We start from the raw sequence: 72089 nt of genomic DNA on the forward strand, positions 1-72089 counted from the left end.
AATTGCTCAAATAATTTCTTCACGCTGTTTTTGGCCACCATTACCCTTTTAGACTCAGTTGGGCTAGAAATAAAAGCCCCAAAACTATTGCAGGCCCCTGTGCTGCTGGAAGTGGAGCTTGGTGGGACCTCTGTAGCTAGCGGCTCCGATTTTGACAGAATCCAAAATCCTGAGGTTAGCATATTTTTGGCAGGCTCCCCAACCATTTCTGTACATCTGAGGCACCCGCCCTAACGGGGAAGGAATGTTGCTGCGGCAGCTTGCTATAATATTCTGGAACTGGCTGGGCTGCTCAAACCTCACAAAGACTGAAAGGCCCCAAATTTCAATTTGCCACTTCAAAAAATCACAATCAATTGATCTGTGTTTGCACCATTCAAAACCGTATCTTAAAAACTGCTAGGTCCCACTTCCACCAGATTTAATCCTGGTATACACTACCTACTGCAGCTACATTTTATACAGTTTAATCTATTAAATAAAGTTTCTGACCTAATGGTGTTGTTTGAGACAAGGTTTTATGCAAGATTGCACCATCATCCCTTTTGTCATTTAATCACTCCTGCCCTCCACCCTATCACAGACTCTTTTGTTCTTTCTCTGATCCCTTTTCTTTGGCCCTGTTTTTGCTTAAAAGCTGTTCATCTCTTAACATCATCCAGTTCTGATGAAAGGTTAACCTGAAACGTTAATTCTGTTTCTCTTTCCACAGATGCTGCCTGACCTGCTGAGTGTTTCCACCATTTACTATTTTGATAGTACATATCTTGAACTGGCTTGTGTCACAGTTGCCAATAACAAACACCACTCCCTAATGCTAACAACTTTTTACAAGTCAGAAGTCTACCCTTTGGCTCTCCTGCATACTATAAATGGAAAAAATAAAATTCTTGCAAGTTGGCACTTGTGTGTCTAGACCACACACAAAAAAAAAACGAGAATACATTTAGAGAAATGTGTGTGATTAGACTGGAACCAGACTGGGCCTTTCAACCAGCATTTAAAATGAAGCTTGCTCCCAGAGTTCCTTGTGTGAAGTGTTGTTTTTCTATTGTTGCATCTACTGGTGGCGGTAAAAAAAAAGCGCACCCGGAACTAGTCACCCATCCTGCAACGGGCGGCGCTGTGGTAAAGACCGTGACTGGGTGGGAAATGGTCCTCGGGAAAACTGCAACCCCCAGAATGCATTGAGTAGAAGCGTCACACGCAGGACGCTGGGGTGCGCCATGACGCGCAGGACGTGTGTTGCCGTGCTTGGTCGGTGCGCAGAAGTGGCCGGTGAGGGTGTTGATATTTATTGGTGATTGGATTCATCCTTTCCTACATCTGTCCGGCGCTGAGATGTCCGATCAGGTGGGCGTTCACTATTTTTTCAGAAAAAAACGAACATCGGGCTAATCGGTTGTGTTGTGCTCCGGTCGCTGAGTGTAACGATGGGACCATTCCATCCAAACACGGGGTTCAAATGGAGGCGGAAGGGAAGGAAGCTGAGTGAGGCTTGGGCGCGCGCCTAGTAGATCGGGGACGCGCCCTGCAGCTCTGTTTTGGTCTAAATTGGTTGCATAATGTACATTTTACGAAGAAAGTGCAACTTTAAGGGTTTTTCGAATGCTGTTTAAGGACTGAGCAATGAAGTAGAGGATTTAGAGCTGGATTGTAGCTCCATTTTGCTTGGTACCATCTGCCTATCGTGTGTATATTGTAGTTGATATTGAATCTTCTTTTGAGGAGTTTCTTCAGTACGAAGTGGGATATTTATGAATTTAACAGTAAATATACTGTACACAATTTAGGAGAGTGAGCAATTACCAAATCCACGGATATATAGCAATATAAAATATTCAATTTTAATTAAATATATATGTTCCATGTATTTCTCACAATGAGACCTGTCAACTCATGCTCAAGGACTTAGGGATTTATTAAAACTAGAGTGCAAGATTGAATAGGGCGACAGAGAACTGATGAAAGTATGAGGTGGCTTTGTTCAATAATATGTGTACTTACTGTTCAATGAACTACTGCTTGAATCTGATTTTATTTTACAACAAATGCCTTCAGTATACGTCTGCATCATCTGTGACTGCCCAGACAACGTCTTGTGGTTTTATACCTGTTTGGGATGCTAGATAAAGCAATGCTGACTCATCTGTCACCAACAGAGTTTATCCTGCTCTTATTTATACAATTCACCCAGTTTACAGTGGACTGTTAATGTACATGGGTTGAAACTGAGCCTTACAGCACTAGATATGAGTGAACTGTGAGTTTAAACTCATTGTGCGCAATGTTCTGCCTGACAAATCAAATACAAAATTACAAATCCATTCTTTTGTTTATTAATTGTGTACACTCCCACCAGATCCACATAGTACTGCTTGACTTGATAACAAGCTCATTACTTATCTTTTAATCAATCTGTTGAGACGAGGAACTCCCCTTAAGCTTTGTTCTGAGGTTCCAGATGTTTTGACATTCTTGATGTTTGCAAATGCGCACAAGTGTTTTTGTTGAGGAAACCAAGATATGTTGAACAGCTAAGATATTTAGGGTCTGAAAAACTGAAGAAAGCTTGTTTTTCTCTAACAAAATATTAAAATTGTGGGAATACACAGGTGTAAAATGTCTGATTTCTGAGAATATGATTTCATTTATTGGATTGGTAATTATGGAGAAAACAGGCATTCTTCTAATTTCCATTAAAAGTAAAATTGTGGATCTACAAAGCCTTAAAGAAGATAAATGTAGGAATGATGGGGTAGAGTACTTTAAATATGAAATACCTTTTTCCCTCATTGCGTGCGCACGCACCACACGCACATTTTTAAAAAATTGTTTGTAAATGCTCCTACCTATTAATTGTTTTGAATTTAAGGCCATTTCTCATCAACTGTGACACTTGCCATTTTGGTCTCCAGACTTAAAAGAGACACCTAGAACTGAAATCAGTTCTATCCGTGAGTGGTTTCATTGGGGGCAGTGCAGCTTGGCATTTTTCTGGTCTTGGGGACTAAATGGAAGGGATAAATTTGGAAAACTTCAGTCTCAGCAGAGTGTGGCCTTTCAGTCAGCATTCGGAACCAGAAAGGATGCTGATTTATATTGGTTTCTATAGAGCCATTCTGTAGCTCTATAGAGCCATTCTGTAGCTCCATAGTGAGCCTGGAAATCCAATAAGGCCTGTCTTGACATAGAATGTATATGTGTATCATAAATTCTGTTCTTATTTTTATTTGGTACTTTGATTTTATATTATTTCTAGTTAAATAGCAAAGTGATGGCAATTTGGGAAGCAGAGAGGTAAGAATCAGTGTCTACTGAGTAGTGATTAGGAGCAGGACCCTTGGTGGTGTTTTCTTTTTCAGAGTCTAGGAATGTTTTCTCTTTATGGCAGGGGGAGGGGGAAAGAGAGAGAACATATTGTACAACCGGTTCATTTTGATTTGCTGTTCATGTTGCCCTTGATTTTAGCTGTCGGATCAGAGGGCACTGGATCACAGGAACTTGGAGATCGGATTGGTGAATCAGCACAGTAATAACTCAGATGAGTTTCTTTTTGGATTGAGATATTAAGTGAATTTCTGTTAACCATGATGGGCGCATGAGTTGGAGCTTGGGCTACAGCACTACAGGTCCAGTTCTCTGACCTGTGCCGCTGTCCGGTACGGCTCTGCTCCAGGAGCATAGCCTTGCTGAATTTGCCCTATTATCTGGTAAGGATCAGGGCTACAATGTAAAGGAATTGTTATATAAAATTAATAGGCAAATTCTTAGAAGTGTAATATTTGTTGTGATGTTACTTTAGCTTGTACCTTTATTGGAAAACTTCAATTAAAAAGAACAGTTTAACCAAAAGACAAATGCTCATCTTTTAAAAATTTAGTCTTAGTACAGTTGTTTAGGTCTTTTGTTTTACAAGATAGGAACAGGGGTAGGCCATTCAGTCCCTCGAGCCTGCTCTGCCATTGAATTAGATCATGGCTGATCTGTACTTCAACTTCATTTATCTGCCTTAGTTCCATATCCCTTAACACCCTTACCTAACGATAATCTGTCAGTCTCAGTCTTGAAAGCTCCGATTGTTCCAGCATCCACAGCTTTTTGAGGGAGAGAATTCCAGATTTCTGTTACCCCTTGTGTGAAAATGTGCTTCCCGATTTCCCTCCTAAATGACCTGGCACTAATTTTAAGATTACGTCCTATTGTTCTTGATTCTTTCACCGGAGGAAATAGTTTCTCCATACCTACCCTATTGAATCCTTTCAACATTTTAAACACCTCGATCAGATCACCCCTCAATCTTCTATACTCAAGGGAATACAAGCTAAGTTTATGCAACCTGTCCTCATAATTTAACCTTCTAAGCCCTGATATAATTCCGCTGAATCTGCACTACACCCCCTACAAGGCCAATGTATCCTTCCTGAGGTGCAGTGCCCAAAACTGAACGCAGTACTCCAGATGGAGTCTGACTAAGGCTCTATACAACTGAAGCATTACTTTCTCCCCTTTGTAATCCAGCCTAGATAAAAGCCAACATTCCATTAGCCTTTTTGATTGATTTTTATACCCATCTACTAGCTTTAAATCATTTGTGTACTTGGACTCCCAAATCTCTTTGCTGCTCTACATTTCCTAGTTTCTCACCATTTAGAAAATACTCCGATTTATTTTTCTTGGGTCCACAGTGGATGACCTCACACTTGCCCACATTAAACTCCATCTGCCATAGTTTTGCCCATTCACTTAATGTAACAATTTCCCTTTGCAACTTCCTGCTCCCATCTGCACTATTTACTGTCCTCCTAATTTAGTATCATCTGCAAACTTGGATATACAATTCTCTTCCTTCAGCCATGTCATTAATAAATATGGTGAAAAGTTGAGGCCCCAAAACAGAACCCTGAGTAACACCATTTGTCACATCCTGCCAATCTGAGTACATACACATTATCCCCACTCTCTCTCTCCTACCTCCCAACCAATTTCCAATCCAAGTCAAAAGGCCACCTCTAATTCCATGCGCTCTCATTTTTGCTGATAGTCTTTTGTGTGGAAATTTATTGAATGCCTTCTGCATCCACAGGCTCGCCCTTTTCTATCTTATTATTGACCTCAAAAAATTCAACTACATTAATCAGCTAGAATTTACCTATAACAAAAGCCATGATCAGCTCAGATACTGTTACAGGGAAAGTAACATCAAAACCAAAAACCTGTTCTATAAATAATAAGCATGATGAATGAGTACTTTTGGTCCAGAGAAATCTGCCTTGTTTAATAACATAGAATAATTTCCTCCATTTAATATATTTTTCCTTCCTCTTCAAAGTTTACCCCAATGCTGCACACTGTATCACAGCTGACAGTACAGGTAGTAACCTGCTTTCAGGTAGTTAGGAAGCACAGGAGTGGTTGAATGTAAACCCAATTTTCCCTCCCTGTGGAGATGGTTGTGCTTGGCACCTCCTTTTTGATGGCATGGCTCAGATTGACAACTTACCATCCAAGGAAGCTACATCCTCCCATTCTGTGGCATAGCAGAGAACCAATGCTCTGCTCAGTTATCCATAATGCTTTTCTCTAATAAAGCCTTTTGAGTATTGAGCATCATTACACAATATTACAATAAGCAGTTGTTTTCTATTATATACAGCTGTGTCATGGCAAACACCTGTACCTTTTTTGGCTCAATTTGGATATAGATTTGCTCATCTCCATTTCATAGTTGTCATTTATTAATTGGAATAACTGGAAGTTCCTGCAGGATTACTGTAATAGCAAAACCCATACGATCACGAATTGCAATGATGTTTCAGTGACATAGAGGCCCTGCACTTTTCTGTAATACTGCTCCATACTACATCGTCCTGTGAAGGTTTATTTAGAAAAGTTTTTCATCCTGGATAGGACATACTCGGCCCTGAACTTTAGGTCTTAGTCACTCAAATGGAGATGCTGTAATGTATGGAGGGAAAAAAATCACCGAAGGGCAGGTCTGGGCTGTTGTTGCCTATTTCTGGTCACTAGCACAAAGGTGTCATTGGCAGAGGTTTGATAGCAAGTTGAATGACACTTGGGAAGGGAATAGTGGATGGAGGAGGCAATATTTTTTTTGCAGGGGCTTGTGTTGATTGTCAAGTATTGTGATTTCCTCAATGCAAATAAATGCCAATACATTAAAGTATAATTTTTAATTTTGTGTTTTGTTTCCTTTCCTCAAATTTTCAATTAAATAGAATTACCAAGCAAATGTATGGTAACAAAATACAGAATAAAACATGAAAACTAAGATCTGATTTGTCCCCTCAATCCCAAAGGCAGTTCCTTGTCTTAAAAATAACAAAGCCCTCCCACAATAATCTAATTCCATATCTATTATTTTTCCCAAAAGAGGCACTCTACAAAGCTACTTCACCCCTAATTCCTTGATCTTGAATGGTGGTATTTCAAACTCTGAAGATGCTTTCGTGCTTGCACTTAAACTTCAGTTTCAGGAGAGTAATGTCTGTTCACTGCTCTCCCGCTTATACATCCAAGCTGGTACGGTGCTGGTCTCCACTTTTATATTAAGACCTGCAGGGAACTGACACATTCAACCAGCACCCTCCACTACTGAAACAAAAGCAAAATACTGCAGATGCTGGAAATCTGAAATAAAAACAGAAAATGCTGGAAAAGCTCAGCAAGTGAGGCAGCACCTATGGAGAAAGAAACAGAGTTATCGTTTCAGGTCGAAGACCTTTCGTCAGAACTGAAACTAAAACTGCCTCCCTTTCTTAACAGCAGAATCATAGACCTACTTTTTAGTGGGACTGGGATGGCAATTGGTTTCTGAAATCTGAGCTGCTTTACACCATGAAGTGCAGTCAGCAGAGGAAGACCTGCACCTGCACTCAGCTGCATTTTTGTGTATAGCATAAAAGTGGCATAAAATTTGTCGTATTGCTGTTAACCATCTATCAATAAATATAATCCCATATCATCCAAGCTCTCCGTATACACTTAAAGAATATGAGGAAATAAATTCATTGTGGATGAATGCATAATAATTAGTATTGGCTAATATGTGTGTTAAATGGAACGGTGGTGTAGACTGCTGAACAGAAAAGAGATGCATCAGTTCTAACTATAAGGATGAAGTATTAGCTTGATGTGCGTAACATAGCATAACTATTTGAAACAAATTTCTATCTTGATCCAATCTTAGTTTTGAGTATTAATTATGAAACCCCAGCCTCTACTAGTCACAAGTTCCAACCCTGTCGTCTGGTATAAATTTATTTTAAAATGTCGCTCAGGGAATAATGAATGTGTTATGTTTGCATTCCAGGAATTAAAGCAACAATTCTACTTTGACAGAGGGTAAAATGCTAAGTGCAAAAATGAACCCTAGTACACCTAGATAAATTTGTATATTTGAGCCTTTATGGCTTTTGGATTGTAAATATGTATGTCTTCACTTTTCATTTGAGTTTACCTTTGTGGTGTGTTCTGTGACTGTCAAATTCACAGCAACCGCTCTAAAGCAGAACAGTGAAAGATGCTGAAACTGAATGAAAAATTGCATTTGTCATGACTTTTCACCATACTGGTGCCTAACTTGAATCAACAAACACCAGGGTGTAATAAAAACAGCAGAGCAAGTTCTGTTGAAGGGCCATACCCAAAACATTAACCTTTCCCTTTGAAATAAATAAGAAAATCGCATGCGCTGCAAGCACATTATCGGGTGAGGCTTTTTGAAGAGACTGTTATTCCTCCACTACTGGCTTTGAAAGCATGCAGTACAAACAGCCAATCAACTTGCTAGCCTTTTAGAAAAAACACAGTCCTTTATGTGTTTTCCACAAAGCTGTTGTTAGTGCCATGGGGAACTTGTCTGGGTTTTAATGTGTTTCTCATTCAGAACCATCCTTTAGCCCTTACTGGAATATACATTATATTTTTCTTTTTTGGTAATAATTTCATAGCTTGTTAGTTGTAAGAGTATGTTCTTCAAGCAGCCTCTTCTGGACAATGAGTTTTGGAAAATGTTGTAAAAAGCAGTGTAAAATGAAATTTCTACAAAAAGCAACAGGGATAGAACATTATTTGTTGAGCTCAGCAGTGGTATTTATCTATTTCTCACCATTTTCACTTTTTAAAATGTTTCTTTATTTCTTAATCTGCTTGATTCTCATTTGGGTTTGCCATCACTTCCACAATTGCTGTTTCTCTGCTGAACTCTATTTCTCCTTCATAATTTTTCAGTTATCTCATCTTCATTCAGCACTTGTACGTAAAGCCACAGGCGTGCACAAAACTTTTTTTTCTCTCTCTCTCTCTCTCTCACCAGCTTACTCCTGTGTGTGTGTGTGTGTGTGTGTATCTCTCTCTTTTCCCCTCCCCTGTAGCGAGCTCTACAATATAAAAGTGGCTTTCACAAAGACACAGTGAGAGTGTAATGCTTGAAAGAACTGTGACGGACATCACCACCATATTAAACTGTGACCCATGCCACATCTGCAAAGAAGGGATAATTAAAAAACAACTTTTAATTCTGAGCATCAGATTGTACATTATACTTAACTGAATCCATGTAGACAAGTGATATAAACAGAATATATGTTGGATGCAGTGTGTTATGGCAGGTAAACTATTTGTGACTTAGCTAGCACAACATCCTGTTGTGTGTAGCACTTGTGAGTTGTGGACTTTTGCACCACTCAGTGGTTCATTTGCTGTAAATACTGGATCTGAAGTGTTTACCATCTAATAGTTCATCATTTGTCAAACATCACACAGGAAACTTACTGCGTTCTTTTGTGATATTATTTGAAAATTGGAATTTCATTATTTATAGAGGCTTGGAAGACTGACATTTAATGACCATTTTGCATGACACGGTGAAGCATTTAGCTTTACAGATGATTGGTATGTAAATAATTCATGCGAGGTCAGCGAGGAACCATGCACTCATAGTGTATTTAACTTTCAGAGGTGTCACCAGCAAATCTAGAATTGTAAAAAAAATCCTTCCAAATGCTGCTTTGTGTGCACATTTCTAGAGTGGTCCAGGAATATGCTCCCTGGCAAGTTTTGAATTTTGCATCCTAATGCTGTACTTTAATTTTACAGCATTTTGTTAGTTTATCATTGATAGATTTTTAAAATTATAGAAAAAATAAATGACATTTGGGTTAATGTAACCACTCCATCACCACTCCAAAATTTACCTGAATGTTCACTTTAGTGGGGACTCTTCTCTTTCTCCCCTCCCCTTCACATAGATACTCTTCCCTCCCTCTTTACAGACAAGGTGCTCTCCCTCCTTGATGCGTTACTCACTGCTGGTCCCGGCTCCACCTCCTACCTGCGCTGTTACTTTGCTCTATCAGTGGTTTTCATGCTGTGCTTTGCAGATGGGAAAAACTATCACAAGGTCAGGAATCCCTGTCCTCCTCGCACGGGAGCCTAACACTTCCAGACGAAGCAGCAGTGTCAGGTTGGAGGTGAGCTTGGCAAGATCTTCTAGGGTGACAAATCAGCTGCTTCAGCGCAAGCATAGATTGCTGATCTGCCACTCTCGTTGAAAAAATGTACACTTTTGTGTACAATGCATTGACCTGCCTACGTTGGTGGCTCCTTGGGCTGAAGCTACAACAGGACTTATTTGTACATTAAGTTAGTGCGCATTATATTAAGTCACAATTTATGTATGCCACTAAACAGCATTTTGTGATTACAACAGGTACTTGCTGGAGTGAGTGCCTGCTGTTTTTAAACATTTGGCTGTATCTCTCGGCTGCATAGCATTTTGCTATGTTGAAGCATGTTGCAAAACACTATTGGCTGTAAAATAAAGTATTAAATCATTCTATGATTTGATTCCGTTAATGTTTCTGGTGTGTTAGGTAGAGGAAAAGCTTAGCATCACTCTTATCAAGAAAACAACAACGGAATGAAATATGATTTGCATTACATTACAATGCCAAGACTATGGGGAGTATCTACCAGATCATTGACCCAGACGACAGCATTCTGCCTAAAGTGATTTAACCAAATTTATTTTTCTGACCTAATTTCTCCCTTGTATTGTGAACAGGAGGCAAAGCCTTCCAGCCAATCAGGAGAGAAGAAGGATGGGGAATACATTAAGTTAAAAGTTATTGGTCAGGTAAGTGTCATATCACAGATCTAATACCTTTTGTCTTATTCAGTTTTGCTTAAAGCTGTTGAATTTACTGTACTGCAGATAAACAAAACTAAAGACTACAAAATAAATACATTTATTTTTAAAGGACAACAGTGAGATCCATTTCAAAGTGAAAATGACCACACAGCTAAGAAAGCTGAAGGAGTCCTACTGTCAGCGACAGGTAAGAGCACAGAGAGAAGTCCTGTTACTCTCCTCCTTACAGGGAGCAAAGCCATTTCGAACAGCATGGCAATTGTAGTAGATATTCAACAATGTTTTCACCAGCTTATTTTTTTGTTTGGTTCCAGTATAGGGAAACCATGGTTAGGCCAGTATGCTTTAATACCATGCCATTTACTTGCTGTGGTATTCTTAATTTATTGCCTCTCATTGCTGCTAGTATTGCCACCAGTGATAGACCTATAATTAACAGTGCACTTCACCATGTGCTATACAGCTCAAAATGCTGTCTGCAGGTATAACTCTAGTTTAGAAGGGCAGTGTCCATAATTGTAATGCTAGGTATTTTTCACAATTGAAGTGGATGTAGTACAGACATTTCACATGCTTACCGTAATACTTTACTGAAATTGCTGCACAGTACATTAAATATAGAGTAAATTAGATTTAAAACACCGGGGAATGTAACATTTTGATCCAAACAGTTTTTGAAGTTAGATTAGAAATACATCCCGAAAGAGACATCCTGCTATTTAAAGCCACGTACGCAGTTGGTGGATGCAGTCAATTAATTAACATCTGGCACTATATGGCTTGTACATCTTATAGCCAAGCCTGATTCTGCGCTCTCCTGATATCCATACATGGGTGCCTTCCAGCAGGGGTTACTTGATAGCAATCAGGAGTATGAACCCTGGCTGATCTGATCTTCCCTTCCCTAGCCCACAGGCACTGAGGCCAAATGTGATACCCTTAACTGAGATCAACAATCTCCGCACCAACCAGGGATCAAATCTGGGTTCTTCCAGGCCTGTACGGCTTAATTCCATATTGGTAAATGTTTATACCAGTTGAGTCATCAGGGAATCTCTTAAGTTGCTGTCTTATTTCTAATTCCACCAAGCATTGGTCTGAGGATCCAGGGGTTAGAGGGTTTCCATTGACTAAGATACTCAGTCTATGTTTGTATTTTTTTCAGTACTTCAGCTGAGCCTTATCTTTTGTATTTAAAAAAAAATGAACCTTTCCCCTGTGATCCTTGTGCTGGGTTGTTGTCCCTGACCTGACACTTTACTTTTAACAATCTTATGATTTTATTAGATAAGGGATTGTACAGTAATCCCCTACATAGAGTGATATTCTGGAATTCCTTAATGTATGGATGTAGAGGTGGTAAAGGAAAGGACTTGCATTTACTGAGTGCCTTTCACGATGTCAGGGCTTCCCAAAGCACTTTACGGCCAATGAAGAACTTTTGAAATGTAGTCACTATTGTAATGTAGGGAAATGCAGCAGCCAATTTGCGCACAGCAAGATCCCACAAACAGCAATGAGACACATGCTTTAGTCATGTTGGTTGAGGGATAAATATTGGCCAGGAAACTGGGAGAACTTCCCTGCTCTTCTACGAATAGTGCCATGGGATCTTTTACATCCGCCTGAGAGGGCAGACTCCACTGCGATGGAGTGTCAGCCTGGACTATGAGATCAAGTCTCTGGAGCTTGAACCCACAGCCTTCTGACGCAGAGGCAAGAGTGCTGCCACTGAGCCAAGGCTGACACGTACTGTCTTAATATCTTGCTTCAGACTGAGACATAGAATCATAGTATGAAAGTTTCTTTTTTTGCTAATTTAAGCATGATTATAAATATAAATTTCAAGAGGCAGGAATCACTGATTTTCTTCCCTCAGATTTTAAATGTAAGATCAAAAAAGGACAAACATATTGTATTTTGTCAGTTAAATACATAAATTGGGAGGAGAAAAGAGGGAGGAGTATCAATATGCATGTCTTTGAAAGATCAAACTGTTACATAGATTGTGATAAGCCTTAACATGCTTGTGTTTTTGTGTCTGTTTCTGTTGATTTTTGAATATTTGTATGTAAACATTAAGAGCTAATAATATAATCAGGAGAGCTGGTTGGGAGTTGTTCTCAAGCCCGACAGTAATAGAGAGATGAATTATTAGTCATTTAATACAAGATGATTTGGTTTCATTGTATGTTGATTTGACGCCATTACATTGTCTGGCTGGGTAGCTCTCTTCCCAGCCATTTCCCTTGATGATTATATCATCAGTACCTCGTGTATACAAAGTTGGTCAAAAAATCAAGACAAGACTGAAAGTTCATCACAATCCATTGCAATTGATTTTAAAAAAAGACTTCCCATGGCAAAATTGTTTAATGTGCAAAATCAGAGTTATCCAAACTACAGCCTGTGCCACACACAACCCATGGACCCTGCTAATCCAGTCATGAAGCTCAGGCAACTCAGTTCTGTTTGTATTTGCATTTCTTTTTCTTTTATTTGTTCATGGGATGTGGGCGTCGCTGGCGAGGCAAGCATTTATTGCCCATCCCTAATTGCCTTTGAGAAGGTAGTAGTGAGCTGCCTTCTAGAACTGCTGTAGTCCGTGTGGTGAAGGTTCTCCCACAGTGCTGTTGGGTAGGAAGTTCCAGGATTTTGACCCAGCGATTTGTCGGTTTCCAATTTGAATTTTGTGACTTAGAGTTTGGGAAGGGCTCTTCTTGACATTGCTTTGTTAATGGATAGATTCTGATTCAGATCACTTAAGGTCTGTTAGTATCAGCAACATGATATGTAGGCAACTTAACGGGAACATTGATTTATATTTTATACCTCGTATGTGACACTCCCTTGTACGCATCTAAGCAGGCCGCAAGCACAAATCCTCAGTGGTCACTCTTGTGCTCAATACCAGTCAGCTCAATATCTGTATTTCTCAGTACAAAGCAGTGTTTTTTTGCAAATTCATTGCAAAGCCCCATTTTTTTTTCATAAGCCCCCCCCCGCCGCAAAATAAAGCAGACAGATCTCTGCCAGTGCAACTTTTGAGCTGACCATTTACAAGGGAATGTGGAATGGAATGACTGGCCTCAAATTTTCTCACTCTCCTGGTGAGGAAGTACTTGGCTTTAGGTGAATCATGGCAGAAACCTGCATCCTACTACTCTGAGACACAGCATTTCATTTTTCATAACTCCAACAAATTGAACAAAAAGACTTCTTATCTGATCAAATTATAAGTTTCTAAATGAAGCACTGTGTAGTTGCAGGTTTAATTTTATATTTTTTGCCTCTCTTGATGCAGGGTGTTCCACCAAATTCACTTCGATTTTTGTTTGAGGGTCAACGGATCACAGATCACCAAACACCTAAAGAGGTACGGGAGCATTATTTTCTAACATTTTACTGAGAAACCCCAAGTATCTTGGGAAGCTTCGAAAGGAGTGTCAGAACTGCTTGAGGTGTATTTAACCCTTTGCGGCAGCACTTCTGCAGCAATATTGTTTTAAGAAGTGATGATTCTGTTTTGTTGAGGAATGTGGATGCTGGAGATTAGAACACTTTTCCATGTCCGGCACCAAGGCCTCCATATTAACCCCCCACGACAGGCGGGAGAGGGTCGGTGGGGGGGGGCGTTAAACAGTGAAATGCATGCAAGGCGACCCCCAACCGCTGCACACGCGCCTGCCGCCATTTTTGCTGTGGCGAATATCTGGGCGTCTGTATGTCCCGCCATGGAGAGGCCGGACACTTCATCAACATATTTAAATTGGGCTCCTACAGTGCAATTGGGAGCCCAATTTGAAATTTACTGCTGGTGCGTGGGTTTCCCAGGGGTTGGGAAACTTGGCAGCAAAAGGGAGGTGGGAGCTGCTGGCTCCACAAGGTAAGTGCCTTTTACAGAACTCCTTGTGGGCCAGGAGGAGCAGGGGTTCTCCCCCCAGGCTCCTTAAGGAAGCTTTCAGCCTCCCCTCAGCCCCAAATGCCGACCTCCCCCCACCCCCCCGGCCCCGATTGCCGACCACTTCCCAGCCCTCCCGATCACGGGACGCATCCCCCTCCCAATTGCCGGGCACCATCCCCAAAGTTCCCCAGCTGCAGCCTCCTGCCACTGTTGATCCCTTCTGCCCGCCGCTCAGGCTGTCCTTTTGGCCGGCTGCCGGCTAAGAGACAGACCTACAAAATCAGCAGGACCTCCACGTTTCAGCTGTTTTCGGCCTCACTCGCACCCTCCCTACCTCCCTGTAAATATCAGCATTAAGCATCCTGGTCAGGTATTGCACAGTCAGATGCAAAGTAAAACTTCCTTAACTCTGTGCCAAAAATGTTTCTTGGCCCCAAACTTAGAATGAAGGCTTCTTATCAAATCAGTGTGCAAATTTTGACTTCCCACACCAGCTATCCTTGCAGCTTCTGAGTCAGTTTATCAATTTAATGACATCAGGGCGGTTCTCCTCGCACTTCCTTCATACAGCAGCACCTGCCCTTTGCCAGCCATCAAGCATGGAGTTTTGACTGTTGCACCACCAGCTCACAGACTCTGTTTCCTGCCTCCTCTTCTATTGTGCCAGTTAGTGGGTATCGCCGGACACTTCTTTTTGTTCCACTTTTTAGAAGGGCTTTTGGCATGCAGGTGCTGTACATGGAAAGAGTTGGCAGGGGATTGTACCACTTAGGTTCCTACTGAACTAGGTGACACTGAGCAAGGGAGTGCTGGGAATTGTAAAATGTAGCTTAATGGGCAACGATGGGAAGCTAGAGTAAAAATGAAAAATTGTGTGGGTAGGAGGCAACAGTTAATGACAATAATAGTTTCTGCATTGCATAACTATGAGGTGACGATAAAGTCCATTACCTTGCCACCCCTGCGTAATGGACAGTTAGCAGGTACCATTCTTCCTTAAGATGAAACTGAATATACATAACTTTCAGTTCAGGGTCTATTGTCAGAACAAATTTCAGGCTCTGGACACCTTTCTGGCGAGAGTGATATTTGAAAAAAATCCTAAGAACCCTTACAAATACATCCATTTATGAAAATGCAGTGAGTTCTTACACTAAGTATCATCAATACCAGCTCCCAATAAACAAAGAAAGTCATTGAAAAAAACTAACGGAAAATAACAATGAAGAAAAGCTGTACCATTGGCAAGCCTCCAACCACTAACCTGTCACTCACCGGAAGATTTTCTTCCTCCCCAGCCCAATTTTTCTAGGTTACGCCCACCCTCTGGAAAGAATCCTGCAGCGAATAAGTCCCAGGGCCAGAATGCCCATTAACATAGCATACAGATAGGTGCAGTATCTGAGAATTGACTTATGGGCGTTCCATATGGGGACTAGAATTTCTCCAATTTTGGTTATTAAAGAACACCAAATATAATCAATATTTAACCTTTATGAAGGTTAGTCAGAGTTGCACCACTGTGCTGTTACCCCTTGGTCAATGTTATATTCCTCCCCCTCCCGTGGCACAGCGTTTCTTACAATATTAAAGGAGGAAAAGGATACTGGTATGCAGTTTTACTTTCTGAATGTGAAGTCTGTCAGAGTTTAGTGAAGCTGCATTCATCATTGGTTTGAATGAGCCATTTGTTCCTATTTTGTGATCTATTTTAAGAAAGTAATGCTGCAAAATATAAATTGAAAAACTTGGCCAAGCAACCATCCATTTTATGGGAGTTCTGCATTCATAATTGCAAAGCCTTCAAAGTATGCAGCCCATAATGCCATTCTCGCTATTGTAGATGCCACCATGGTAGCTGATGTACAAGTGTTCGGAAGGTTGTGGATTCCAGTCCTGCTCTAGAACTTGTGTACATAATGTAGGTGGACAGTTCAGCAATACACAGCAGTTATAGTTAAATCTGACTTTTTTTACAAATAAATTACATTTTAAAAATTTAATTTTAATGTGTCAGTTAAAGGTGTTGATCGTGTAGAAATATTTTTTTCAGTTTCTATACACTTAGTAAGAGTGAAATTACTTAGGTAACATTGAAACAACTCAATGACAGTGCCAGACAAACAAGACTTTTTGTGACAAGGGATCCCGCTGCATTATGGATTACAGTAACTAAATATAGCTTTAATAATCACTTGTGCTTAACCCATTAGCTATCAGTGAAAGTACACAACATATACAGGGTTATACATAGTTTTTAGTGCTGTTTCATATAGTTAAATCTGGATTTTCCGATTGGCATTAATTTAATTCCGGCAGTAGCCCACTTATTTTAAACTGGTTACTACCAGTATTAAATTAGCACCTAAATCTAGGCCTCAGTGCTACAAATCTGGTGCTGATGTTCTTTAACAGTGGCTAACCTGTTATAACTGTTAGCTTTTAGGGTGATAGTTCAGAGATTAAAAACTGGAGTGAGGCAGCACCTCTAGAGAGAGGGTTTCACCAGAGATCTCTTGTTGGAAATATTAACTCAATAGATGTTAGTCAGCATTGAGGAACTGACTACACAACTTGAGTGGTCATTTTACAGAAGGTCAGAGGATTTCAACTTTGCCAACTTTGAGTGTATGTGTCAGCTGACAGTTACTTTAACATATTTTGCTGTTATAAATCAAAACAAGAAATTGTGAGTCAGATCAACATGTTTCTTCTGTGGTATTTTTCTTTGGAGATTTCAGGCAAACTACGTTAGAAGCATAGAATGGTTACAGCACGAGGCGGCCATTCGGCCCATCGAGCCCATGCTGGCTAGCTCTTTGTAAGAGCAATCCAGTTAGTTTCATTTCCCCGCTCTTTCCCTGTAGCCCTGCAAATCTTTTCCCTTCAACTATTTATCCAATTCCTTTTTTGAAAGCCGCGATTGAATCTACTTCCATCACCCTTTCAGGCAGTGCATTCCAGATCATACCAATCGCTGCGTAAAAAAGTTTTTCCTCATGTCGCCTTTGGTTCTTTTGCCAATCACTTTAAATCTGTGCCCTCTAGTTCTCGACCCTTCCGCCAATGGGAGCAGTTTCTCTTTATTTACTTTATCTAAACCCTTCATGAATTTGAACACTTCTATCAAATCTCCTCTTAACCGTCTCTGCTCAAAGGAGAATAACCCCAGCTTCTCCAAACAGTCCACGTAACTGAAGTCCCTCATCCCTGGAACCATGCTAGTAAATCTTTTCTGTGCCCTCTCTAAGGCCTCCACATCCTTCCTAAAGTTTGGTGCCCAGAATTGGACACAATACTCCAGCTTTGGCCAAACCAGTATTTTATAAAGGTTCAACATAACTTCCTTGCTTTTGTACTCTATGGGGTCAATTTTAGCACCCGCGATCGGGTGCGTTCCTGGCGGGGGGGCCACAAAAATCGTCGATTCCAGGGGTGGGTTGGGAGCCCGGCTCCAACCCGCCCACTTCTGGGTTTCCCACAGACGCGCTGACATGTGCGCGCATGTGGGACTCCCGCTGGCAATTAAGGCCGGCGGGGTGCAACTTAAGGTATTTATTTTGGTATTTCAGGTCGTTTACAGACCTGATTAAGGTGATATTTTAGGAGGGTTGGGATTTTACAAACAACTGGGACTGTTTCCCGTACTGGGGAAACACTCCCAGTTCAAATGGACGTGTTGCAGCCATCAGCCTGTGGCAGCTGCAAAGGTCCATTTGACAGGTTCGGGGGGGGAGACCCTCACTCATTGCAGGAGGCCACTCTGTCACTTTGGACAAAGTTTGGCCTCCACCACCCTCCTCCTAACAATAAAATTCACCAACTTGCACACTTACCCCGGTGTCCAGACACATGTACCTACCTTGCGGACCCCCTCAGATGTACATCTTCCGATGGGGGCCGCCGTAGCTGCAGTCATGACCTCCTCGGAGGACGAACAGCATCACCAGGCTCGCCGGCCACGCCGTCCACCTCTGACACATGGAGCTCCACAACACAGTGCTGTGACACATCCACCTGCACAGCAGGAGGGAGGGCAACCGCAGAGAGAGATGCGTCGCAGAGGGCACTACCCTCGCCACAGGGTCCACAGACCGAGGCTCAGCGTCCTGGACCTCTCTGAGCAGCAGTGCACACGGAGGCTCAGTCACTCGACATGTAGTCGTGGACATCTGCAGCCTCCTTCATGCCAAGCTGCTCCCGGCTGGCCCAAGCACCATCTTCTTACCTGTCGCTGTCAAAGTCATCACTGCCCTCAACAACTTCTCCTCCGCATCCTTCCAGCGTGCCACCGAGGACATCGCCGATGTCTCTCAGTCGTCTGCACAAAAGAGCCCTGCAAATACACCTACACCCACTCTGCAGTGACACAATGGGTGGCATCAGTTGTGGGTCTTCATTGTGATCCTCAGGAAAGGGCATTATTGCACAAACCAGACAAGATTCGCAAAGACGTGGCAGTAGTGATGCCAATATAATATGTAATGTGAGTTGGTCAGAAATTCAATATAAGTAAAAACCATGAAAAACCCTCAAACACCCTTGTGCATCCCCTTCATGCTCACGACACGTTTGCTTTATGCTGCCTACTGCACATATGTGATGCATGCCCTGTGGCTGCAGCAGAGGTAATGGCAGGTTGAGTGAGGCTGACTGTGAAAGAAATGCATGAGAGGGTGAGTATGAGATAGAGCCATGAGATTGTATGAGGATTGGGTTGAGTGGTGGTGGTGGGATGAGTACTGGCGAGGTGAGGTAAGTGCAGGTAAGATGAGGATGAGGTTTGAGTGGGTGTGAGGGGTGATGTGACAGAGTAGTGTTGGCAGTGCAGAAGGAGATGTGGGGTGGGGGCGGTGATGTGGCAGATGGAGTGTAGGGGAATGAGTAAGTGTACTCACTTTGGCTGACCTACTTGGGTCATTGCAGCGCCTCCTGCACTGTATGCAGGTGCGCGATATGTTAGTGGTGCAGGTGACTTCTGCCACCTCGAGCCAGGCCTTCTTGGTGGCAGAGGCAGGCTGCTTCCTCCTGCCCGCCGGGGGGAAGATCTCTGTCCTCCCCCTCCTCTTCACCCTATCCAATGATACTTGGAGTGAGGCATCATTAAACCTGGGAGCAGCCTTCCCCCGGGCTGCTCCATGCTGTAATTTTTCCTATTTCTTGCAGCATCAGTCAGTGGAGGACTGCCCCTTTCAATAGAGCTCCTCCAGCTGACAGACCTTACTGCGCATGCGCAGTCCGCCCGCCGCGCAGCTTAGCAGCGGGGAACCTGGAACAAGAGGTAAGTGGATCCAACTAGCCTGCGATTGCGTTTGGGGCAGGCTGATTTCACCGGGCGCGTTACCCACGCACCCAATCGCCCCTGCCGCCCTGGTAATATCGGGCCCTATGTCTTTATTTATAAAGCCCTGGATCCTGTATGCTTTTTTAACCGCTTTTTCAACCTGTCCTGTCACTGTCATAGATTTGTGCACATATACCACCAGGTCTCTCAGTTCCTGCACCTCCTTTAGAATTGTACCATTTCGTTTATATTGCCTCTCCATTCTTTCTGCCAAAATGTATCACATAGCAGATGAAATTTAATGCAGAGAAGTGCAATGTGTCCGCCCTTTCCACCAGCCTGTCTATGTCCTTTTGAAGTCTATTACTAACCTAGTCACTGTTTACTACAATTCCAAGTTTTGTATCATCTGCAAATTTTGAAATTGTGCCCTATACACCTGAGTCCAAGTCATCAATATATATCAAAAAAGGCAGTGGTAGTAGCAGCAGTAGTACTAGTCCTGGTACCGACCCCTGGGGAACACCACTGCGTACCTTCCTCCAGTCCGAAAAACAACCGTTGACCACTGCTCTCTGTTTCCTGTCACTTAGCCAATTTCAACCCCCTCTGTTACCTCATCAAAAAACTCCCATCAAATTGGTTAAACACAATTTGCCTTTACCAAATCCGTGCTGGCTTTCCTTTATTAATCCACACTTGTCCAAATGACTTTTAATTTTGTCCTGGATTGTCGTTTCTAAAAGCTTCCCCACCACCAAGGTTAAACTGACTGGCCTGTAGTTGCCGTGTTTATCCTTACACCCTTTTTTGAACAAGGATGTAACATTTGCAGTTCTCCAGTCCTCTGGCACCACCCCCATATCTAAGGAGGATTGGAAGATTATGGCCAGCACCTCTGCAATTTCCATCCTTACTTCCCTCAGCAACCTAGGATGCATCCCATCCGGACCGGGTGACTTATCTACTTTTAAGTACAGCCAGCCTTTCTAGTGCATCCTCTTTATCAATTTTTAGCTCGTCAAGTATCTCAACTACCTCCTCTTTTACTGTGACTTTTGCAACATCTTACTCCTTGGTATAGACACATGCATAGTACTCAATTAGCACCACAATCATGCCCTCTGCCTCCATGCATCGATCTCCTTTTTGGTCCCTAATCGGCCCCACCCCTCCTCTTACTACTCGTTTACTATTTATATGCCTATAGAAGACTTTTGGATTCCCTTTTATGTTAGCCGCCAGTCTCATAATCTTTCTTTGCCGGATGGATGGACAGATGTTTTGCACATAATCTAAACAATTTGTTTGCAATTTCTGGTCATTCAGGAGAATTTGTTGTTGACAAATTTCTTTGACCCCTTTGTGCTTTTTACGGGTAGCTTTTTAAGAATCAGCATGCACACCCAAAGTGGGTCAGTAAAGGCAGCAGAAAGGCTGTGAAAGGAGATAGATAGCAGAATGAAGCTATCTCTCTCCGTTAAGTAAGAATCTCCCCAAGTGGGCTAGCTTCTGAGTATTCTTTATTTTTGTAACTGTACGTGAACAGAAGTTGAACTGATTGTGCCAAGTGACTATTGTGATTCTTAGGGGAGAGTTTTAACTCCCCAAGAACGGGTGGGAGATGAAATTGTGTTTTGATCGCGACTGCGACCAGGCTCCAACGTGCCCACTTCCAGATTTAACACGGGCACGTTTAAATGCGTGCGCGCAACGTACTATCCGAGGTCGCGTCCCCAATTAATGCTGGCGGCCAGGTTGTTAGCGGGGCAATTAACATAGTTAGAAGACGTCAAGTATCTGTTTTTAAATTGAATGTCACCCAACTTCAAATTTAACGTCTCCAGCACGGGTTTCCGGGAGCTTCTGAATCTTGCCAGTGAAACGGAGACGAGATTGAGCCTCAGTTCATGTGGGTATTTAAACTTTCAATTGCTGCATCTGAATTAAAGTTCAGTTATTGCAGCTGGTCTCTCAGTTCCCTCTTGAAAATGTTTGGCAGAGAGTTCTTGTGATGAGTCAGCTTTTGCAAAACTTCGGAGCCTTTCAAACTGACAAGACCAGAATGGGGGGGGCGCAATGGATGTTTGAGAGGACATCTAAGGAGGACGAAAATGACCATCCACGGTCGTCACGTTGTGCTGTGTTAGTATCTGCAGGAGCACAAGAACAAGGTGCACAACAAGTATCTGGAGAATAGCAGAGAGGGCAGCAACAGAGGGCTTGAGGTCGCAGGAGGCACTACCCTGTGAGAGGGTACATAGGCAGAGCTTCCTGGACCTCCCTGAAGAGCAGTGCCTCTGCAAGCTCATTTGAGCAGGCAGGTGGTCACAGACATCTGCCGCCTTCTTGAAAAACTGCTGCTCCCTGCTGGACCTAGTGGCCCGTCGCAGTAAAGGTCACCACTGCCCTCAAATTTTTTGCCTCTGCCTCTTTCCATTGCTCCACCGGTGATATCTCCAGGTTGTCAGTCATCTGCACATAAGTGTGTAAGGCAGATGACTGATGGGTTGTTTGCCAGGTTGTCCGCTCACATGAACTTCCCCCGTGGGTTTTGCCTCTCTGGCTGGCTTCCCACAGGTGAGGGGCGTAATCGATTGCACACACATGAAGATCCGAGGACCAGCACATGAGGCAGGAGTTCTCATTAACCGAAATGGCTTTCACTCCATCAATGCACAGCTCATGTGCAACCACAAGAGATTTATGCAGTTTGTGTGCCACATTACCAGGCAGCTAGCATGATGCTTTCATACTGCGGCAGTCCAACATTCCAGACCTCTTCCAAACAGGAGACAGAGTTAAGGTCTGGCTCGTTGGAGACAGGGTATACCCCCTGCAAATTGACTCATGACACTTTTGAGGAATCCCACCAATGAGGCCCAAGAGCACTACAACCAGAGCCACGTGACCACCAGGTGCGTCATTGAGCAAGCCATCGGCATGTTGAAAATGCACTTCAGGTGCCTGGATAAGTCTGGAGGTGCCCTTCAGTACTCGCCGGCGAGGGTGTCCAGAATCATCATGGTGTGCACAACATAGCTCAGCAGAGAGGTTTAGAGGTGGAGGAGAACGAAGGTGCTTGTCAATCATCCTCTGATGGCGACAATATTGAACAAGAGGAAGAGGATGAGCAATATGAAGATGGGGCGCCCATCACCAGACCAATTGCTGCCAGGGATGCCCTCATTTCTCACAGGTTCTCTTAGTCAGAGTGGGGGAAAAGAGACATTGAAATAATCAATCCGGCTCCCACCAACGCACCCCCCCCCCCCCCACAAAACAGTCCTTCAACCACGCATACACCCATTGCACATCCACCCAATGGGTTGCGTCATGTGTTGGCATTCATCATGAAGCAAATGAAACAAAATAACTTCACACTCGGGACGCAAAATCATGGTCAAAACGTGAAAGTGGTGCTAAGTAATAAATTTTATGTGCCAAAATTAAAGAAAGGAAACTTCACAACATAACACTTCTTCAAACACCCATGTGCATACTCTTGGTGGACTACAATTTCTTGAACTTAGGCATCCCCTGTGGCCTCAGCAGAGTTAGAGGCAGGCTACTCAGATCCCTGCCCTGACTGCTGAAATGCTTTTGGCCGATGACCTCTGGGTTTTGGAGCCCATGAGGGCCCCGCCAAAGACCGCTCCACCTGCACCTGTGCAGACTCAGCCATCGGGAGAGGAGGCAGCATGTTGGGTGCTGATTGGGTGGTGGTGGTGGTGGGAGGGCAACGGGTGTGACATGGGAGCGCTTTGAGTGGAGTTCCCATTCCCATATCCCCTTTCCCCATCATCTGTCTCCTGGGCCAGCACCACATCACTCCTATCACACTGCTGGAGAGCAGCTTGGTGCAGATCAGTGGCTCGTAAGACCACTGATAAGGTATCTGTCATCCTATTGAAAGCGGCAGACATGCTGGCTTCCAAAGTCTGCATGGCCGTCGTCATAGCCTGTCACTCACTTGAGAGCCATGCTTAAAGCTCCACAGAGGCGGCCACTCTCTCCATGGCAGGCATTCTCGCAATTACCTGGGACAACAATCCACTAGTGTTGGAGTTGGACTCCTCCATTCTCTCCGTTATTTTGAAAAGTGTGCTTGGCACGTGTTCCAGTACCTTGCAAAGTTGCAACAGTACTGCAATCATTCTCATTCTCAACAATGGCTTCCGGGGCTCAGCATCTGTGTTCAGCTGAGCAGAGCTTAGAGAGGAGTGCGCCCTCCGACGCAGACTCTCCACAGCTGCCCCTGGCACCAATGACTGCTCATGCTCACTTGAGTTGTGAATCATCAGGTGAAAACGCAACTAACTGTCTTACAGGACCCACCGAAGTGCCAGTATCTGCACTGGCGCATGGCTGTATGTCCTGTGACGGTGCACCCTCAGAAGGAATGAGGTCCCTGAGGAATTGATGTCATACATCACCGCACAGTCTTGTACGCATGACTGCCCTGGAAGACCAAATAAAGCAATATGAATTAGTTTTGGCAAAGTAATAATCTTGCCAATCACCATTCTCAGGTTTCTCATAGTTCAGTCATTGATGAAACACTGTGTGTGAAAGGTGTTAAGTTCTGTCACCAGGAATCTGTGGGTTCCCAGTCTCTCCATCTCCGATGGAAAGGGATGCAGATGTGCCACTTATCTCCATGGCGTCCTCTGCATCTTGTCAGCTGGACTATTCGTGGAGGGCCACCTCCGGTCCTCGCCCCCTCCCTTGCATTTTGTGTTCTCTTCTACAAGGAACAAAAGAACAGACCTGTGAGTGACTGAAAGCGACTTATTCATCTGATGGGTGCAGTGCATTGGGTGAGGGTGACTGAGACAGACAGATCACATTGCATAAGGATTGGGGTGAATGGCAGTGGTGGATGGATACATGGGGAGGTGGGAAAGAGCTTAGAAAGTGAAGGATGGGTGCTACTGAAACTTAAGTGGGTGTGAGGAGTGATGTGATGGACTACGCTTGGCAAGATAGTGTGATTGGGGTGCTGGACACCACAGGATGTAGGTGAATCAGCAACTCTACTCGCTTTTCCTGACCTGGTTAGGTCATTGAAGCGCTTCCTGCACTGCAGCCAAGACTGGGGCACCATGCTCCTGCTGCTTACCTCTTCAGCCACACCGCCTTGGTGGCAGAATCAGGTATCTTCCTCCCACTGCTGGGGAAAATGATTTCCCTCCTGGTCCCAACTGCACCCAGCAGTACTTCAAGTGAACCATGTGGGCGCTGCCCTTGTTCTCTTTGAATCCATTGCTTCATTTCCTCCTATCTCTTCCAAAATTCATTTTTGTGTTGGACCTTTAAATAGTGGACTTCAGATCGCGTGATGCGGATGCGCCGTGTGTCCGCTGTGCAGCTTGGAGACGCGAAACCCAGAAGTAAAAATTATTGGCTTCAGTTAAGTTGCGATCACAGATTCCGACGTGCTCACTTCACTTCTGGGTTTCGGGTGCGTAAATCTCCTCCTTCCCCGCCCCCCCCCCCCCCCCCACCTCGCTTGCTCTCTTCCCGCAGGGCACAGTGTTAAAATCATGCACTTAAGTGTTCTGTACGTTTAACCTACTTTGGAATAAAGCAGCTTACGAACAGAGTCAAACATTGCTCCGTGTAGTGTTAACTTGGCTTGTCTTCGGACAAGCTAAAGGTGTACATGTGCCCAAGACTTGGAGATCAGGTCCAGGTCACAAGGGAGTTTCGTTGTTACACTCCCAAGTCCCACTACTGAGTTAGCAGGTGAGGGGAGTGGGTGTCAACTTCGTAAAAAGCAGGCAACCAGAGTGCTTCAGGGAGCGACTGATGCCCCCGAGCCCAAGTGGATTCCTACAAAAGACCCGAATTCGTAACATAGAAAGCAGCCAAAGGTGTCTTTAGTTTTCATTAGTAGGTATTGATGTAGACATTGTAATGATGTAGAATGAACACTTATTGACATTCCCTTAACATCAGCTTGATTGTTAAGCGAATGTATTTATATTTAGAGACAATCAATATCTGCCATCGTATGAAATAGGTAGAACCATTTAGAATCAGGCTGGAGAAATTAGAAGCGTGGAGGTGTCGATTATATGAATGTAAAGTTGTTTTTTAACCCTAGTAGATCTATTCCATTATCATTCAGTGTTGGATGAAAGTGAACCTTAAAGCCGGTTTAACATACAAACAACCACTGTTCTTGTTATTTAGGAAATCTTTATAGTTAGACAAGAGGTTTCAATTTGTGGTTTGGAATCTAACCACTTCACTGGCAAGCATGTGTGTGTATATATGTAATTTTTAAACAATGTTTAAAACAGTGCCGGAAATTGCTCACAAAATAATGGTGAGCCTACCAGCCCTCACCATTATTAATGGGAAAATCGAAGAGCAAGTTCCGGCGACCGGACATGTGCAGTCAAACGTAGAAATCCGGAACTTGCTCTTCCTGATTGATGTGATGTGAAAGCTTCGTGTTAAAGGGACCACCCAACTGCAGTCAATGGACCAGCGCGAACCTGCTCTCCTGCCCAGCTAGAAACTAACTAATCTCACCACAAAAAAGGATGCTGAGTTTTTTTTAGGTCTAAACTAACTTTTAAGGGCATGGTAAGTATCAATGACTGCCAAACAACCTCTCTGGCACTGAAAATTAACTTTTAAAAATGTAGAGTCTCATTACTCCTGATTTTAATAGTTTTTGGACATTTTAGAAAAAAACATTTTTTTACTTTTTTTCTTTGTCTTTTTTATCTCAGTCTTTTAATCTTACTCTCTTATTTCACTTTCTCTATTTCATATTATAGTACATTTACTAACCTTATCAGGCACTTCCTGGCTTTTAGTCTGCACGGTTTGTCAATGAGTTTCTCTTCCTGGTTCTCACAACGTGGCTTGCTTCAAGCTGATTGGTTGAGGGGACATAGACACTTGCATTTCATGGAAGTTGTCACCTAAAAGAATGTGGTAACTTAGTGGGTGAATTTAAATCTAATGAGCAGCAAGCACTGTTGGTTCACCACTCAGTGCAATTTATGGGCCATGTTAATTTCTGAGTGTCATTGGCTTATCAACACAAAAAATCTCCTATACCAATAGTACAACATGTACCAAGGTGATAAATAAGTTTAAATTTCCTTTAACATTTAATGGCATTAGTCACAACGTTTGTGGTGCAAGCTAAGATTGGAGATACCAGAGTTTCTGTTCACTAAATCTGGAGTCCACCTTCCTGGCCTGTGTTTTCAGTGAGTCAAAGAGCATTTTAAACGAGTCAAAGAACATTTTAGAAGTTATTTCTCCTTGTTTACAAGAAGATCTTGCAAACTGGACTGGTACGTGTTAGTTTTTCCCTTTTCTTCAGTTTCCTCTTTTTTTTGTCTTTTCCTGTTTCTCACTTTCTTGACATTCGCATTCTTAGTTCATTTCTTTCTTGTCTGTTCTAGCTTTTTTCAGTTTGTTTTCCATGCCTCAATCAGTATCCTCTGCACAGTACAATAGTAACCGAGGTTATCAAAAGATCTAATTAACATGAACATAATTCCAACACATTAAGACATTTTTGCTGTTGATGATGTCACAAAAATGGCCCATGTAAGTCTCTTCCCACGCTGTAAAAAAGGTTCATTTTCCCTCTGTGTTTTCTGTGTGATGCTTTGTTAAGCATGAGTTTCCTTTTTCTTGTGGAAAGATTTGAGCATGTAATCTAGATTGACACTTTGGGAGGGAGTGTTGCATTTTGAGAGGCAGCAACTTTTGGATGAGATATTAAACCGTGGCCCTGTCTGTGCTCAGGTAGATGCAAAAGAGCCCAAGCATTTCTCAGAAGAGCCGAGAGTTCTAGTGTCCTGGCCAACATTACTCCCTCAATAAACATCACTAAAAATAGATCAATTGAACATTTATTTGCAGTTTGTGAGACCTTGCTTATTGTGTGCAAATAGGCTGCTGCATTTGCCTACATTACAGCAGTGACAGCAATTCACAAGTCACACATTGGTTATAAACTGTTTTGGGACAGCCAGAGAATGTGAAAAGTACTAAATAACTGCACATTTCTTTTCCCATTCTGTATCGTTTAAGAATGTCTTTGTTCATCATATCAATTGGACATAAGTACCCGTCTAAGTGTAACTGGTCTATATAACCATAGAAAAGATACAGCACAGAAGGGGGCCATTTGGCCCATCATGTCCACGCCGGCTCAAAGAACAACCAGGTGCCCATTCGAATCCCACCTTCCAGCACCCGGTCCGTAGCCCTGCAGCTTACAGCACTTTAGGTGCAGGTCCAGGTACTTTTTTAAAAGAGTTGAGGGTCCCTGCCTCTACCACCAATTCGAGCAGCGAATTTCTTACACCCACCACCCTTTCCTCATGTCCCCTCTAATCCTTCCGCCAATCAGCTTAAATCTATGTCCTCTAGTTCTTGAACTCTCCGCTAGGGGAAACAGGTACTTCCTGTTTATTCTATCTGGGGCCCCTCATAATTTTGTACACCTCAATCAAGTCTCCCCTCAGCCTCCTATGCTCCAAGGAAAACAACCCCAGCCTATCCAATCTCTCCTTGTAGCTGCAATTTTCGAGCCCTGGCAACATTCTTTAAATCTTCTCTGCACTCTCTCCACAGCAATTACGTCCTTCCTGTAATGTGGTGACCAGAACTGCGCACAGTACTCCAGCTGTGGCCTTACCAGCGTTTTATACAGTTCCATCATTACCTCTCTGCTTTTGTATTCTATACCTCGGCTAATAACGGAGAGCTTTGCGTATGCCTTCTTCACAACCTTATCTACCTGTACTGCCACCTTCAGGGACCTGTGCAAATGCGCTCTCAAGGTCTCTCACTTCCTCTACCCCTCAATTTATTCCCGTTTATTGCGTATTCCCTTTTACTGTTTGCCCTCCCTAAGTGCATTACCTCACATTTCTCTGGATTGAACTCCATTTGCCACTTTTCCGCCCACTCCATCAACCCATTGATATCTTCTTGGAGTCTACAGCTATCCTCTTCACTATCAACTACACAGCCAATTTTTGTGTTTTCTGCAAATTTGCAATCATGCCCCCTACATTCAAGTCCAAATCATTAATATATACCACAAACAGCAAGGGACCCAACACGGAGCCCTGTGGCACACCACTGGAAACGGATTTCCATTCGAAAAGACATCCATCGACTTTTACCCTTTGTTTCCTGTTACTGAGCCAATTTTGGATCCAATTTGCCACATTTCCCTGTATCCCATGGGCTTTTACCTTTCTGCCCAGTCTGCCATGTGGGACCTTGTCAAATGCCTTGCTAAAATCCATGTAGACAACATCCACTGCACTACCCTCATCAATCCTCCTTGTCACTTCCTCAAAGAATTCAATCGGATTTGTAAGGCATGACCTTCCCTGAACAAATCCATGCTGACTATCCCTGATTAAACCATGCCTTTCCAAGTGACAGTTTATCCTATCTCTCAGTATTGATTCTAATAGTTTGCCCACCACCGAGGTTAGAACGATTGGCCTATAATTGTTCGGCCTTTCCCTCGTACCATTTTTAAACAATGGTACTACGTTTGCAGTCTTCCTGTCCTCTGGTACCTCCCCTGTATCTAGTGAGAATTGGAAAATGATCCTCCGAGCATCCGCTATTTCCTCCCTGGCTTCCTTCAATAGCCTAGGAAACAATCCATCCGGCCCTGGTGACTTACCAACTTTCAAGGATTTCAGTCCCTCTAGTACTTCCTCTCTTGTTATGTTTACCTTATCCAATATTTCACACCTTTCCTCTTTAATTACTACGTCCAGATCATCCCTTCCCTATGGAGACAGAATATTCATTTAAAACCCTACCCACATCCTCTGCTTCTACACACAAGTTACCCTTATCATCCCTGATAGGTCCCACCTTTTCCTTAGCTATCCTCTTGTTCTTAATGTACTGATAAAACATCTTTGGGTTTTCTTTACTCTTACTAGATAATACTTCTTCATGCCCTCTTTTTGCCTCCCTTGTTTCCTTTTTTACGTCATCCCTGTACTTTCTATACTCCTGTAGGCTTTCTGCAGTATTTAGTTTTCTGTGACAGTCATAAGCATTCTTTTTCTGCTTTATCTTGCCCCGTATGCTTCGAGACAACCAGGGGGCTCTAAATTTGGCAGTGCCACCCTTTTTCTTTGAGGGGACATATCTGCATTGAACTTTTTAGGCCTCCCACTGGCTTGCCACTGATTTCTCCTCCAGCAGTTGTCCGGTCCACTTCTGCCAAATCACCCCTTAGTTCTGTAAAATTTGCCTTCCCCCAATTTAAAACGTTTACTCCTGATTTAACTCTGCCCTTTTCCATAATAATGCTAAAACTAAATGAATTGTGGTCACTATCCCCAATATGGTCACCCACTGTCACTTCACCCACTTGCCCATCTTAATTTCCCAGGACTAAATCTAGAATTGCATTCCCTCTTGTTGGGCTTGTCACGTACTGGCTAAAAAAGTTCTCCTGGACACCAATCAAGAATTTTGCACCCTCTGTGCCCCTCACACAGTTTGAATCCCAGTTGATGTTAGGGTAGTTGAAGTCCCCTACTATTATTGCCTTCTTATTTTTGCACTCAGAAATTTGCCTACATATTTGTTCTTCTATCTCCCTTTTGCTATTCGGGGGTCTATAGTACATTCCTAGTAGTGTGACTGCCCCTTTTTTATTTCTTAGCTCAACCCATATGGCCTCAATTGATGATCCATTTAGCATATCTTCCCTTCCCACAACTGTAATTGATCTTTAACCAATAATGATACCCCCCTTCCTTTTTTATCACCCACTCTATCCTGTCTGAAAATTCTATATCCAGGGAAATTGAGCTGCCAATTATCCCCCTCTTTAAGCCAGGTTTCCGTTATAACAATGATATCATGCTGCCATGTGTCTATCTGTGCCCTTAGCTCATCCGCTTTGTTTGTAATACTCCTTGCATTGAAGTATACCCTTTAACCCCATCAAATTCCTGTGCTGAACACTATTTAACCTTTGCTTCTTTTGCCTTTCTGAGTCGCTAACTATGTCACTAGCTGCTTTTCTACTTCCCATTTCCTGGTCTGAATTTGTCCTATCTGTACCTGCCCTTTGGTTCCCATCCCCCTGCCATACTAGTTTAAACACTTCCCAACAGAACTAGCAAATGCCCCCGCGAGGATATTGGTCTCGGTTCTGCTTGGGTGCAACCCGTCCAGCTTGTTCAGGTCCCGCCTTTCCCAGAATTGGTCCCAATGCCTCAGGAATTCAAACCCCTCCCTCCTACACCATCTCTCAAGCCACGCATTCATCTGGTCTATTCTCCTATTTCTGCTCTCGCTAGCACGTGGCACTGGGAGTAATCCTGAGATTACTACCTTAGAGATCCTGCTTTTTAGTTTATTTCCTAACTCCCTATATTCTGCTTGCAGGACCTCATCCCTTTTTTTACCGATGTCGTTGCTACCGATATGGACCACGACCTCTGGCTATTCACCCTCCCCCTTCGGAATGTCCTGCAGCCTTTGGTGGTAGACAGCTACTCTTAATGCCTTCGTTGCCATTGTTTGAAGCATAACCAATTCGTATGAAGTGTGTTTGTTCTTTATCCACGAGGCCAATTGAAGAGAAAGGCACTTGTTCGAGATTGGAGTGTTTGCACCAACCAACCATAGCAAATCAATGTTCCACAACCACATCACCATCCCAGCTTGTTAATCATTCTCTTCTTCTGCTTCCTTGGTGCCAGTAGGTATGGGGAGTGACTAAATGTGACATGGGAGGTTTTTTTTATTCGCTCATGGGATGTGGGCCTCGCTGGCGAGGCCGGCATTTATTGCCCATCCCTAATTGCCCTTGAGAGGGTGGTGGTGAGCCGTCTTCTTGAACCGCTGCAGTCCGTGTGGTGAAGGTTCTCCCACAGTGCTGTTAAGAAGGGAGTTCCAGGATTTTGACTCCGCGACGATGAAGGAACGGCAATATATTTCCAAGTCGGGATGGTGTGTGACTTGGAGGGGAATGTGCAGGTGGTGTTGTTCCCATGTGCCTGCTGCCCTTGTCCTTCTAGGTGGAAGAGGTCACGGGTTTGGGAGGTGCTGTCGAAGAAGCCTTGGCGAGTTGCTGCAGTGCATCCTGCGGAGAGTACACATTGCAGCCACAGTACGCCGGTGGTGAAGGGAGTGAATGTTTAGGGTGGTGGATGGGGTGCCATTCAAGCGGGCAGCTTTGTCCTGGATGGTGTTGTTGGAGCTGCAATCATCCAGGCAAGTGGAAAGTATTCCATCACACTCCTGACTTGTGCCTTGTAGATGGTGGAAAGGCTTTGGGGAGTCAGGAGGTGAATTACTCGCCGCAGAATACCCAGCCTCTGTCCTGTTATTGTAGCCACAGTATTTATATGGCTGGTCCAGTTAAGTTTCTGGTCAATGGTGACCCCCAGGATGTTGATGGTGGGAGATTCGGCGATGGTAATGCTGTTGAATGTCAAGGGGAGGTGGTTAGACTCTCCCTTGTTGGAGATGGTCATTGCCTGGCACTTGTCTGGTGCAAATGTTACTTGCCACTTATCAGCCCAAGCCTGGATGTTGTCCAGGTCTTGCTGCATGCGGGCACGGACTGCTTCATTATTTGAGGGGTTGCGAATGGAACTGAATACTGTGCAATCATCAGCGAACATCCCCATTTCTGACCTTATGATGAAGGGAAGGTCATTGATGAAACAGCTGAAGATGGTTGGGCCTGGGACACTGCCCTGAGGAACTCCTGCAGCACTGCCCTGGGGCTGAGATGATTGGCCTCCAACAACCACTACCATCTTCCTTTGTGCTAGGTATGACTCCAGCCACTGGAGAGTTTTCCCCCTGATTTCCGTTGACTTAAATTTTAATAGGGCTCCTTGGTACCACACTCGGTCAAATGCTGCCTTGATGTTAAGGGCAGTCACTCTCACCTCACCTCTGGAATTCAACTCTTTTGTCCATGTTTGCACCGAGCCTGTAATGAGGTCTGGAGCCGAGTGGTCCTGGCGGAACCCAAACTGAGCATCGGTGAGCAGGTTATTGGTGAGTAAGTGCCGCTTGATAGCACTGTTGACGACACCTTCCTTCACTTTGCTGATGATTGAGAGTAGACAGATGGGGCGATAATTGGCCAGATTGGATTTGTCCTGCTTTTTATGGACAGGACATACCTGGGCAATTTTCCACATTGTCGGGTAGATGCCAGTGCTATAGCTGTACTGGAACAGTTTGGCTAGAGGCGCGGCTAGTTCTGGAGCAGAAGTCTTCAGCACTACAGCCGGGATGTTGTCGGGGCCCATAGCCTTTGCTGTATCCGGTGCACTCAGCCATTTATTGATATCACGTGGAGTGGATCAAATTGGCTGAAGACAGGCTTCTGTGATGGTGGGGATATCGGGAGGAGGCCGAGATGGATCATCCACTCGGCACTTCTGGCTGAAGATGGTTGCAAACGCTGGACTCCGCCATCGTTGAGGATGGAGATGTTTACAGAGCCTCCTTCTCCTAGTAGTTGTTTAATTGTCCACCACCATTCAGACTGGATGTGGCAGGATTGCAGAGCCTTGATCTGATCCGTTGGTTGTGGAATCGCTTAGTTCTGTCTATAGCATGTTGCCTCCGCTGTTTAGCATACATGTAGTCCTATGTGGTAGCTTCACCAGGCTGGTACCTCATTTTGAGGTACGCCTGGTGCTGCTCCTGGCATACTCTTCTACACTCCTCATTGAACCAGGGTTGATCCCCTGGCTTGTTGGTAATGGTAGAGTGAGGAATATGCCGGGCCATGAGGTGACAGATTGAGCTGGAATACAATTCTGCTGCTGATGATGGCCCTCATGGATGCCCAGTTTTGAGCTGCTAGATCTGTTCTGAATTGGGAGTACAAATAGACACCTTCATGTACCACTTTCAGGCACTTTTCTTCTTGCAGCTTTTAAGTACATAAATATACTGATTTTTATTTAATATCAACACGGTGCTTGGTATCTACTAAACATTCTGCATCAAGTAAACCTTCAGCACTGCCATCATTGAGATACACAGCACCAGATGTCACCAAGCTTTCTGATGCAGGATCTGGAGATTTCTAGCCCCCAACTTCAAACTGGTGTTTGGGTGCACTCCCCAGCATCTTATAAATCATGGCTGGCCTTTATAGCAAGAGAGTGAAAGTCTTGGTTCAGGAGCTGGCAGCATATACTACTCTTTCTCCCTACTATTCTTGGGGCTTCAGACTTCTCCATGAATCATAGTATCCGACAGCCTTTCCTGTGGAGAATTATTTGTAAAATCCAGAGTCTGAGGATGCGAAGAACCACCCCCCCGCCCCGCCCCACCACACACACAATTCCTTTCAAAGCCTCTACTAGACTTGCAAGTCCAGCCCATTGATCTTTAATTCCAACGTGGACTGTAGCTTGATGGTCTTGGTTCTAAAGGCTTCTTCAAGCTTTCAGCTTTTGGGTATTTGTCTTGCAGTCCTCCAAGTGGATTGTCACAAAGAGAGGTACAGGGTAAATGCCTCTTGCAACAGCAAGTCACGGATTCCTCAGTCGTGTTTCAAGTGCAACAGCATCATAATAAATCATCTCTACAGAGCAAGATTTCTGGACCTCAGAAAAAGAATCCAAATGTCTGGATTTGTGGATGGGGCTTAAATTATAAGCTTTCAGTTAGCTTTGTAGATTTTAAAAGAACACAACTGGGAAAGATATGGTAAATGTCTAGACAACTTAGGGCTGTCAAATGATTAAAAAAAATTAATTGTGATTAATCTTCCGATTAAAATTTTTAATCTGTTAATCTTCGTTTTAATTGCATATTTTAATTGATACAATGACTGCTTCCATCTCATTCAAGTTTGTTTTATTACTGATATTATTACATGGGATTATACAGAAAAAATGTGGACAAAATATCAGCAGCTGTGAGTAAAGAGACACAAGAAATATCCAATATATTTTCAAGGATCCCAGAGAAATATCAGTTGTATTCAACCAAGGAGTCTTAGAACTCTGCAGTCATGAGCAGCAGAAAGTTTATCTACACCAATTTTCACATTCAGTTGGAACAGAAGAAAATGGAAATTGAGAAAGTAGGAATTTTAGTGCTGTGTCTTTTATGGAAAACTCTTTGTTTCTAAAAGGTACAAAAAGTAACTTTTTTGTTTTGTGCTTCCACAGCTTGGCATGGAGGACGAAGATGTGGTTGAAGTTTATCAGGAACAGACAGGAGGGTGGTTGAGAGCCTAACTGCTGGTCACCGTATCAGAATCCCGATCATCTGTATAATTTCTTTATTGTTTCTTGTTGGCTGTAATCACTGATTTTATATAAAAAAAGAAAAAAAATCAAACAACTTTCTTTCATATGGTTTGTATGACACGTTGATGCCCAGCTGGAAGTTCTTATTTTCAGTATATACTATTATACAACCAATTCCGTATATTTAGCATAAATGGCAACAAAATGTCAACTGAGATTTTTTTAAATAGAAGTTTGTGACTTGAGTACCTTGGCTTTATAAATTCATATTTTTCATTACATAAATAAAGACCATTTTGGAAATGCTTTTTTTTTCAAATTGTAGGGAAAAATGGATTTAAGAATGCTGTGTAAAGGTTTCTTGCATATAAAGATATGTTCTAAAACATACATTCCCATGTGTCATACTGAAATTGTAAGTTAAAAGCAGCAAATTATCTTGTCATACATCTGCTTTGTGCTCCTTTTATTATTTGGCCAGACAAAATTCTCTAGTTTCCTGTTCAGGAACTTTTAAGAAAAAAAGCACAAATACTGCACCATGTATAACGTGGTTATACACTCACTGGCTGTTTTAAAAATGTAGTACAACAGCAGTAACTATACCATAGTACTGCCTTTGCATTGCGTAAAAACGCCGTTGTGAAAAACAGTGTGACTGTACAAGGATCACTGTTCGTCATGCTGTTCCCTGTTGGTTTAACCCTTAACATTTAAACCTATTTGTGTATTGGAGCAAAATGCTCACAGGACATTGAAAACTTACAATTAACTTTGCACGGGTATCTTTTTCTCCTTTGTGAAATGAACATGGTTAGTTTGTAATAGACACACAAAAGCTGTGCTGTTCAACAAATACTTCAAGACAAACCGTAGGGCAGGCAGGCTGTACTGCCACGCTAAGCTTTTCAGTGAAGTCAGTCAGTGAAGGGGTTACGTAGAGATTACTTGTAGAAGACAGTGGCAGGAAACAATTCAGATTTGTTTGGTCTTGTTCATTGTAGATATCAATCGATCTAGTTTAATTTCAGGAGAGGGTTTCTTTTAAGTGAATACCTCACAATTTAATTGCAATCATTCACTGCCTTTTCATTTGCTGTAGTATAATTGTCATAGTAGTTGCAACTTAAAAATAAAACAAAAATCTAATTATTTGTATGTACTTCATATGCATTAGGAGTTTAAGGCCACAAATTCCACACTGTGTTTATCTGTTGGAAAGAAACAGTGTTGCGAATTTTTGAGAGAACGGATATCGATAGCTGTAAATGGATTTTAGAACGCTGTGCTTGATAAAATATGGGGAACGTTTTTTGACTCCTACACGGGTGAATTCAATCAGGCTGGATTTGATAGATGTGGTACAGAAATGGGGAAGAAGCCGCCTTCTCATTAGCAGTGTGCAGACTATATCAATGCAGTTCTTTGCCATTAAGACCGTGCTATTACAAGAATTGTAATCATTTGCATAAACAAGCTGAAGAGTCTAGTTTACCCCAAGTACCAAAGGATACAAAGTTGTAAAAGCAGTTTTTTAATTTAAAATAATTGTTGAAAAATCCTTTTTAATCATTTGGCCTAAACAGTTAAGCCACCCAATTTTTATTTGTGTTTCCTTTTGCTCATAGAATCCCAAAAGTTTATTACACAGTTCTTAAGAAGATATGAATGAGGGTTGTTCAACTTTGTACATAATCTTATGTTAAGATGCTGAATAAAAACATGTTGAGAAAATAAGCGACCGGAACATTTATTGAGAAAATGGTAGTTTTGTTTGTGTTTAACAAAGCCCTCACAATGAAACTCGTAAGTTTTTCTTCAGTAATATAAGTAATAAAGGCTGTTCGGTGGTAACTAATAACAAGTAGTGGTTTAGAGCACTTTCCTTTCACGACTAGGGTTCAAATTCAGCCCAGACTGATAGACAAAGATTTTGACCCTATTAGCTGACAGGGTCCTGAATGAAATGAATTTAGAACAGTCTCACCCTAATTTGCTAATGAGTATTAAGTCCACAGCACAATACTTTACGTAATATGGAAATTTATTGACCAAGATCATACAAATGGCTGGCGTGGGAAATGGAATTCTGTACGAGTCAGTCTTCTGAATTAGCAGAATAAAGCACAATACTGGTCAGAGTACAGGAAGGCCGATCCTGAGATGATGTATCTTCTGCAGGAATACTCAATACTAAGACTTGGTGCTAAAAATGGAAAAGCACTCTATTCTTTGGCAAACTTGCCCACTCTCCAAAAAGTTAACATGCAGGTACAGCAAGCAATTAGGAAGGCAGATGGTATGTTGGCCTTTATTGCGAAAGGGTTGGAGTAGGTTGGGTCTTGCTGCAATTATATAGGGCTCTGGTGAGACCACACCTGGAGTACTGTGTACAGTTTTGGTCTCCTTACCTAAGGAAGAATATACTTGCCTTAGAGGGGGTGCAACGAAGGTTCACTAGATTGATTCCTGGGATGAGAGGTTGTCCTGTGCAGAGATATTGAGTATAATGGGCCTACGTTCTCTGGAGTTTAGAAGAATGAGAGGTGATCTCATTGAAATGTATAAAGTTCTTGGAGGGCTTGACGGTAGATGCTGAAAGGCTGTTTCCCCTGGCTGGAGAGTGTAGAACTGGGGTTAAAGTCTCAAGATAAAGGGTCGACCATTTAGGACCGAGATGAGGAAAAATTTCTTCACTCAGGGTTGTGAATCTTTGGAATTCTCTACCCCAGGGGGCTCTGGATGCTCAGTCGTAGAGTATATTCAAGACTGAGATTGCTAGATTTTTGGACACTAAGGGAATCAAGGGATAGGGCGGGAAAATGGAGTTGAGTTAGAAGATCTTATTGAGTGGCGGAGCAGGCTCGAGGGGTCGTATGGCCTACTCCTGCTGCTATTTCTTATGTTCTTATTACCTTAGGCTGCTTTAAAAGGTCACTTGTGTGGATCAAAGTAAATTGCAGTATATATTTATAATAAAATATTGTCCTGAATTTTGAAACCCAAAAGGTAATGTCTAAACTCTCTTCTAAAACACAGTTAACTAAAATGGTCCTGGATTATTTCTTTATTACCAAAGTAATTTTCTATCAAATTATATTTCAGATCTTAAGAAAATGAGTGAAATAAACTTTAATGTAGCGTCACCAATGCTGATGATATGCTGCACAATGGGAGAAATGGAAAAGAAATCCAATCAAATGTTTCTTTTTACTTTAAGTATACTATGAACTTATACATGTATATCAGTAACAATTTCTGTATAGCATTTAATCTATTTTGGAGGTGGAAGTAGGATGCAAGCTCACCCAATGGCTGTGCGTTTATCCAGTGAGTAATTGAGCTATACAGACCAAGAAGGTTTGAGGTTCAATTTCTACCTCTGCTGACCTGATATCAGCCAATGCAAAGGCACAATTAACTTGAGTGCCCCTTTATTAGGTAGGAGAAAACCAGCCAGCGGGCATGGATAAAGTTGATCCACTGACTTCTGTTGGAAGTATGTTTGTGTGGACATCAGGTGATGCTTCACCCAGTCCAGTCGCATGTTGAAAGTGACTGTCAAATCTGTAGGACTGCACCTCTATGTAGAGAGTCTTGGAACTGATGCTGAGGGAGGTGCAGCAAAGGACAGTTGCCATTTTTGGGTTCAAGGGGTACTTTTTAGAAGTCTCCTGTTCTGGCTGCCGGATGGGAGGTGACCGAGCGAGTGAATGCCATTTCACGTGATGAGAATTTTTTTTAACCCAGGATGAAGTTCGTCAAGGTAAGTGTAATGTTATGATGTGGCTGCAACAGACACTGTCACTGTAACTAAATGTACCTTGCCTTTGGACACATGATAACTTGGGAACCATTTGGCCCTTCACAGAATTATAAGGCTGCCCATATTCATGGATGGCACATATTCCAACTTTCAAGGAAACCTTCCAATTATCAGAAAACGTAATGTTTTCACCAAGAGCCATCTGCATGCTCTATATTCAGTGTCACACTGGGAGGCACGGTGACAATTTGCATGGTACTGTCATACGAACAAATGGATTAAGAGCAGGAGTCAGCCATTCGGCTCCTCGAGCCTGCTCTGCCATTTGATAAGATCATGGCTGATCTGATTGTGACCTCAACCCTACTTTCCCATCTACCTACCTTTAACTTCCTTGTTAATCAGGAATCTATCTAACTCAGCCTTAAAAATATTCAATGACCCTTCCTCCACCGCTCTCTGGGGAAGGGAGTTCCACAGACTCACGACCCTCTGAGAGAAAAAATTTCTCCTAATTTCCGTCTTAAATGGGAGACTCCTTATTTTTAAACTGTGGTCCCTAGTTCTAGTCTCTCCCACAAGGGGAAACATCCCCTCAGCATCTACCCCTTCTAGTCCACTCAGGATCTTATATGTTTCAATACAATCACCTCTCATTCTTCTAAACTCCAATGTATACAGGCCCAACTTGTCCAACCTTTCCTCATAAGATAACCCCCTCATCCCAGGAATCAGTCGAGTGAACCTTTTCTGAACCGCCTCCAAAGCAATTATGTCCTTTCTTAAATAAGGAGACCAAAACTGCACACAGTATTCTAGATGTGGTCTCACCAATGTCCTGTACAACTGTAGTAAAACATCTCTACTTTTATATTCCATTCCCCTTGCAATAAATGTCAACATTCCATTTGCCTTCCTAATCACTTGCTGTACCTGCATACTAACTTTTTGTGATTCATGTACTAGGACACCCAGATCCCTCTGTACCTCAGAGTTATGCAATCTCTCTGCATTTAAATAATATACTGCTTTTCTATTCCTCCTGCCAAAATGAACAAGTTCACACTTTCCCCTCATTATACTTCATCTGCCAAATTTTTGCCTACTCACTTTATCTATATCCCTTTGCAGACTCCTTATGTCCTCTTCATAATTTACTTTCCTACTTACCTTTGTGTCATCAGCAAATTTAGCAACCATACATTGGGTCCCTTCATCCAAGTCATTGATATAGATTGTAAATAGTTGAGGCCCAAGCACTGATCCCTGTGGCACTCCACTCGTTACATCTTGCCAACCTGAAAATGACCCATTTATGCCTACTCTCTGTTTCCTGTTAGCTAACAAATCCTTTATCCATGCTAATATGTTACCCCCTACACCATAAGCTGTTATTTTGTGTAGTAGCCTTTGATGTGGCACCTTGTCAAAAGCCTTCTGGAAATCCAAATACACCACATCCACAGGATCACCTTTATCCACGTTGCTTGTTACTTCCTCAAAGAACTCTAATAAATTAGTCAAACACGAATCCTCTTTCACAAAGCCGTGTTGACTCTGCCTGATTGCATTGAGATTTTCTAAGTTACCTGCTATAACCTCCTTAATAATAGATTCTAGCATTTTCCCTATGACAGATGTTAAGCTAACTCGTCTGTAGTTTCCTGCTTCCTGTCTCCCTCCTTTCTTGAATAGAGGAGTTACATTCACTATTTTCCAATCTGATGGGACCCTTCCAGAATCTAGGGAATTTTGGAAAATGAATACCAATGCAACTACTATCTCTGCAGCCACTTCCTTTAAGACCCTTGGATGAAGTTCGTCAGGACCTGGGGACTTGTCAGCTTTTAGTTCTAATAGTTTTTTCAGAACCCTTTCCCTGGTGATTGTAAATGTTTTAAGTTCCTCTGTCCCTTTCACCTCTTGATTCATAATTATTTCTGGCATGTTACTTGTATCCCCTACAGTGAAGACGGACACAAAATATCTGTTCAATTCATCCGCCATTTCCTTATTCTCCATTATTAATGCCCCAGACTCATTCTCTAGAGGACCAACGCTCACTTTACTTACTCTTTTCCTTTTTAAATACCTGTAGAAACTCTTACTATCTGTTTCTTATATTTCCAGCTAGCTTTCTCTCGTACTCTAATTTCTCCCTCCTTATTATTCTTTTAGTCATTTTTTGCTGTTTTTTATATTCTGTCCAATCTTCTTACCTGCCACTAATCTTTGCAGAATTGTATGCTTTTTCTTTCAATTTGATACTATCTTTAACTTCCTTAGTTAGCCACGGATGGTACGTCCTTCCCCTAGAGTCTTTCTTTCTCACTGGAATGTATTTTTGCTGAGTGTTGTGAAATATCTCATTAAATGTCTAGCCACTGCTCTTAATCCATTTGTTCGTATGACAGTACCATGCAAATTGTCACCGTGCCTCCCAGTGTGACACTGAATATAGAGCATGCAGATGGCTCTTGGTGAAAACATTACGTTTCAGTTCACTTTAGCCAGCTCTGTCTTCATGCCCTCATAATTGCCCTTATTTAAGTTTAAAACACTAGTCTTAGACTTACTCTTCTCTCCCTCAAACTGAATACGAAATTCAATCATATTGTGATCACCGCTACCTAGAGGCTCCTTTACGATGAGGTCACTAATTAATCCTGTCTCATTACACATTACCAGATCTAGAATAGCCTGCTCTCTGGTTGGCTCTGGAACGTGCTGCTCTAAAATACTGTCCCGAAAACACTCTATGAACTCACCTTCCAGGGTACCTTTGCCAATCAGATTCTTCCAATCTATGTGTAGATTAAAATCAACCATGATTATTGCTGTTCCTTTCTCACAAGCCTCCATTATTTCTTCCTGTATACCCTGTTCTACAGTGTGGTTACTGTTAGGGGGTCTATATACTACTCCCACAAGTGACTTCTTGCCTTTACTATTTCTTATCTCTACCCAAACTGATTCTACATCTTGGTCTTTAGAGCTAAGATCATTTCTTTCTATTATATTCATGTCATCCTTAATTAACAGAGCTACCCCTCCACCTTTTTCTAGCTTCCTGTCCTTTCGAAATGTCAAGTACCCTTGAATATTCAGGTTCCAGCCTTTGTCAGCTTGCAGCCATGTCTCTGTCATGGCTATCAGATTGTACATATTTATTTCTATTTGAGCTGTCAATTCATCCATTTTGTTACAAATGCTACGCGCATTCAGATACAAGGCCTTTAGTGCTGTCTTTTTACTATTTTTGCAACCTCTAGTTTTATCTGCTGGCGCACTTTTAAGTTTGCATGCTCTGTCCCTTCCTGCCACTCTCTGATTATCATTTCCCTTATTGCTACCTTGCTGTCTTGCCTTATCTTCTTACTTTAATTTATCATTTCTTCCCTTATTTGATCCCTCGCCCCCATTATTTAGTTTAAAGCCCTCTCTACCGCCTTAGTTATACGATTCGCCAGAACACTGGCCCCAGCATGGTTCAGATGAAGCCTGTCCCAACGGTACAGCTCCCACTTTCCCCAGTACTGGTGCCATGAATCGAAACCCATTTCTCCCACACCAATCTTTGAGCCACGAACTTAACTCTCTAATCTTATTTACCCAATGCCAATTTGCTCGTGGCTCAGGTAATAATCCAGAGACTATGCTGGATGCTGGTCATGGCTCTTCAAACTTGCAGCACTTCACCAATATATTTATGCTTGCAGGAAAAAGAAACCCATAACAGAAGGGAGAGGCAAGCGACCAGTGGGGATCCCCCAATCTGAAGTTCTTAGCCCACTTTGAGGAAAGGACACTGCAAATCCTTGGCCCAGAATCATTGGCGCCCATGGTTAGGGCACACTAGACGGCATTTTGCATCTCCAGGCTCACATCTATCATCATTACTTTTTTCACCCCCTAATCTTTCACACACTCAAAGCACTGCCAATCACACATAGTCAGCATGTATCACAACATCACAGGATAGTACATCTTGGCAAGTCACATATGCTACAAGAAGTATGTTGCTGATACAGTAAGTCTTATTCCTCTTGTGTTTCCTTAGGTGCTCCCAAGGAACTGGAAGCTGCAGGCCTAAAGTATGCTGAGCCTACAACCACACAGCAGCACTCACTCCACCTGGAGCATAGCACCAGCGCAGGAATATTCACTCCAGTGCATTCCGATCTAGACTTACAACAGGGAGCAGCAGATAAAATGTACAGCACACAAGTGAGGAAGAACAAGTGTAGGTGGTAGCAGAGGAGCTGGCCAGAGAGTCAGCTCAAGGCTATCTTTGGCTACAGAGTTCTCGGACTGAGTCATCCAGAGCCTGCATATATTAATTGAAATGGCTGTCTATTAAACATTTGTCTTCGTTGCTGCAGCTTTAGTTCAGCTGACAACTTTTCTACATTGGGCCCATTATTAGCATCCTCTTCAGGGCCTCCTCTTCCATTTGTTGCATGGGTGATTCCTCTTCTGAGAGCATAATTGTGCAGCAAACAGCACACCACTGTCACTTTGGAGACTTTTGTAGGGCTGTGTAATAGGATACTCCAGACCTGCCCAAGCTGTGGAATCTTTGCTTCAGCATGTCTGGTATGGCATAGCTCTCATTATACTTTCTTACAGCTGCAATTTATGCATTTCAGACTGAAATCATAAGCCGCAGTTGAAGAAGGTATCTCTGGTTCCTCAGAATCCATCCGTTCACTCTTGAAATTCCATTAAGTAAAGGTGGTGCTGTTGATTGCAATAGGATAAATGCATTGTTGAAGCTTCCAGAGAACCTGATATCTACCTGTATGATGTGGTGCTGATGGTCACATCATTTAATTGAATGGAATCTCTTCCTATCCATAAGTGTTAAGAGGAACCCATGTGGCCACATTGGTTCCATTAATCAGGTCTTGGACTCTTGAGAACACAACGACCTGGAAAAAGAGTAGAGCCCTCTCCAGCTGCTGGGTGCTTTTCTTCGGGAAAGTGATAAAAGTCACTAGCCCTAGCGAACGGGATATCAGTGACCTGATGCATGAAGACTGCTAATCTGATAAATGCCACCGGAGGCAGCTTGAAAGGAGCTAGCTGCATAGAAGTTCAAGGCAGTAGTGACTATCACCATCACAGGCCTAGTTGCCTCTGCCCTGGATTATGCTTCCAAGTTGGATTGCAGGAGAAAGCAAAGTTCCAAGACTGCCTCCCAGGTCAAGCATACGCGATGATGTGCAAGGGATTAAAGGAGTTCTTAGAGTTGCTGTTTATTTATTATGTTACCATTCTGAGGAGCTAGATGATAGTCCTGTAAATTTGACACATTTTATCACATAAGAACATAAGAAATAGGAGCAGGAGTAGACCATACGTTCCCTTGAGCCTGCTCCGCCATTCAATCAGATCATGGCTGATCTTCGACCTCAACTCCACTTTCCTGCCTGATCCCCATATCCCTTGATTCCCCTAGAGTCCAAAAATCTATCGATCTCAGCCTTGAATATATCCAATGACTCAGCATCTACAGCCCTCTGCAGTAGAGAATTCCAAAGATCCATAACCCTCTGTGTGAAGAAATTCCTCATCTCAGTCTTGAGTGGCCGACCTCTTATCCTGCGACTATGCTCCCTAGTTCTAGACTCTCTAGCCAGGGGAAACAATCTCTCAGCATCTACCCTGTCAAGCCCCCTCATAATCTTATATGTTTCAATGAGATCACCTCTCATTCTTCTAAACTCCAGAGAGTATAGGCCCATTCTACTCAACTTGTCTTCATAGGACAACCCAGAATGAATCCAGTGAACCTTCGCTACACCGCCTCTAAGGCAACTATATCCTTCCTTAGATAAGGAGACCAAAACTGTACGCAGTACTCCAGGTGAGGTCTCACTAAAGCCCTGTACAACTGTAGTAAGACTTCCTTACTCTTGTACTCCAACCCCCTTGCAATAAAGGCCAACGTGCCATTTGCTTTCCTAATTGCCTGCTGTACCTGCATACTAACTTTCTGTGTTTCTTGTACGAGGACACCCAAGTCTCTCTGAATACCAACATTTAATAGTTTCTCACCATTTAAAAAATATTCTGTTTTTCTATTCTTCCTACCTAAGTTAACAACCTCACATTTTCCCACATTATTCTCCATCTACCACCTTCTTGCCCACTCACTTAATCTGTCTATACCCTTTGCAGACTCTTTGTGTCCCCCTCACAGGTTACTTTCCCACCTAGCTTTGTATCATCAGCAAGAATACATTACACTCAATCCCTTCATCTAAGTCATTAATATAGATTGTAAATAGCTGAGCCCCAAGCACCGATCCTTGCAGCACCCCACTAGTTTCCTGCCAACCTGAGAATGACCTGTTTTTCCCTACTCTCTGTTTTCTGTCGGTTAACCAATCCTCTATCCATGCTAATATATTACCACCAACCCCATGAGCCCTTACCTTGTGTAACAACCTTTTATGAGTCACCTTATCGAATGCCTTTTGAAAATCCAAATATACGACATCCATTGGTTCCCCTTTATCTACCGTGCCAGTTACATCCTCAAAAAGTTCTAATAAATTTGTCAAACATTTATTTCCCTATCATAAAACCATGTTGACTCTGCCTAATCATATTATGATTTTCTAAGTGCCCTGTTACCATTTCCTTAATAATGGATTCCAGCATTTTCCCGACAACCGATGTCAGGCTAACTGGCTTGTAGTTCCCTGTTTTCTCTCTCCCTCCCTTAGAATCATAGAATCATAGAAGTTTACAACATGGAAACAGGCCCTTCGGCCCAACATGTCCATGTCGCCCAGTTTATACCACTAAGCTAGTCTCAGTTGCCTGCACTTGGCCCATATCCCTCAAGACCCATCTTACCCATGTAACTGTCCAAATGCTTTTTAAAAGACAAATTTGTACCCGCCTCTACTACTGCCTCTGGCAGCTCATTCCAGACACTCACCACCCTTTGAGTGAAAAAATTGCCCCTCTGGACCCTTTTGTATCTCTCCCCTCTCACCTTAAATCTATGCCCCCTCGTTATAGATTCCCCTACCTTTGGGAAAAGATTTTGACTATCTACCTTATCTATGCCCCTCATTATTTTATAGACTTCTATAAGATCACCCCTTAACCTCCTACTCTCCAGGGAAAAAAGTCTCAGTCTATCCAACCTCTCCCTATAAGTCAAACCATCAAGTGAATAACGGGATAAATTTGCTACTTTCCAGTCCACTGGGACCGTTCCAGAATCTAGAGAATTTTGGAAGACCACAACCAATGCATCCACTATCTCTGCAGCCACCTCTTTTAGAACCTTCGGATGTAGGCCATCAGATCCAGGGGATTTGTCGGATTTTAGTTCCATTAGTTTATCCAGTACTTTTTCTCTAGTGATATTAATTGTTTTAAGTTTCTCACTCTCATTTACCCCTTGGTTCCCCATTATTTTTGGTATGCTTTTTGTGTCTTCTACTGTGAAGACATATACAAAATATTTGTTTAACGCTTCTGCCATTTCCTGACTCCCCATTATAATATCTCCTGTCTCAGCCTCTAAGTGACCAACGTTTACTTTTGCTACTCTCTTCCTTTTTACACACTTGTAGAAGCTCTTACAATCCATTTTTATATTTCTTGCTAGTTTACTTTGATATTCTATTTTCTCCCTTTTTACCATTTTTTGGTCGTCCTTTGTTGGTTTCTAAAACTCTCCCAATCCCCAGGCTTATTACTCTTCTTGACAACATTATAGGCCCCTTCTTTCAATCTAATACTCTCCTTAACTTCTTTAGTTAGCCACGGGTGGATCACTTTTCCCATGGAGTTTTTATTTCTCAATGGAATGTATATTTGTTGAGAATATTGAAATATTTCTTTAAATGTTTGTCATTGTTTTTCAACTGTCAAACCCTTTAATTTAATTTCCCAATCTACCTTTGACAACTCGCCCCGCATACCTATGTAATTGGCTTTATTTAAGTTTAAGACTCTAGTTTCTGACTTAAGTACTTTACTTTCAAACTCAATGTGAAATTCTATCATATTATGATCACTCTTCCCCAGAGGTTCTTTTACTGTGAGATTACTAATTAACCCGATCTCATTACATAATACAAGGTCTAAAATAGCTTGTTCCCTGGTTGGTTCCATGATTTATTACTCTAGGAAACTGTCTCAAATACGCTCCATGAACTCGTCTTCCAAACTACCTTTGCCAATTTGATTTGCCCAGTCTATATGCAGATTAAAGTCACTGTTAGATTATAGGCTCATTCATCATTTCTTCAATACATACTCCTCATGTTTTATACTTTAAGCAGGTATATTGTGAGTATTCATTTCTGAAGAATGAACGGAAATCTTAAGGCAGCATAAGATAGTCCAAAACCTAAGAGCAATCACCAAACAGGTGGGTTTATTAACTGGGTGCATTATCAGAACCTTTCTTAGAGTTCCAATCAAAAATTGACAGGCTCAGTAGCTTGGGGTGTTGGGACTCACCCATGACTGTGGTCTGAAACATGAAAGCCACAATAATCTAGCACAAAAAGGTTTGAAAAGACTCAAAAATTTGACAGGAGGTTTCTCTTCGTTGAAGTATAAGCTATGCCTGTCCTCATCCTGTAAAGATTTGTAAGTTTCTTTGCTTTTTCCAAAAGACTGAAACAAACTGAGGATTGAATTCTCACATTTATTTCAGGCAAGTTGCACATTTAAAATATTAACAGCTCATTTTCTATTAGGAACTGATCAGTTTTTACTGCATAGACAGACAACACTGGTGATTAACAGCACCTGTGCTTTCACAGAACAGACACTGGTCCATGCCAATGTTAATACTATATATGAGTCTCCTCCCACTCTAATTGCCTGTTTCCACCTTGTGCCCAATCCCCCTTTTTCCTTCTCCCTCAAGTATGCATTAAATGTATCAATGCTATCTGCTCTGGCCACCCCATGTAGCAGCAACTTTCAAATTTTGTTGGAACAAGAATTAATTATCAATCATAGTATTTCAGTTTGTTTTCCCAAGTGATTCAAACATTGCTGGAAGATGATTTTAAATTATTGGGTCCTCCTGATTGGCTGCCCATATCAATCGCAGCAAGCTCCTTCTTTCATTTTAGCTCCAAATTTATTTTTAAAAATCCATCTTCTGAGAAAGATAGCATACCATTTTTGCTTAAAGGTAATTTTTTGAATTAAATCTTGGAAACTGTTTAAACACAAACTTCTGAGTGTTTTAATAAGGTAACTTTTGTTTGTTTCTGGAGATTTATGTTTATTAAAGATTGCATATGTTGGCAAACATGCCATGTGCTGTAAGACAGGAACTGATAGGCACGAACCGGCTAGCAACAGGGAAAACAATGGAGGGTGCTTAACAGTGCAAAAGGAGCCATGGACCAATTGGAGGAGTTGGAAATGTGATGGAGCAGTGCCTGAAAAGGAGCCAAGGACAGTTTAGGCCACATTCTCCAGGGCCCTCTGTCCCTCAAGGCTACCAGATCTTTCCCTATCTCAATAATATCAAACCCTCACAACCTCAATACTGCCAAGACTTTGGCTGTCCCAATGCTCCAAGACCTTTCCCCAGCCATCCTGGCCCCCAGGACTGCCATCTCCACAATTTCCAGATACTATGATTCCCTTCTAGTGCTCACAAACCCGTAGGCTACCCTGCCAGTGGTCTGTGATCTCAGGATCTCCCCCAAAGACCCCAGAACCCATGACCTCTCTAGTGATCCCAGATCCCAGGACCTGCCCCATTGCACCCAAAACACCTGCAAAACTGTGCTTTTAGACCCTAGGAGCACCTTCAAAGTATTGTTATACTCTGAAACACCGTCATAGGAGTCCAAGACCCTAAACCCCATTCCAGTCTCCCAGATCTCAGGGCCACTTTCAATGATAAATCAGTGTCCCTGGTAATATCACTTGACATAACACTCCTACTCTTATAAAATCTCTGATTCACCGTGAGCGACACCGTGGGACATCTGCTAGTTAAAAATTTTTAAAAACATATTGATTATCTTCTTTTGCTATCTAAGAAGGCTCCAGATGCTGATTAGAATCATATATATTATTTATTCTCAATTCAAGTCAAAAGTGGACAAAGTAAAGCATAGAAATGTGAAAAAGTGTAATGGTATTCAGAATACAGCAGAGGGTGCTGCATTCCAATCTATGTACTATGGTGGACTTTAATTCCACAGTCATCATTTGAAATAATACTTTAATCTTCACCATATTGAATCCCCTTTTTATATTCAAACTGATCCCCTCTTTGATGCCTCAATCGGTAAATGCATATCATACTTCATACTGAACTATCGAGGCTAGAGATTCTAGATTCAATCCTCAGTCTGCACTCTGTTAGCCATTGTCATCTGGATTGGCAGTGGGGTCACTTTTAAGATTTCATTGCCTTGAGATGATATAAAAGTGACCATTTCTCAGTATCAGGAATTTAGGTGAATGTATACAATAATCTAGTAATTATGGTACTGAACTAGCAACCCAGGGGTTGTGAGTTCAAATCCCACCATAGCAAGTTGTGGAAATGAATTCAACAAATCTGGTAATTTGTGGGCTAGCACCAGATAAAATAATCATGAAAGGTTCCAAATTGTCTAAAAACTCACCTGGTTCACTAATTTCCTTCAGCCTGTCACCCTTATTCGGTCTGGTCTATGCTTGACTCTAGTTCCACACTATGCGGTTGCCTCTTTTTTTTATTCATTCATGGGATGTGGGCGTCACTGGCAAGGCCATCCCTTATTGTCCATCCCAAATTGCCCTTGAGGAGGTTTCTTGAACCGCTGCAGTCCGTATGGTGAAGGCGCTCCCACAGTGCTGATGGGTAGGGAGTTCCAGGATTTTGACTCAGTGACAATGAAGGAACGGTGATATATTTCCAAGTCGGGATGGTGTGTGACTTGGAAGGGAACATGCAAGTGGTGGTGTTCCCATGCGCCTGGTGCCCTTGTGGTAGAGGTCGCGGGATTGGGAGGTGCTGTGTTAGAAGCCTTGGCGAGTTGCTGCAGTGCATCTTGTAGGTGGTACTCACTGCAGCCACAGTGCACCGATGGTGGAGGGAGTGAATGTTTAGGGTGGTGGATAGGGTGCCAATCAAGCGGGCTGCTTTGTCCAGGATGGTGTCGAGCTTCTTGAGTGTTGTTGCAGCTGCACTCATCCAGGCGAGTGGAGAGTATTCCATCACACTCTTGACCTGTGCCTTGTACATGGAGGAAAGGCTTTGGGGAGTCAGGAGGTGAGTCACTCGCCGCAGAATACCCAGCCTCTGACCTGCTCTTATAGCCATAGTATTTATGGAGCTGGTCCAATTAAGTTTCTGGTCAGTGGTGACCCCCAGGGTGTTGATGGTGGGGGATTCAGTGAAGGTAATGCCGTTGAATGTCATGGGGAGGTGGTTAGACTCTCTCTTGTTGGAGATGGTCATTGCCTGGCACTTGTCTGGCACTAATGTTACTTGCCACTTATCAGCCCAAGCCTGGATGTTGTCCAGGTCTTGCTGCATGCAGGCTCGGACTGCTTCATTATCTGAGGGGTTGCAAATAGAACTGAACTCTGTGCAATCATCAGCAAACATCCCCAGTTCTGACCTTATGATGGAGGGAAGGTCATTGATGAAGCAGTTGGGCCTAGGACACTGCCCTGAGGAACTCCTGCAGCGATGTCCTAGGGCTGAGATGTTTGGCTTCCAACAACCACTACCATCTTCCTTTGTGCTAGGTATGACTCTAGCCACTGGAGAGTTTTCCCCCTGATTCCCATTGACTTCAATTTTACTAGGGCTCCTTGATGCCGTACTCGGTCAAATGTTGCCTTGATGTCAAGGGCAGTCACTCTCACCTCACCTCTGGAATTCAGCTCTTTTGTCCATGTTTGGACCAAGGCTGTAATGAGGTCTGGAGCCGAGTGGTCCTGGCAGAACCCAAACTGAGCATCGGTGAGCAGGTTATTGGTGAGTAAGTGTCGCTTGATAGCACTGTCAATGACATCTTCCATCATTTTGTTCATGATTGAGAGTAGACTGATGAGGTGATAATTGGCCAGATTGGATTTGTCCTGCTTTTTGTGGACAGGACATACCTGGGCCATTTTCCACTTTGTTGGGTAGATGCCAGTGTTGTAGCTGTACTGGAACAGCTTGGCTAGACGCGCAGCTAATTCTGGAGCACAAGTCTTCGGCATACAGCTGGGATGTTGTCGGGGCCCATAGCCTTTATTGTATCTAGTGCACTCTTGATATCACATGGAATGAATTGAATTGGCTGAAGACTGGCTTCTGTGATGGTGGGGGATCTCGGGAGGAGACTGAGTTGGATCATCCACTCGGCACTTCCGGCTGAAGATGGTTGCAAACGCTTCAGCCTTGCCTTTTGCACTCATGTGCTGGGCTCTGCCATCGTTGAGGATGGGGATGTTCACGGAGCCTCCTCCTCCCATTGCTTGTTTAATTGTCCACCACCATTCACGACTGGATGTGGCAGGACTGCAGAGCTTTGATCTGATCTGTTGGTTGTGGGATCGCTTAGCATCTGTCTATAGCATGTTGCTTCCGCTGTTTAGCATGCATGTAGTCCTGTGTTGTAGCTTCACCAGGTTGGCACCTCATTTTTAGGTACGCCTGGTGCTGCTCCTGGCATGCTCTTCTACAATCTTCAGTGAACCAGGGTTGATCCCCTGGCTTGATGGTAATGATAGAGTGAGGGATATGCCGGGCCATGAGGTTACAGATTGTGCTGGAATACAATTCTGCTGCTGCTGATGGCCTACAGCGCCTCATGGATGCCCAGTTTTGAGCTGCTTGATCTGTTCTGAATCTATCCCATTTAGCATGGTGATAGTGCCACACAACACGATGGACGGTGTCCTCAGTGAAGACGGGACTTTGTCTCCACAAGGACTGTGCGGTGGTCACTCCTTCCAAAACTGTCATGAACAGATGCATCTGCAACCAGTAGATTGGTGAGGATGAGGTCAAGTAATGCCTTCTAAATTCTACAAAGTCTAGTCAAGCAATAATCTGGAGAAAAACCCTCCAGTAGCTGACCTTATATCTGATGCAAAAGAAGATGGTTGTGGTTGTTGGACACCAATCACCGCAGCCCCAAGACATGCTGCACCATCAGGGAAATGTCCTCTGCGCAACCATCTACAGCAGCTTCATCAATGAACTTCCTTCCATCATCAGGCAGGAGGGAGGCTGTTCACTGATAATTCCACATTGCTCAGCTTCATTCATAGTTCCACTGATAATTAAGCAGTCCATGCCATCCTACATCAGGCCTTGTATAACATCCAGGCTTGGGCTAACAAGTGGTAGGTAACATTCACCACATTAAGTGCCAGGTAATGATCGTCTCAAACAGGAGGAAGCCCAGCCATCTCCCCGTTCATCAGCACCATCATTACCAAGTCCCCCATCATCAATATCTTGAGGAGTCACCGTTGACCAGAAACTGAAGTGGACCAGCCATATCAACACTGTGGCTACAAGAGCAGGGCAGAGGCTGGATATTCTGCGATGAGTAGCTCACCTGACTCCACATAGCCTCTTCACCATCTCCAAGGTTCAAGTGAGGAGTATGATGGAATATTCACCATTCACCTGGATGGATGCAGCCACAACAACACTCAGGAAGCTTAACACCTGCCAGGTGAGAGAAGTTTCCTTGTTTAGTGTCCCTGTAACTGGACTCAATATCCACCTCTTCTTCCACTGGCATAATATGACTGCAGTATGTACGATCTACATTGACTGCCAAGGTTACTACTACAGCACCTCCTGCCCCTCTGAACTTTAGCATCGATGAAGACAAGAGCAGTAATGTCTTGGGAACGCCATCACCTCCAAGTTCCGACTTGGATATATATCACCGTTCCTTTATTGTCACTGGGTCAATATCCTGAAATTCCCTACCTAATACCATTGTAGGAGCACCATCACCACAAGGACTGCAGTGATTCAAGGAGAAGTCCCACCACCACCTTCTCAGAGCAACTAGGGATGGGCAATAAATATGGCTATGCCAGTTTTGCCCACATCACAAGAACAAATAAAAAAAGGAATGGCCTTTGTCAAGATCCCAAAAATTCTTAAGTTTATGTGCACAATTAGCTTCAGAGCTCCTTGAAGGATAAAGTGGCAGAGACCCCACACCAGATTGCTATCCAGTGACTCTTTCTAGAACTGTACGTATCTGAATGCCAGGTTTGGCTTGCCTGTGTTAGCCCACACGAATGGCTTGCCAACACTGACTAATGAAAAATTGAACCACATCTGCAGCACAAGTCCCCACTTCCAGAGAAGTATGGCTTCTTTGGGTTAGGTGGTAACTGAGCTCATTTACCAACATCTAAAAATAGAATCCTACATCATTAAAGTTTATATTGAGTATAATTTAATCATGTTTTTCTTTGAAATTTGAACTACTTTTTTATGTGAGTAACAATTTCTACAAAATGTTCTTGTTATGTGTGAAGTATTGTGGGAACATTGACGCTCTAAGAGTCAGTCAATGAGTCAATCTTCAAAACCAGATGGAATATAAACAGCACAACACTTTGGGATTGTTTCTTCTTTCTGCCAGTATTTCCTTTTTTTGCCACTCTTCCATTCAGGTCCCACTATCTTAGCGTTGGCCTTCTACATGTCTTGTTCTCAGTTGTGACCCATTCCATCACTTTCCAGCGGTACAGATTTTCAGCCACACCCTGCCCATTGCAACTTTATTGCCTTAACATATGTGATCTATTACTCCACATTGGGCACTCCTTTCACTTTTCAGTGTTGGTCACTCCTTCATCCCAGCTGATACCCAACATTCTCCTTGCCCAGTGCATTCCAAAAGCAGTCAACTTGCAATAGCGTGCCTTCGTCATGATCTATCTTTTTACACCAAACAGAATAGGACATACTAGAACCTGATGCTATGGCCCCAATTCTCTTTTTCATCAACCAACTCCTTAGTCATCACAAGGTTCAGTGTGATTGCTAACATCACCTGTATAAATCCAGGTCCTTTGCTGGTTCTTGGCCTGCCCTTACTGATTCGGAGTTATCACCTTAATTAACTACCTCCCATTGTTACGATATGGTCCAAGACGATATTGAACAGGACGGGTGCTGACGAGATGCAGCTTGATTGACTTCTGTTTCCATTTTGAACCATTTTAACATTTTTCCTTCAATCTTCAAACAATCTGGTATTTTTCTAGCTATTCCATAAAGTTCCAAGAACTCCCTCATGCTATGCCTCCACACTGAATTATACACCTGCTTAAAGTCTTTGAAGCACACGCATAGATATTTTCATAATCCCAAAGCTTTTCAGTCATCTGTCTCAGTGCCATCCACATGATAAATGTTTACAAAAATGCACCAAGCCCATATAGTGACTCACTAAATGTTACCGTATGTAAATGTCCAGGACTTAACTGAAAAATATAGGGATTCATTTCTTTGATGATCTGATTTAGTTTCTTGATAGACTGACACAATGTACATTGAGACAGATGGTCTCCCTCTCTGTATTAAACTGTTACGACTCAGAATATATTCCTTTATTGCCAAATCTATGTACATTCCTGTGAATTTCTATATATCTATGTACTACTCAATTGAGTGCTTCACTGACAATGTCACGGGTTGAATCTCAGGAATGTTTCTTGCTTTATCTTCTCTATCTGTGCATTGGAATAGAGAGGAGCACCATAAATCTGCCCATTATAGAATCATAGAATCATAGAATGGTTATGGCACAGAAGGAGGCCATTTGGCCCAGCGAGTCCGTGCCAGCTCTCTGCAAGAACAATCCAGCTAGTCCAATTCTGGGCACCTCACTTTAGGAAGGATGTGAAGGCCTTAGAGAGGGTGCAGAAAAGATTTACTAGAATAGTTCCAGGGATGAGGGACTTCAGTTACGTGGATGGACTGGAGAAGCTGGGGTTGTTCTTCTTCGAGCAGAGAAGGATGAGAGGACTTATCCAATTCCCTGTTGAAAGCCACGATTGAATCTGCCTCCACCACCTTTTCAGGCAGTGCACTCCAGATCCTAAACACATGCTGTGTAAAAAAGTTTTTCCTCATGTCACCTTCGGTTCTTTTGCCAATCACCTTAAATCTGTGTCCTCTAGGTCTCGAATCTTCCGCCAATGGGAATAGTTTATCTCTATCTACTCTGTCTAGACCCCTCATGATTTTAAACACCTCTATCAAATCTCCTCTCATCCTTCTCTGCTCGAAGAAGAACAACCCCAGCTTCTCCAGTCCATCCACGTAACTGAAGTCCCTCATCCCTGGAACTATTCTAGTAAATCTTTTCTGCACCCTCTCTAAGGCCTTCACATCCTTCCTAAAGTGAGGTGCCCAGAATTGGACACAATACTCCAGCTGTGGCCAAACCAGTATTTTATAAAGGTTCAACGTAACCTCCTTGCTTTTGTACTCTATGCCTCTATTTATAAAGCCTAGGATCCCGTATGCTTTTTTAACCACTTTCTCAACCTGCCCTGCCACCTTGAATGACCTGTGCACATATACTCCCAGGTCTCTCTGTACCTGCACCCACTTTAGAATTGTACCCTTTGGTTTATATTGCGTCTCCTCATTCTTCCTACCAAAATGTATCACTTCACACTTGTCTGCGTTAAATTTCATCTGCCACGTGTCCGCCCATTCCACCAGCCTGTCTATGTCCTATCACTATCCTCTTCACTGTTCACTACACTTCTAAGTATTGTGTCATCTGCATATTTTGAAATTGTGCCCTGTACACCCAAGTCCAAGTCATTAATATATATCAAGAAAAGCAGTGGTCCTAGTACCAACCCCTGGGGAACACCACTGTGTACCTTCTTCCAATCTGAAAAACATCCATTCACTCCTACTCTCTGTTTCCTGTCACTTAGCCATTTTCGTATCCATGCTGCCACTGCCCCTTTTATTCCATAGGTTTCAACTTTGCTGACAAGCCTATTATGTGGCACTTTATCAAACGCCTTTTGCAAGTCCATATACACAACAAAAATTGCATTGCCCTCACCAGCCTCTCTGTTACCTCATTAAAAAACTCAATCAGGTTAGTTAAACACGATTTGCCTTTAACAAATCCGTGCTGGCTTTCCTTAATTAATGCACACTTGTCCAAGTGACTGTTAATTTTGTCCCGGATTATTATTTCTAAAAGCTTCCCCACCACCAAGGTTAAACTGACCGGCCTGTAGTTGCTGGGTTTATCCTTACACCCTTTTTTGAACAACGGTGTAACATTTGAACAATTGGTTTAATAAAGGGTCATTTAGTTAAGCTTTGTTATATTGTTTATTTTGTAAAATATGTTAATGTGCTGGAAAGGGAACACTTTTTTATTGTATGTGTCCAGTATCAGCATCATATACCCCCATATAACCTGTAACATGGGTTATGTGTTGGGTATAGCTCCCTCTACAGTCTCCAGTAATGTACCAAATGACCAAGTTTAGAAGATTATGCAGTTTAGAACCAATTATTACCAAATTATGATTCATTTTCTGGTGCAGACATACAACCATTAGAAGCCGAATTGAAACAGTTCAAAATTTATTACACATAGGTGCAGAGAGAGGAAACTTTCATTCCATAAGTCTGGGCTGAATTCAAACCCAGGGTCCCAGAGGTGAAAGGACAGAGTTCTAACTGTACGATACCACGAGTCCCTGATGACTATACAAGCCAAGACAAATATAGGAGCAACATAGCCAGAATAAGCTGCACTTTTGTATCATAGGATAAAGATAAAATTCATATTAATTAACATTTACTAAACCACACAGAAAAATAAAGCAAATTCACAAAATCATACCCACCTAAAAACTCTGAACTTTTGTTGCAGTCACCCCATTTTCTACCTTCATTGAATTAATGGTGCCAAAATAGTAATTGAATCATTAATGCATTAGGGAGCAGATCGCAGATAATAGTCTTACAAATTTTGTGATTTATATAGAAAATCTCTATTGAAATAGGGAACATCAAAGTTCTGATTTAAGGCATTTGGTATTAGTGTACTTATTCGTTCATTCCCTTGATAACATTAGTCAACATGAATCTGTTTATTTTGTTTAATCTATATAAGACACTGTATTCGCTTTCATCTCCATTGTGGTTTTTAGGTGCAAAAAACAAATTTTAAATTATTGGCAACAAAAATGTGCCTCTAGCTATGTATAACTTTCTGTATTATAAAAGTTTCCTAGGAATACCACCAGAGGGTGCTCACAGCTCTCAGGCTGCAAGAAAGCTGGACAGTCTTAGAAGTAGAGACCAGAGTGCTCATTCCTGGGAAAATGCCTTCCATAGAATAAGTGGTTAGGAACTGAACATCTCAGTGGAAATACGATTGAAATTTCAGTAGACCTCAGTCAAGACAAAAGGTGCAACACCACTCTGCCATTATGGTGTTTACTTAATGAGAATTGGAGAAGAGGAGCATTCTTTCCAGGTATGCATATGTGACATTGTTAAACCATCTGCAACCAATTCACAATGATACAAGTTGACAGGAACTTGAGCCAATCAGCAACCTTAACTTGTTAATACAGAGAAGTAAACTCTTACAGTGAGCTTCTTTATTTCTCCTTTTGTTAACTTTTTAAATTCAATAATAGTCTTTCATCGCTGTTATCCCACTTTGATTTCTCTGTTTTATTCCTGAATGAATATCATAGGGAGATCTTTTGTTAAAAAAAGCCTCTCTTATTTATATTTATCCCATTTTTGTTATTTTTAGGTTTAAGATTCACAAGAGTCAAAGGAGACTAGAGATTAGAAGCAATATTTTATTCCCACAAAGTAGTGGATATTTAAAACAAACTTCAAACAAAAGCAGAAGAGGCTTAAAATCATTTAAAAAGAATTGATAAATATCAGTGTGGGAACAGGATTGGTGGTTGTAGAGAAGATATAGGCTGCGATGGTCAAACACTCCATGAGACTCCTGTGTTATTGTGGTAAGGGTGGGGTGGGGTGGGGAGGGGAGAATGCTGTCTATAAAGGGCAGCAGACCAGGGTTGATTAGAGAGATGAGGATGAATAAATACACTGGAATTTTCTTTCATGACCTTGGAGGATGCTGAACTTTCCTTCAGGATATTAAATGGTTGGTGTAGACTCCAAGATGGGGTACATTGTGCGTGGTCTGTTGAAGGGACAGCCTTGGCGAGCTGAATGCATCCCCAGCTGAGAGTACAGGTTTTTGCCTAGGTTAATTGTCCACTAGGAGGTGCAAAGACTAGTTCAGGGTCACACTAGGCTGCACTTGCACAACACCTGCTGGTTAATATTTGTCTGCGTCACGATGAGGAAATATCCACTCTTGGTGTCTCCACTTCCTAGCTAAGGCTGAGAATTTGCTATATAGAAATTGCTGTGAACCCATATTTGCAAACTTGCTGTGCAATTGGGTTGATAATATGCAGGAATTTATATTGAGGCATTGCGATGACCCGAGGAAAATTGCCTCTTTTCTCAATATCTTTTATATTTGTTCTTGGGATATGGCCGGTGATGGAAAAGCCACATTTGATGTCCATTCCTACTTGTCCTGAGAAAGTGTGGTGCGCCTTTTCCTTGAACCCCTGCAGTCCTTATAGGGTATTCCAGAATAGTGAGCAGTGATGATGAAAGAACACTGATATTTGTCCAAGTCAGTGTGTGACTTAGAGGGGAACTTGGAGGTGGCGGTGTTCCCATGATATTGCTGCTCTTACCCTTCCCAGCGGTAGAGGTCACAGGGATGTTGAAGTAAATTTGGTGGATATTGAGTCCAGTGGCAGAGACACCGATCAAGAAACTGCTCTGTCCTGGCTGGTGTTGAGCTTCTTGAGTGTTGTTGTGACTGCACCATCCAGGTGAGTGATGAGTATTCCATCACACTCCTGATTTGTGCCTTGTAGATGATGGAGAGGCTTTGAGGGGTGAGCAGCTGAACCACTTGTCACAGTGTTGATATGGCTGGTCCAGTTCAGCTTCTGATCAATGGTGATCCTCTAAGATGTTGGTGATAGTGGATTCAGCAATGGTGATTCCATTGAAGGTCAAGGGGAGAAGGTAGGGCTTCCTCTTGTTCAAGATGGTCATTACCTGGCACTTACGTGGCGCAAATGATGGTTGCCACTTTTCAGCCCAAACCATGATGTTATCCAGGTCCTGCTGTAGGCTGGCATGGGCTGCTTCATTATCGCAGGAGTTGTGAATGGGGCTGAATACTGTGCAATCATCAGCAAACACCCAATCCTGGCCTAATGCTGGAAGGAATATCATTGATGAAGCAGCTGAAGATGGTTGGGCAGAGGACACTTAACCTGGGGATTCCAGCAGTGATGTTCTAGGGCTGTTATGACTTGTCTCCGACAACCACAGTCATCTTCCTTTGTGTCGGGTATGTCTCCAGCTATTGGAGGGTTTACCTCTTGACCCTCATTGACTTCGGTTTTGCTAGGGCTCCTTGCTGCCGTACTCGGTTGAACGGTGACGATGTTGAGGGCAGCTACTCTCACTTCCCTTCTGAGGGTTTGCAACAAATGTGTTACATAAAAGTTATTGAATTCTATCAGACAATAATTTAAATTATTCAGTTACGATCAAGGCTTGTCCGTGAACCCCAAAATTGGATTACCTTCTTAAATATGCTGAGACACATCTGGTATTATTTACAATGTACAATGATTTTTTAAATATAATTTATATATAATAAGGTTTATGTTTCAGTGAAGGTCATAAAGCAAAAGACAGGTGTGTTTTCATTGGCCATAATACCGTTGATGAAGCCTGATTTAATGTAATGCTGCATGCTGTAAAACCTCAAAGATTATGAGTTTGTAATGTAGTACCTCTCAGACTCTTAGGTTTGTGTAGTGTTACAAGGTTATTTTTGAATAAAGAATTACAGAAAATTTATTATCTGCTCTAAAACTTGTTGGTATTCTTTATCATATTATTTAGTGCTTAGTACATTAAAGGAGAAGGACGGACTATGGGGAATAATTCCTGTCCAAAGTACTCCTTTATCTCTGTCTCTCTTTTTAAAGAAATCTCTTTGAATCAACAACATTAAAAAAAACTTGGCAACCAGCAGCAATTTAAAAACCAGGGTGGGCCAGTGAAAAACTGACCAGGTGGCAGCATTACTCTTAGGCAAAATTGTCTTATTTTTTTTACATCAATTTTTGGACTCAGGGGAACTAGCCGTTCTTGATTTCTGTTCTGGTTCAGTAGTGCAAGTTACAGGAGTGGCCCACATTTATCATGGAACAGTTCCATTAAGCTTGTTGGGAGCTGATGCTTCAGAACGGCCTGGGGAGGAAGGGGGCTGATCTGAAGCTGGCTTGCCCTCTAAAACCCACTTCTAGTTGAGTATCCGAGTGGTCTAAAGTGCCAACTCTCAATGAAATCAATGGAGCTGCGTCAGCCAACCCTGTAATCTACATCAAGAGGGCAACTTGGGGGGAAGCACAGATCCAAATGGTGAGTCTCCGGGAGCCCAAGATGGACTATGAGAAAGAGGGATGATGTCCCTAAAATATAAGAGATATTGGCCTAGAAATTTGGTCGTGCAGCGCTCGTTTTTTGGGCACTAAATGCTTCCCAGGCCTCAAATATGGCTGGCAGGAAGCCGGAATTACGAGCCAGAAGTGTGCCACCCACCATATTAGTAAAGGCCAAAAATTGGGTGTCCAGGGCCCATGCTTGAAACAGTCGTTAAGCCCTTTGCATATGCAAATAAGGGGCCTGGCGCCTGTTTGATGCCCCCTCTGCAAGATTGGTTTGCCTTGAGGCACTCAGGAAAACCAGGTCTACATGCAGCCTAACAGGCGGTCCTTAAAGAGACCACCTGTTAGGCCGCAACCAACAAGGTAAGATTTTAAAAATATACTTATCTGAATGTGGAGCATATTCAAAGCAAAGATCTGAGGAGGCATGAACGGGAGGTATGTTTACACTCAAGGTTGGCCTGCCTTACCTACCCTTATCTGGCCACCAATGTCTATAGACCAAGACACATCTACATGGATATGGCTGAGGAGATCTGCCATCACTGCTTATGCTTCACTGGGGTATCAGTCACAGAGAAATGCAATCTCCTCTAGCAGGATCTTCAGACAACTTCCATAATAGGCTTTTGTTCCATAATAGAGATGGCTCTACAAGTGGTTGTCAGGGTGGCCACAGCCTTAAACATCTATGGTCTCAATAAAACTACTTCTATGGCAAATCAAAGTTGTCCTTGCTTAGTTCGGATGAAGGGTTACACGTGAAACATTAACTTGTCTGTTCTCTGTGCAAATGCTAACTGACTTGCTAAGTGTTTCCAGCATTATTTATTTTTTGTGCTTTTAAACACACTGGGCCGACATTCAGTATAATTGAGAAAGAGAGAAAGGTGCTGGCTTACTAAAAATAAAGGTAGTAAACTACTGATGAGTATCCATATGGAAAGCTCCAGTTTTGTATTGGAAAGTGGAATACTTTTTCATAAATAAGAAACATAAGGGGAATTTTGCAAAGTTTTTTCTTTTAATACCACAGTCATATTAACATTGCAAGCTATAAAAATTGAAAGGGATATTTAATATCCATTCATGCCAAACTTTTATACTTTTATCTGTGTTTCTTGGATGATTGTTGTAACTGTCATGTAGTACATGATCATACCTACACTTAAAACAGGATAGGGCTGTCACTTAAACTTAATATTGTAAGGAAAGGAATGCCTACATTAGTACGAAATGGAAAACGCTTCATAGCTAAAAATGTTAAGTCAACAGGGATGAACAGAGGAACAGGTGATAGATAAAACATGTTTCCTGATTTATTTATTTAACTGAACAATTCACTTAGCGTACTTATATAGGAGCAATTAACCGTGTAACATCTGATCAGACATATGATTTTTAATTACATTCACCACATTTGGTATTAGAATAAATATTTCTCAAAAGGATAAACACTTCTCAAAGTGAACATTTTCGCAATTCTCCTGTGGTAAGAAACATATGGCTAATCACCCATTGTTGTGCCCCTGAGAAACCTTTCTAGCTCAAAAATAAACTTCATGACCCTTTGTTCTGATGAAACAGCTGCTTTGAGTAGAGATTGTTTTAAGTAAAATCAAGTTAAATGATCTGTTAAAAGAGGCTCCTTGGAACTTTGTCACTGAATTGATTAGGAATGTCTGTTTTCCCATGCCAAAGGCAGCCATCTGTCAGTAAAGCATATCAGAATTCATGGATCTCATGTACACAAATATACAAGAAATGATGAATTTCCTCTCCTCTGAACAAGAGGGGTAATTGGATGCAGATTGAAACTTTCAAAATGTATAGGTTGTGACTGGAGGAATCCCTGGGCCATTTTGGTTTCTGTCACATGCCCAGTTTTAGGATGTAATATTGATTGAGAGAGAAAAATCCGTATGTTTATTTTTTTTTTGTTCCTGCAGGTTAGGGATAACAGTTGTGGAGAGTGAAATGTTTTTCACTTTGTATTTAGTACCAATGCTACACACTACTGGAATGGATATGCAGTCCACCAGTTACAAGGTACGAACCTCAGCTCCCAATATCATAGTATCCAGCTCAATCACAACTGTATTCCACCGTTTTTGCTCAGTCAGTATAAAGCATGTTGTGCTGTGCTAAGTAAAATCTGGGCTCAGTTTAACTGGTAAAAATTTTTAAAAAAAACTTTCATTAACTTTCATGACCTCAGGACATCCCAAAGCGCTTTACAACCAATGAAGTACTTTAGAAGTGTAGTCACTGTGGTAATGTAGGAAATGTGGCAGCCAATTTGCACACAGCAAGGTCCCTCAAACAGCAATGAGATAACGAGCAGATGATCTGTTTTCATGATGTTGGTTGAGGGATAAATATTGGCCAGGTGTGCATATCCTAACCCTGGACAATAACCAAGAAGTCCTCAATCAGTTCTTTTGCTTAATTGAAGATTATACAAGTTGCTGTACAGTTATGTATAAGGTGACCCACATATAAGACACTCCCTCTACTTTGTGGCCAAATATCCTGAAAAAAACCTATGACCACCATATAAGACACCCATCAATCACTGTATTTCCTCAATGTGGGAATGCAGCGAAAGTTTGGGATACTGGGAGTTGGAGAGAAGGGAGCATGAAACTGGGAGCTGGAAAGAGCTGAGTGGTACTGGAGAGTTCAGAATAGACAGGAGAACAGGAGCAGGTGAGTGCGCTCTTCAAAGTGACTTACAGTAGCATCCATACTATGACTCCCATGTAAGACTCCCTCCACCCCACTTTTAGAGCGACCCTTTGGCTTAGTGGTCGCATTCCCACCTCTGAGTCAGAAGGTGCAGGGTTCGAACCCCGCTGCGGACAGTCCCAGCGAGTGGAGTCTGGAGCTCCGGCTCTGAATTTTGGGTTGCCATTCAGTGGGAACTCCGCCCCCCCCCCCCTTCATCGTATGGGTTGTGGGAGCCCATAAAACCCTCCCGCTGTAAAGGACTAACCACCCTATGGGCTGGTATAAAGATGGTTACGGCCACGAAAGAAGCACTCACATCGCAGCCTGTCAGACTGTTAATCAGCCTGCGGATCCTTCAATTACTTCACACTGTTCTCCAAGGGAAGAAGGTGAAGATAGAAAAGCAACAACTCCACTTTCAATCCCCAAACAGTGACTTAAATTTCTAGTCTTATAAATGAGAATATACCTGAACAAAAGTTGTGAAAATGTTATCATTGAATAGGTAACAGATATATTTTCCAATTTGCAAAGTTCAGATGCAAATGCTCAACACAGTCATATATATCACATTCCTAGTGCTCAGTTTTTAGGCAAGTGTTAGGCTGTAAATGGGTTCGCGCCTATCTAAAAATATCTTATAGTGCATCAAGCCTGTACCTGGGCCTCTCCGATTGGCACATATACCCCAAAGTGTCATACTTATGGCAGAGTTAAGCGTGGAGACTGAAAAATGAAGTGCTATTTTGAATATCACTGTGCTATAGACTCATGCCCATTGGGAATAGAGTTGAACATTCCAGAGCTCATTGCACTTGTGACACTGAACAACCTTTAGAGGGAGGAAACCTTCACCCCTCTCTGGGCTGAATTCAATCCAAATCTCCAGATGTAAAAAGATAATTTTGTATAAAAAAGTATTCAAATTCACTGCAAACCCCATGCAGTGTCACAATCTCACATTACTGATTTCCTTTTTTTTTAACTAAAGAGTACACGCTCACATATTTCACAGTTGTAAGACTTGTTTACTTTTTTTGCTTTGCAATTTCTCCCATCCTCTCCTGAAAGCACAGTCTCTCCTTGGGATTCTATTCGATTGAGATGGAAAGGGAGAAGGGTGCCAGTATGAACTGGGAAGCTTGGCGAAGGAGAGAGTGAGGTAATTTTGACTTTGTGCGATAGTGTAAAACGGGTGACAGCGAATTGGCAGCCCGTTTCGCACAAAGTCAAAAGTACCCCCAGTGTCTCTGCAAACTTCTCCCCTTTAACCCAGTTCAAGCTGGCACTCTTCTTCACCCTCCAGTTCAAGCTGGTCCTGCTTTCCATCTTCAATCCCCTTAGTTCAAACTGGCACTCTTCTCTTCCCTCCCAAACCACTCAGTTAATGCTGGCACTCTCCCACCCAAAGCACCATGCCCAGTTTTTCCCTTCTTGCCTCTTTCCACAATGCCTTTCCTACCCTGCTACTTGAAGTGATTCTGGGTGCTGCATATTGTAGGTAGGAATTCCTGTTGTCACCTACATCACACAGTAGGTGGGATCATTCAAAATAGCAACAGAAGTCAGACTTGGGTAGAGGAAGTGTTGAGTGAAGAGCAGCTAGTCTACACTGATTTTCGTTCACTGACAGTTGATACATGTACAGTTAGTGTTCCTTGGTTACTCCACCGTGAGGGGCATCCCACCAGAGCTTGCGTGTTCACGCACAATGTCCAGACAGATAGGTGGGGAGTGGGTGGGATTTTCAACTTACACCCAAAAGGGGCGTGAGGTGGGCTGGGTGTCCGTGGTGCCTGCCCGATGGCGTGAGTGAGAGGCATGAATCATTTTCAGGGTTGTGCCTCATTTCCTCATGCCGGGCGAGTTGTCACTGCTAGTTGCCCAGGTTATTGGCAGTTAGCCATTTTGGGGGAGGGAATTTGGGCAGGAGTGACGCCATTTAAAGGCATGCTGGACCTCTTAAAGGGGAGGTGTCCTTTGCCTGTGCTGCATGTTTCTTTACTTGAATGTGGAGAATACAATCAGAATGAAACCTGCAAAGATTTTTAGACAGCGGGTGGAGGTCCTTGTGGAGGAGATCAGCAGGAGGAAGGAGGTCCTGCTTCCGGCTGCTGGGAGAGGGTAGCAAGGCAAATATCCCTGTAACAGTGGGCAGAAATGGCTGAGCAGGGGAATGCATGTAGCATGGCAGTAGTGCCGAAAAAAATCAATGATATGACAAGAGCTGCTAAGGTAAGACTCCTATTCACACCTCTCCTACACTCTATTCAGTCCTGCACTACCTGTAGCCCCAGCACTCACAAGCCTACCCTCCCTGGCATCCCATCCCTCTCCTCCAATCATAGCAGCACACTTCACTGTACCTCCTACTGCTGCCACTTGCACACTCTGCACCTACTACTGTCCTCACAATTACTTCCCTCACTTCCCTACACCTGTAGCATCTTTCATGCACCATTTAAACTCTGCCATCCTACCCACTGAACTCTCTCCCTCACACACTCTGCATTGAGCTGTTACTCATCTGCTACTACTTAACCTTGCCACTAACTGCTAACCCTTGTCCCTCTCTCCTCTTTCCAGGTCCATCACTTGTGGGTTCAGCTGCAGCAGAGGAAGAGGAGAACAGTCCTCTGGAAGATGCGCCACCACTCACTCTCACCCTCGCAAGAATCAGCTCATAAATCAGCACCTGCTTACTTTAGAGTGTCAGTTCGAGGAGTCTGCCCTGGGTGGATCATCAAGCACAAGTGAGCTGGAGCAAGGGCATGGGTAAGGATGGCCCAGGAACCAGCTCGCCAGAGGGCGGGCTCATGTCCCAGCCCTGCTGTAGAGGGCACAGATGAAGACTTCCAGGGCCCAGCCTATAAAAGAAGACAGATAGCTGCAGCTCTTTGCATTGGACTATCTGCCAGGGTGATTGCACATAATGTCGACTATGTGGAGAAGTCCACCTCCAACTTGTGTGAGGTCCTTGCACATGGCATCGAAACACTGCAGTTAGCTATGAAGTGTGTGGTCACCTCTATGCACATTGCAGGGGTCCCTAAAATCGACCCAAAAATGAAGGATGGACATCTAGCAGATAACAGGTGAGCGAGATCCCCATGCAAAATTTGGAGGCTTAACGCCCATCCCTCCAGCGGAAAACAGGTGGTAAGTTGCAAATTGCCCCCATGCACTTTCCAGCATGGGTGACTGGGTAGTGATCAGGGGTGGAAACCTTAGCTAACTTTTCTTCTCCCCATCTAAGGTTTGCTGGGGCCAGTTGTAGCACTTTATCACCAGCCGAGACCAGGAATTGAACCTGGGACTTTCTACTCTGTGTTACATCAAATGGTACTTTCACCCACTAGGGGAACTCGACTTGTGAATTTTTAAAAAACATTTTAGCTCCAGGACCATCGCAAACTATGCAACAAGTAAAAATGTAACAACCTGTTCACTGAACTCTCCAACAGCTTTACAAACAGGTTTCATTGATACTGATTACCATGTCTTCTGCCAGCAGTGATCTACTGCAGGGACTGTGAAAATTACTTTGAATCCATAAATGTTAAACAAAAGAAAAAGTGCATTGAACAAGTAAGCTGAATCCTGACGGGCTTCCATCAGGCTTCTTACCTTTGCATTTTCCTGCAGTGCCATAGAGGTTGGAGTAAATATCACATCTGGCTTTGCAAGCATTTGAAGCTGTACATTAAAATTCAATTACAACGGAGGTATTTATAACGGAACTATTTATAAAGGAAATGCAAAGTTTATCAAAACCTTATTTAAAAGAAGAATTGAATCGGAATTTCATTTGTTAAAAGTTCAGCGTGAATCAAGAGAGTCCTGTAGCACAGGTGGTGGGATGGCTGCCTCCCAACCAGATGCTTGCAAGTTCAAACGCTAGGGCCGTTCTTTGCTTGATGTGACTTTCCATGGTCTGTAGAGCAGTGTTACATCTTGGCCAGGCTGCTAGATATTGCAACATGATTAACGGGGTACACTTGCATCTTATGGGAGGAGGAAATGGTTGCTCATCTCACCCAGGTACGACTGGTGGCAGCTGTTCAACCAAGCAGTATGGACTGTAGCTGTGGAGTAGTTCATGGCCTAGACAATCTCGTTGTCCTTGGCAATGAGCAACTCCTGTAATGGAACAAATCAGATACAAATGCAAGATTTAATAAATTGTACTAATGTCTGAATGATGTAATAGGTCAGAGCACTGTCCTTTCGCCTCTTGGACTTGAGGTAAGATTGAGCTCATATTGATGTTTCTCTGATTACTGCAAGGCTCTGAGTAAAATGGACTTAAGTGGTCTCAATGCTGAGAGGATCCAATGCACAATGTCTACCCAGAATTTGGCACTAACTGGGTAATCTTACTTGTATGCAAGAATGGGTGATATTAGAATAATAAATATCATTGTTTAAGGCAAATTGTTCTTGGGGATTACCATTGGTGATAAACCTGCCACTGCCCAATTTATCGTACTTTCCTATAGCACAAAATAAAAAAAGATTTAAATATCTTTTCAGTTCTCTTTGTGTGTTGTGGTGGTTATGTTTTGTGGCTGTTGCAAAAGGGCAGTAGCTAGTTTGTCCTACAGTGAGTAAATTGCCTGGTTTTTTTTATTTCTATGTTTGTTTTCCGCAAAAAAAAGGAATGCACAGCTGGTTCCCTATCTTACTGATGGTGAGATACCATTCCTGTGGATAGGCGGGGATACAAATCTGGCTACGTTGGAATCAATAACACCAGCTTCTAACTGGTCCTGTCCCTGTCGAAGCTAGCTACAGCAAGCAAAGGTCAAAATTGAATATCAGCTTGTTTTTTACTAGCGATCCATCACTTTAAATCACTGCCCCCTTTTCCAAGGCCTGGTATCAGAGCAACAATCTGGGAGTTTGTTCTTACCACAATGACCAGGCTGAAAATCTTGACAATAACAGCATTCCTGCTTTAATGTCAGCAAAACAATCAGCCTATTCTTGGGGAATTGTAGAGAGAGTATCCAACAGAGTTTCATCACCCATCTGACTTTGATTATTGTACACTGACACTGAGCGCAGAAGACAAGACAATGCTCTATTTCCCTACTAATGTCAAATTTCACCTTGATGAGCACACGGATTAATAAGAATTACAGCTCATTCACAAATTAATAATGGGAGAAACTCTTACATTGTTTCAGCCTTACCCCAGGTTCAGTACAACTGCAATCCTACTGTCAAAATGTACCATCATATAACTGCAACCCTTGCAAAGAAAGCTTTTTTAAATGGGTCCAGGCAGTCCGTAGACCACCTTTGAATATCTTATAGTAAACAAGAGCCAACTATTCCACTGGCTGTCTTCCAGCAACACAGATCTGCTTTCCCCTGACTAGAGCATGAGGCAAGTGGAGTCTGCTTGCGAAAAAGCGATACCGAGGTCAAGAGATGCCAGTATGTGTTCATGCAATCAGAAATGTGGTGTGAATGGACCTCATTTTACATGGTTTCTCTGTAGCATAGGACTAGAACACACAAGTACAAAATTCACAAGTCTCAAGCAAGGTTAGAGATTAGAAAAAAAGCCCTTTTTCCATCTATGGGATAATGTATATGGGGAACAGACTGCCAGAGAAGGTAGGTGATTCAGAGTCAATTGACACCCTTAAAAGGTAGCTGGATCGATACCTGTTGAGAAAGGGGATTGAGAATACTAGAGATTTTAAGAACAGAGCTTGATTTTCTTTCAGGAGCGGTAGGGAAAAGAACTTACAAGTTGATTTTAATGTTCAGTGGTGGCGCAGAACAACTGTTAGCAGATTGGCATTATATGCCTGGTCCGATTTTCCATTCAATTGGTGCATAACAGGCGGCCTATCTGTGACCACCCGTTTTCCACCACTGCCAAAAGTTAAAATCAGCACCTTAAGTGAAATATGGGATCAATGGGAGATGGTGAGAGGGCAGTCCATGCTAGAATATTCATACATGGATCCTGTATGGAGTGGGTTAATAAGCTTTTCTCACAACAAAATTTAATCTGAACTTATTCAAGCTCGATACTGTTTGGGTAAATCGGAAATGAAGTAAAAGTACATTAGTAAGCAGACTCTTTGCACGGCTAATACTTGAACAGACTAACCTAAAACAAATACCATTTCTTTAATCTGGATTTATGGCCCGTCAATTTTTTTTGATGCGTGTCAATTATTACCGACATGTTTTGAGACAAAATCTAACTCTCAGTCTCAGCTGCTCTTCAGCTTAACAATAATCAAAATAGATGGCTTGCTGAAATCACAAGGGAAACAGAATGTATTGTGCTCATCCAGGCCTCACAAAAATACCTAAATTCCATTTATTCACTAGAAGAATGAGTGGAATCCTCAGGATTGCTGACTAAAACAGGGCTAGGGGACAGAAAGCAGAGAGTAGTGGTGAATGGTTGTTCTTCAGACTAGAGGGAAGTACACAGTGGTGTTCCCTACGAGTCAGTATTAAGACAACTGCTCTTTTTCGTATATATTAATGACCTGGACTTGGGTATAGAGGGTATCATTTCAAAGTTTGCAGATGACACGAAACTCGGAAATGTAGTAAACAATATGGAGGATAGTAACAGACTTCAGGAGGACAGAGACAGAATGATGAAATGAGCAGACACATGTCAGATGAAATTTAATGCAGAGAAGTGCGCAGTGATGCATTTTGGTAGAAAGAATGAGGAGAGGCAATATAAACTAAATGGTACAATTTTAAAGGGGGTGCAGGAACAGAGAGACCTGGGAGTGCACATACACAAATCTTTGAAGGTGGCAGGACAAGTTGAGAAGGCTGTTAAAAAAGCATATGGGATCCTGGGCTTTATTAATCAAGGCATAGAGTACAAAAGCAAGGAACTTATGCTAAACTTTTATAAAACACTGCTTAGGCTTCAGCTGGAGTGTTGTGTTCAATTCTGGACTTTAGGAAGGATGTCAAGGCATTAGAGAGGGTGCAGAAGAAATTTACTAGAGTGGTGCCAGGGATGAGGGACTTCAGTTATGTGGAGAGACTGGAGAAGCTGGGGTTGTTCTCCTTAGAGCAGAGAAGGTTAAGGGGAGATTTGATAGAGGTGTCCAAAATCATGAACGGTTTTGACAGAGTAAATGAGGAGAAACTGTTTCCAGTGGCAGGAGGGTCAGTAACCAGAGGACACAGATTTAAAGTGATCGGCAGAAGAGCCAGAGGCGACACGAGGAAACATTTTTTTATGCAGCGAGTTGTAATGATCTGGAATGCACTGCCTGAAAGGGCGATGGAAGCAGATTCAATAATAACTTTCAAAAGGGAATTGGATAAATACTTGAAGTAAAAAAATTACAGGGCTATGGGGAAAGAGCAGGGGAATGGGACCAATTGGATAGCTCTTTCAAAGAGCCGGCACAGGGACGATGAGTCATAGAGTCATAGAGTTATACAGCACGGATAGAGGCCCTTCGGCCCATCGTGTCCGCGCCGGCCATCAAGCCCAGTCTAATCTAATCCCATATTCCAGCATTTGGTCCGTAGCCTTGTATGTTATGGCATTTCAAGTGCTCATCCAAATGCTTCTTGAATGTTGTGAGGGTTCCTGCCTCCACAACCCTCTCAGGCAGTGAGTTCCAGACTCCAACCACCCTCTGGGTGAAAAAGTTCTTTCTCAAATCCCCTCTAAACCTCCCGCCTTTTACCTTGAATCTATGCCCCCTTGTTATAGAACCCTCAACGAAGGGAAAAAGCTCCTTAGTATCCATCCTATCTATGCCCCTCATAATTTTGTACACCTCAATCATGTCCCCCCTCAGCCTCCTCTGCTCCAAGGAAAACAAACCCAATCTTCCCAGTCTCTCTTCATAGCTGAAGCGCTCCAGCCCTGGTAACATCCTGGTGAATCTCCTCTGCACCCTCTCCAAAGCGATCACATCCTTCCTGTAGTGCGGCGACCAGAACTGCACACAGTACTCCAGCTGTGGCCTAACCAGTGTTTTATACAGCTCCATCATAACCTCCTTGCTCTTATATTCTATGCCTCGGCTAATAAAGGCAAGTATCCCATATGCCTTCTTTACCACCTTATCTACCTGCTCCGCCGCCTTCAGGGATCTGTGAACTTGCACACCAAGATCCCTCTGACCCTCTGTCTTGCCTAGGGTCTTCCCATTCATTGTGTATTCCTTTGCCTTGTTAGTCCCTCCAAAGTGCATCACCTCGCACTTTTCCGGGTTAAATTCCATTTGCCACTGTTCCGCCCATCTGACCAACCCATCTATATCGTCCTGCAGACTGAGGCTATCCTCCTCGCTATTTACCACCCTACCAATTTTTGTATCATCAGCGAACTTACTGATCATACCTTTTACATTCATATCCAAGTCGTTAATGTAGACCACAAACAGCAAGGGCCCCAGCACAGATCCCTGTGGTACCCCACTGGCCACAGGCTTCCAGTCACAAAAACAACCTTCGACCAACACCCTCTGCCTTCTGCCACTAAGCCAGTTTTGTATCCAAAGTGCCAAGGCACCCTGGACTCCATGGGCTCGTACCTTCTTGACCAGTCTCCTGTGCGGGACTTTATCGAAGGCCTTACTGAAATCCATGTATACCACATCCACTGCGTTACCCTCATCCACACGCCTAGTCACCCCCTCAAAAAATTCAATCAAATTAGTCAGACATGATCTTCCCTTGACAAAGCCATGTTGACTATCCCTGATTAATCCTTGCTTCTCCAAGTGGAGACTAATTTTGTCCTTCACAATTTTTTCCAATAATTTTCCTACCACTGATGTTAGGCTCACTGGCCTGTAGTTCCCCGGTTTTTCCCTACTCCCCTTCTTGAATAATGGTACTACATTAGCGGTTCTCCAGTCCTCTGGCACATCCCCTGTGGCCAGAGAGGTTCTGAATATATGTGTTAGAGCCCCCGCAATCTCCTCCTTTGCCTCACACAGTAGCCTGGGATACATTTCGTCCGGGCCTGGGGATTTATCCATTTTTAGGCCTGCTAAAACCGCCAATGCCTCCTCCCGCTCGATGTTAATATGTTCGAGTATATCACAGTCCCCTGTCGTATTTCTCTGTCTACGTCGTCCTTCTCCATAGTGAAAACAGATGCAAAAAATTCATTTAGAACCCCTCCTCCATCTTCCGGCTCCACACACAGATTGCCATTTTTGTCCCTAATGGGCCCTATTTTTTCCCTAGTTATCCTCTTACCCTTAATATACTTATAAAACATCTTAGGATTTTCCTTTATTTTGCCCGCCAGAGTTTTTTCATGGCCCCTCCTTGATCTCCTAATTTCCTTTTTAAGTATCCCCCTGCACTTTTTGTACTCCTCTAGGGCTTCCTCCGTCCTTAGCCTTTTGTATCTGCCAAAAGCCCTCCTT

At 42.8% G+C, this 72089-nt stretch overlaps 1 protein-coding gene across 1 annotated transcript; it reads left to right on the forward strand.

Moving 5' to 3' along the window:
- Positions 1-1216: 1216 nt before the first annotated feature.
- Positions 1217-36374, forward strand: sumo1 (small ubiquitin like modifier 1). Its single transcript, XM_067969044.1, has 5 exons — positions 1217-1353; positions 10088-10159; positions 10284-10361; positions 13479-13550; positions 34557-36374. The coding sequence occupies exons 1-5, from the start codon at positions 1342-1344 to the stop codon at positions 34623-34625; spliced, it is 303 nt and encodes a 100-aa protein (XP_067825145.1). The 5' UTR covers positions 1217-1341; the 3' UTR covers positions 34626-36374.
- Positions 36375-72089: the final 35715 nt, after the last annotated feature.

Source organism: Heptranchias perlo, chromosome 30 (assembly GCF_035084215.1).
Source record: "Heptranchias perlo isolate sHepPer1 chromosome 30, sHepPer1.hap1, whole genome shotgun sequence".
In the NCBI taxonomy this organism is placed as follows: Eukaryota; Metazoa; Chordata; class Chondrichthyes; order Hexanchiformes; family Hexanchidae; genus Heptranchias; species Heptranchias perlo.

Coding starts and splice junctions, on each gene's coding strand:
- sumo1 (XM_067969044.1), top strand. Junction 10,160..10,283: donor AGTTAAAAGTTATTGGTCAG/GTAAGTGTCATA, acceptor TTATTTTTAAAG/GACAACAGTGAGATCCATTT. Junction 10,362..13,478: donor AGTCCTACTGTCAGCGACAG/GTAAGAGCACAG, acceptor CTCTTGATGCAG/GGTGTTCCACCAAATTCACT.